The sequence below is a fragment of the Puntigrus tetrazona genome, chromosome 22, assembly GCF_018831695.1.
Source record: "Puntigrus tetrazona isolate hp1 chromosome 22, ASM1883169v1, whole genome shotgun sequence".
In the NCBI taxonomy this organism is placed as follows: domain Eukaryota; kingdom Metazoa; phylum Chordata; class Actinopteri; order Cypriniformes; family Cyprinidae; genus Puntigrus; species Puntigrus tetrazona.
Genome location: NC_056720.1, coordinates 14,416,753 through 14,484,071, shown reverse-complemented (window position 1 = coordinate 14,484,071; position 67,319 = coordinate 14,416,753). Strand labels below are relative to the sequence as shown.

Below are 67,319 nucleotides of genomic sequence, written 5' to 3'. Positions count from 1 at the left end.
AATCGAACTACCTCCAGAGGATTGAGTTACAGATGCTAATACGAGCTTGAGACTTTGTTTTTCTTGCCTAATATGAGTCAGTTTGACCTTTCCGTTCACAGGGCCAGGAGCATGTCAGCACTCCCACAGGAAATGACACAGGAAGGAATTCCCTGCTTTTTGCCTACATGATCTTAACATGGTCTTTGGCACGTTTTTCCTTAGTTTGTCATTTTTTATATGCCCTTGTGAAAAAAAATACTACACTTAAACGTACACTTACTACAAAAACAAAAAAACAAACGAAAACAAAGCACAACATAACATACCATATAATTTTTATTTGATATTACATTTAAGCATGTGGCAGATGCTTTCATCCAAAGTAACTTCAAGGTGCACGCACAGATGAGTCTAATGTTTTCAGAGAACTATTTGCATGCTTATTGGCATTAAAACAATAGCTGCTTCCTGTCTTGTAAATATGTTAAGTACTAATGATTAACTAAAATATACCTCAGTTTCATTTCTACTGTGAGACTTGTGTGTCGAATATTTTAATGTATTTGAAATACACTAGAGATAAAATAATTTTTTTAAGTTTTTGTATACTATACACAAGCATATCGAGTAATGGTAACTATTCATTTGCTAACTATTCATATACTAATAAACGCCCAGTATGTTAATAACAGGCATTCTAATAAGCTACTAGTTAACTGTGATAATTACCCTCTAAAGTGTTACGAGACATATAAGCAAAAGAGACAAAACTCTTCAAATATTTAATATTTTAATTATTTAATTTAATTTCTGGATAAATAAAGACATATAGAAAGGATGAAGATAACTGTTATTATAACTATAACTATAATTGTTTTTTTTCCAATGGAAGTATTGGTGTGGACATTCTGTGAAAGAAGCGGGTTCTAAAGCTTAGTCAAATATTATAGTTGCTTATTAACTTTTTGAAAGAATGCTTTGTTGAATTCATCCTGGCAGTGATCTAACCAGTGGTCAATATGTTTGTGAAATGTTCTGCCTGTGAGTGCGTTTTTTCATTGACCGCATGTTGCATGAAGTAGAGGAAGAAACCGAAGACCGAAGAAAAGACTTTATTAGGTCACATCCTGGTCACAGTGAGATTTATAATGTATTGTCTGCACTGTTTGTGTATGATCACCCCCTCTCTCCGTCTCTCGTCCTGTATCTGTAACAGAACAAAGGTGCTATTTTTTGACTGGACGGTTGTCGTGGTAACAGCAGGCCCAGGCGAGAGGGGCTGTATCGTACGGTAATCCACCCATGTGAATGTAAGCTTTGCTGGAACCACATGGCCTCGTGCAGGTAAGCACATTACACCATCAGATCCTCTTGCAAATTCCAAACACTGAATGCTTGTAGACAAACATAATATTTGACTTTTTTTAACTCATGATTTTTTTCTCACAATTCCTTGATACAAATCAGTTAGAACTGCGTGATACAAAACTGTGAGTTTACACTGTAAAAATGACATTTAACCTTTTTTTAAAGGAAAAAACTGTAAACAAAGGCTACAGTAAAAACCTGTTAAATAGTTAATGATTACAGGTGAAAACTGTAAAATGATGTTCACCGAATTCCCTGCATTGTATTTCAAATTTTGTTAGTTTTTTCTTTAAAATCACAATGTTTCTGCTTAGTTCATCTCATCAGTTATGTTTATTAGAGTTGTATGTTACTTCCCATCTTGTTAAATTAATGTTTATTGCATATTTAAGTGTTTGTGTAAATGACACTGTACACCTTCTATATATACTACTATGATCATGTGAAAAGCCTGTTCTGTTTAGTTTGTACTTAATGTAGCTGTAATAACAATGCTGTAGACTCTTGTTTTTGTCTGATGACAGGCTGTAGCACCTGCAGCAGAGTGGTCTAACGTTGGAAAGGTATGTGGAGGAATTTCTAGAGCTTTCTAACAAGGTGAGCTGGCCTGACGGCCTTCATGTTCTCTCCCAAAAACCACCTGGCCTCTCCAGTTCACTCCACATAGAAATCTGGAATCCTCCACATATCCGGCCAAGGGCTCTGACTAGTTGTCTCTTCCCAGCGCTGTTTCTAGCCTCAGCCTAGAAACACTAGTGACTGGGCCTCCAAAACACCCCCCAGTGCCCGCGCCTCATAGACACCCCCAAGTCTCCATGCTGGCAGAGCACCCAAGTGTCTCCATGCTTGCCAAGCACCCCCCAGTGACTGTGCTACAATTTGATAGTATTTTTTTACAGTGCATATCATGCAATTCTGACTCGTTATCATGAATTTATTTCATAGAATTTTCAAACTGAAATAAAAAGTCACGATTGCCTATACCTATAGTTATGACCCTGAATATGGGGGATGAAATGTATTTTAGCATCCAAAACAGAAGTGAGAAAAGATGTTTGCAAGAAAGACGGAAAGAAGAAATCTCATGAACTGAAATGGAATCGACCCCAAACCATCAGCACAAACCAAATGGAAATAAAGAGTAAACAGCTTAGAGTGGAAAATATTTAATTGTAAAGCCCTTGAGAACAGATGCACTGCATTTACTTTAGTTCAGCCCAGATTTACCGTGTTTATAAACCTCCAGAAGAGCCTGAACATAGTTAACCTCTCACCCGAACAAAATTCAGTCTTATCTGAATCATTGCTGCGCGTCTTGCTTTAAATAGCTAAAAATTAACTGTTAAAATGCTTATCAGGCACACTTCAGAGTATATGGTTGTATGGCAGAGTATACGTCAGATGTTGGTTCAAAATAGGCTAATTACCAACATTTTCAACAAAGATTTCTAAGATGTCACTAAGAATAAACTGTGCCTGTGGATGGCACACTTTTTTCTCAATAATAAAATTATTATAGCAGTTTGCATGGTTATTTTTATTTATATATTTATTACTGTTTACAGAATTATGAAGCTGCACAGATCAAGACTATTTTGTTTATATTGCATAATATTCAACTGTGGGTTACAGTGTGTGAATTAGATAAATTACAGTAAAAAAATAAATAAAATAAATAAATAAATAAAATAAAATATATATATATTAATGTTTAATTTAAAGTAGAATTAGTTAAAATAGATTAAAATTAATGAATTAAAAGTGTATAACTACTGTAAGTAGTTTAGTGTAAGTAGAAAATATTTTTAGAAAATAATAACTTAATTTTATTGGCCATGGTGCAATACGGCATTTATAATTTACTCAATTAAACTAATCAAAGGTTTCTAGCTTTAATTACATTATTTTTTAGTTCAACAAACCAGTGATATGAACTGTTTTATGATAATTCTCGGCATTATACTGAACATGTACAATGACTTGAGGAAATATATTTTGGAAATGAATAAGAACGCTCACTTCAATTATAACAAACATGTACAATGACTTGAAGAAATATATTTTAGAAATGAATAAGAACGGTCACTTCTAATCCAGGATTTATTTGGTCCCGCTTAATATAAGGTGTCTTTAATTAATAGGGACAATATACAAACAAGTATTTGATTCAGTGTAATGTGAAGCTCTTGACAGCTGATGCAGCAACTGAATGAGTCAACTGTGGAAGTCAATTAAAAACAGCACTGTGACCATGAATGTATGTCAATGTATGGTGGGAACAGCAGACAGTAGGAGACTCAGACAACAGCAGTGAGGGGTGTGTCACAATCTGCAAGCCAAGTGCATGTCATATGCATCTTTAAATTAAACTGAACTCAGATGCTGCAATTCAGACTATGTAGAACATAGGTTGCCGTGATTTTGCCAAGTAAGACATGAGAGACTTTGTATTGATCCTGGATCAACATTGCTGTCCAAAAATATAGACTTATTATAAAATTAATTTTTTGCCCCCTTGTTATCCATGAAAGAAAATATGCAGGATATCTATATGCACATCTGAATATTAGGCATATTTAGGCATATATTAGGCATATTTACTTCGAGCCCTGGTAAGACATCAATAAATCAATACATTCAAAATAGTAGATATCAAGATTGATGTGATTTGGAATTGGTAAAATGTGCTTGGAAAGACAAAATGATCAACTTGCCTAATAATTATGCACACGCTGTATACGTACATGATTGTCTTATTCTGTTAAATATTAAATATAATATGTATAATGTATTTTTTATTTGGATTTTAATTGTTTTACAATTGAATACACAGTTTCAAATGTTTTTTTTTGACTGCTCTCGTGTCACTGGGTGTTAAAGTCTGAAGTTCAGTGCTGACATTTGTCCAGTGGAGGCTGGGTGTGACGCTCTAACACACGACTGAATCACCGGCGGTGGCACGTAACGATGAGCTCACAGCAGAAATGCCCTCTACATCTGTCACGACGCGAGAATTTGCTCAGCCATTCTCCAAAAAGGAAGCTGGGTGGAGGAGAAGTTTGTGTCTTTAGGAAACGCTTATTTGATCGAATACAAGAAAAAAGCACGTCACAAAAATAATCAGGAAGTCACGTCACTGCCCTTCCGTTGTTTTCTGATTAGTCTGATTAACATGAACAGAAGGTCAAAAAATGCCCTGCCAGAGGACTGTGAGAAAGAAAAAATTTGAATAAGTTTTATCAAATTTGCGATTGGATGAGCCATGTTTTAAGTGAACACATTCCTGGGCAACAGCCGGCAGCCAGTGTAATCTACTATATTATTTTATGTTTATAGAATAGAGACAGATCCTTACGCTGTTCAGTTCGGAACTAGCAAGCAAACTAGCAATTCCAGCTGCAGTGTTGAACCGATCGCAGATAGTGGAGGTACCTATTAACTAACTTTTACCACACTTAAAGGAATGGTCGTCATATACTCACCTTCGAGTATCTGTATGGATTTTGCCAAACACATAGTAAGAGCTCCAGGCTCCATAATCTGTAGTGGTATTACATAAAAAAGTATCAAGTTTCTGTTTCATATGTACTAAGATGTATTCTGTATTAGTATTCTGTAATATACATATAAGTGTATATTACAGTATATTTTATGTAATATATATATATATATATATATATAAGTTGCAACTTCATTATTACAAATGTATAATATAAATAATGTATTATATAAATGTCTATCTATCTATTTCATTTCACTTTATTAGCACTTTTTGGTAATTTCAGCAGTACACTTTAACCATATTTCAGGGACAAATACTGTATAAGTAATTATAAAATGACATTTAAAAATGTATTTAGTTTCTGCTTAAGTGTGTCAAATCGGTTCAGCTAATTGCAAAATAAATGTAAACTATTATACATTTGTGTGTGTGTGTGTGTGTGTGTGTGTGTGTATATACATATATATATATTTTTTATGTTATAGTTGTATACAAGAAAAAAACATATTATTTTTTTTTCTGTAATAATATACTCATAAAGTATTTAAAGTAATGTGGTAATGTGTACTTCTTTTTCACAAGTAAACACACAACCAGAAGTTATCAAACTCTTATTAACGTGCATTAAGTTCAAATATTTTTTACGTTTTAGATAAATAGCATACTAAGTTGAGTTCTTAAATACATTGATAACTTCTATCAGATGATCATGAAGTTCACTGAGGCGTTTCCACAAGACACAAGCATATTTTTTGTTCTCTGAGCCCCTCTGCACACAGCTCAGCAACAGTGGGCATCTGTATCCTCTGTGAGTTACATAATATACTACCATACTTCCTCATAACAGGCTGTTTTATTCATTAAAGCCTGATTACACCAACGGCTAATCCTGGATCACACAAACACTGCAGACATTTCGTCCTGTTGCTTCAGATTTATCTGGCTCAATAAGGCTTTTACACCATCAACAAAATGTGTGCACTTTTTTTTTTTCATTAATTAAGCAACATTTGTCTACATTTCATGTCATCGCTGTCGGGGAGAAAGAATTTTATATTACAGCAATATCATGTGTGTGATCTACGTTACAGTAAGGGATGCCATCTACAGGTACAGTGTCAAATCAGAAGTGTTAAACGCTCGAACGAAAACCATCTGCTCATCATCTGAACCAAGACCAACTTGGATGCCATTTCTGTTCTCTATATATACTAACTACAAAATTTTACGGTTAATGGTTTTTTCTTCCTTGTTGAAAGAAGTTAATAGTAATTATTCACCCAGGATGCATCTAGTAGTATGAATGTGACAGTAAAAACATTTTTCAATAGTCTGTTCTTTCAAACTTTCTAAGAATCAGATCTTGAAAAACTACGGTTTCCACAAAAATATTAAACAGCACACAGATACGCTGTTTTCAATCAAATCAAAGCATAAATACATAAAAGACATATCCTTCCGTTGGGGCGTATACAGACAAGTGTACACTTTTTTCGTCCATGTGGTGTTACGAAAACCTTACAGTGCCGAATGGTTGAATAAATTCTATATTTTTTTGATTCTTTCCGAACAAAAGTATTCTCATAGCTTTATAACTTCATGGTTGAACAACTGATGACAGATCATTTTGACCCATGCAATGTATTGTTGGCTATTGCTGCAAACACTTAAGACTGCTTTTGTGCTCCAGGGTCACATATGTAAAAAAACGACAATGTCAACCTTGTAGTAAAACAAATAAAATCAATATTTATATCTAAACAGCACTTTTGAGCACAATGTTAACTTGTAATGTTAACTTAAACTGCAAAACCATCCACCAATATGTGTCAGAGCGTTTCTAGTCATGCTGTATAATGTAAGACCATTTCCTGTCTCCTCCTCCTCGTGGGGAGCCGAGGAGGGGGATAGCCTCTTAAAACCCTTCCACCCTACTTTCCTGTCCCGGATTACAGCCGCCTGCGCTCCGTGTCAAGATGTGCTCTCTGGCCTTCGCCAGGTCTCTGGGTTTCGCCCTCATCCCTCTCGCCACCTGCTGCATCGTGGCAAACGTCCTGCTCTTCTTTCCCGATGGAAAGATCAACTTTGTTCAGGATAATCACGTGACCTTGTATGTCTGGTACTTCATGGGGATCGGAGGAGGTGGTTTGGTGGTGAGTATCAGATTTAAGGTTATGTTGCTAAGGTTAGGTTATGAGGGTTAGGTTAACAAAGAATCACCAACTTGACTCAAAAATGTTTACAAGAACTCTAAGGTTTTAGTTTATCGAATTATAATGGCCATCGCATCTAGCAAGCTGTGTATGAAAAATGTGCAACACTCTGAAAATAGATTGAAAGTATTGTGCAGATCGATCAATTCTGCCCTTGTCTTCTCGAGGCTTGCTACTCTAGGGTGGGTCTAGGGGCGGATCTTTCGTATGAGTGTGAATTTCTGAAATGAAGTAACTCATACAATACTTGCAAATTTGAGTGGGAATGGTAAACTTTTAGGGTGTTTCTTGGTTGCTGGTCAAAGTGCGGAAATAATGAACAACGTAATGAAAAGCTAACATTAAAATAAATGGATGAAACTTGTGTAAAAATTCATTTTTAGATATCTAATTTGTTACTCAAAGTCAAAAACATAACATATTTAAAATACATTTATTTTATACTAAGCATAGTTCTATTATATTCCATAGTAATCTATTATCGTATTTACTGACATATCGCTTGAGACTATTAAGCCTAAATGTACCTTAATGTCACTATTGATGATGATTTTATGGTCATACAAAAATATCAGCAATAAAAAGCAAGATATGTAAAGTGTACTTGCAATAGTTCCTTTTTTTGTACACTCAAATATCAGTATATCTTTAGCTTCAACACTACTTCCACACAATTAATGCAAACCGCAAACACAAGCTTTGTTGTTCCAGACTGTAAGCATACCAGATTAGTATACCAAAAAACATATATTAATGCATGAAAAAATATGTGAATGTATTTGTAGTAATGTATTTCAAATACATTTATTTTCCACTAAGGACAATACCTGGTTTATTATTAGCATTTTTTATTTCTTTTTAACAAAATGCGACTCTGGTCCACACTGAGAGAAAGTAGACATATAGTTGCAAATGAATGAGAATTAGTTGTAGCTGATTACAAAATTACTTGTAGTTGTTGGAACCTTGAATTGTTCCATTCCAGATTTTTTTTTTCTTGTTGAATATTGCATTTATGCCAGTAGGAATGGTGTTCAATTAATTACTCAGTCAAACAGTTGTATTGTCCACATTCAGATGCTGATACCAGCCTGCACCTTTCTGGGAATGGGGAAGTGTGTGGATTCCTGTGGAACAGACAGCTGTGCGGTGAGTGTTGAGAAGGGGATCTTCCTTCAAAGACATGTTGCACCAGACCCCAGTCTCACGTTGTGTATGTGTGTAGATGTGCGGTTCTGTGTTTGCTGCTCTGGTGGGATTAGCCGGATCTGCATACTGCTTCCTGATCTCCGCTTTAGCGCTCTTTAAGGGGCCGTATTGCTTCACTCAGATGGGGTGGCTATCTCCTTTTGACAGTGATGGCGGAAGGTATCGTTTTTGTTTTCTTTCGAAAATGCTGACTTCAGCAAAGACGTCTTGAACTCTTTTCTTCCGTTCTTTCAGGTATCTGTTTACTCGAGAGAGGTGGTCCGAATGCATTCAGCCGGCGCACATTGTGGAGTGGAACGTGACTCTGCTGTCTATCCTGCTGGGTCTCAGCACCTTGGAATTCCTCGTCTGTTTCCTGCAGCTCGTCAGCGGACTGGTCAACGCAGTGTGCCGGCCATGCTGCTACAAACAGGAGTACAGTCTAAACGCTTGAGAATGGAGGAGCGCTTCCCGGCCTTAGTGAGAAACAGGACTACTCGTCTGCAGCAGAACCACCGGTTCATCAAAGAGCCAACAGATCTGTCAATCACACACACTTCACAACGCCATGAAACCGGGACATTTCCACACTAGTTTTTTTTAGCAGTGCATGTTTTCTGTATAAAACAAACATTTGTATTGTACACTACCTGCAATATGCATTTTGCTAAAATATAAATGTATTTTTGTATGAGTTCTGTTCGTTTTGTACAGGAGGTTGTTTTGTAAATTATTTAAATATTGAGAGTCATAGTAGTACAGACAATTAATGTTGTTTTATATACCTTTAAAAGCTGTTTTAAATATTCCCATCAATTAATAAATAGGTCTTGTTTTAGACTACTTTTTTGGTGTATAATTGCAGTGGTTTTCATGGTTTTCAGTACAAGAAAATGGCAAAATCCCCTGAGAAATGCTCATTATCCAATCTCAGCAATAATCTTTAACTTAAATCTGTGTCACACTGTAGATCTTGCCCAAATCCTCTTGGTACATAATTTGAGGACATGCAGATTTCTGGCCCAGCATAAGCTTCTTTAGCTCAGAAAGGTAAAATATATGTGGGATGATTTTATGCAAAATCATACAGGTAGCATAGTTTCAGATATTCAAACCGAGGAAATCTGAGTAAACAATACCTACAACATATCCATATATATATATATAGGCATAATTTAGTACCAGCGATGATTTGGATTCACAAAAATCCTGCTCTGACATAAGGAGAACATGCAAACTCCAGACAGAAAGACCTCCAGTTCATTTTATACTATAGGAACATTCTCTTCAGAGTTTTGAGGATCATCAAGGTATGTGTTTGGCAAATTTTAGATACACCTTGATATGGAATGAAGATATGAAGATGTAACAGAACTGACAAGACACAAGACGTTAGAATCCATTTGCAAGCTTTATTAATAAATCATGGTCAGAACAGGCAGTGTCGAGAAAGCAGACAAAGAGGTATGTGGAAGGTAAATCACAAGAGCAGTGCGGTAAACATGCATTGGTCTAGAATAGTCCATCCAGGGTGTATGACGAGAAGAATATTTAGACGACCAGCAGAGACGTGACTGGTGAAGATCAGCGATTCCTTGACTTAACTGGTAAAGTTCAGATATGGTTTGACTTGGCTCATAAAGTTTAAAAGTAACTTGCCTTGGCTCCTTAAAATCCAGCAGGGGCTCTCCATGTTCTCATCACATTTTGCCGCTTGGTCAGAACCCTTTGGCGATAAAAATGGAGGGGTCATATGGAGGGGTCCTGACCAAATGGCAAAATTTAAGGAGTTGGGAGTGAGGCTCGTGGTGCCACTTCACCACCGATTTCCTCTAGTAGGATCTAGAGTTCAAGTAGTGACGTTTTTCTTGCTGTCTTTGGTGTTTGCTCTGTAAATAATTTAATGATGCAAAGTTTGCACAATTGTATTATTATACATTTTTATGTAGGCTATTTTCATATTCACAATCACGATCATATTTGCCATTTATTTGACAGTTTTTTTTCCAACTTCCTAACATGGGTTTACCAGTATTTGAAGTACTAAACTCTTAACACAGCAACACACCAAAATCACACATTTAGCCAAATTAATTTGGCCAAAACCATATTTTGTTAAATAAATACAAAAATAACAATTTTTTTTTTTTATTTATTTTGATTTTGAGCATTTTAGAAACACGGTACATTTTGTGAAAACAACCCAAATTGTGTAAATGGTATGGTTACAACAAACAGATGTTGTGCTAAATGTGTTTAGAGTTTTGAAAATGTGGACCACTTCTGGCCAGACTTCTCCAGGCAGTAGATGGGTGTACCTGGGTCCCACTGGTTTCTGCCAGTTCTGAGCTGATGGCACTGCTGGACATCCTCTGGGTAATAAGCTTAACTGTCTTTCACAACCTCGCCTTGGTAGCAGAGTTTGGCTGTTCCTTACCCAGTTTTAAGACTCCTACACAGCTGTTTCTGTTTTAGTTAATGACTGGGTTTCAACCTACGTGTGACATTGATGATCATTAGCACTTGTTTGGTATAATTGGATGATCTGACTATAATCCTACAAAATCCCTGACTTTGTGCAAGTGTACCTATAAGAATTGATGCTCCTTGAAGGGATCCTTGTCTCTGTCACCTCTGGCTTGCTTAGTTGCGGCACTTAATTTCTAGCGATTATCGTCGATTTGATTACAGAGACCGTCTCTGCATTTAATAACAAATTGTTCAATCTCGTCATTAACATCCCTATCATTGTATTCTCCTATTTGAAACTGTTCAGTGCTTTGATACAATCTGTATTGTTAAAAGAGCTATATAAATAAAAGTGATTGATTGATTGAAGGCAAAAGGTAGTAACATCCAATATTGATTTGATTTCGAATTTTCTTTTGTTCAAATTTGACAAAAATAAACAATCATTATTTATATTTCTGATAGTATTCTTTGTTTTCAGTATTTTTTCACACCTGCCTAAAACTTTTGAACAGTACTATACATCTAGGAGACTTCTACTTGACGTATTGACATATTGTTTAGGTTGTTGCTCATCTGCAATACGTCTTTTGGACGTCTCCTTTTAGATGTCAAATAGACATCTATTAAGATGTCTTTAGGGTTTTTATGATTTGGATTGCGTGTAAAGCTGACCTCTGTAAGACATTTGCCAGATGTTTGTAGACAGCAGATGTTTTATTGATGCATTGTTCAGGAATAGAATAATGCCGTCCAACCATTAGTTCAGAAACGGTTGTCGATTTTTTAAATACTTACATATAATAGTTTCTATTACATATTGCTGTAAGACATAATTTACATTATATTAAGTTATAAAGGTTTTAACACCCGGGGATCCCTTAAAAGGTTGTGTTATACTTTTCATGTGGGCAATCCGGACGCATATACAGACAGTGGAATACTGTACTACCGAAAGTGATCATGGGTGGTCTGTTCCATGTGCATGTTCAGTACATGTGCAGTAGATCAGCTTGAACAGTAAACAAACATGTTAACAAAAAGTTGTCCAGAGTCTTTATATTGTTTTATCGACAGATTGTACAGGTTTGAGTGGCAACAAGCATCTACACACAGCCTGCACATGCATAGCAGGTGCTTTTGTAGCCTACTGACTGCGCACACTTGTCCACGTGGTTACAAAAAAATAGAAGCACGCAGATGTCCACGCGGATCGTCCGCACACCACCTGACAGACCATAGCAAACTCGCATACACAGAAAGTATAATATAGGCTTTATGTGCGTCTATGTCTGTAAGGGAAAATGCTTATGCAATTTAGCATCTGGTCTGGTCGCAAACAATCGTGACATAATAAAAACATAAATAAAATAATAATAATAATACGACTTTGGTAAATTTGTATCATTATTTAAAAAAAACACCATGCCACTGACAACAGCTTTGTTTTACTGAGCAAACAGCTCAACTGTGACTTAACTTGGCTCATGATTGGCAGCTTTGAAATAATGGGGCCCTGTGGTATAGAGAGACAGCAATTTTCAGAGCATAATCTATAGTCTTTTAAACTACAAACAACAACCTAGTTGTCACGTCTTTGGACTTTGTTATTGTTTTCATCGTGTGCCATGTGTTCAGTTTGACCCACTTTAGTTAATTGTCTATCGTCTTCAGCTGTGTCTTGTTAATTGTAGTCATTCACCTGGTGTATTTAAGTCCTGTGTTTTCAGTTCCGTTTGTCTGATCTCGTCCTTATATGCGTGTGATTTTGTTCCGTCTATCTGCCTGTCTGCCTGTATGTATATCGTTTATTTCATCCCTGAAGTGGATAAAAATAGTTTATTTTCATTTATACGCATTGTCTGCTCTCGTGCCTATCACACCCGTGACACTAGTACAGCTGATAATAACTGACACTGATCTCTCTGCTTCTCAACAGCAAATACAGTGTTACAGAGAGAGATCTAAGCCACAAAGTCAAGGGTCAAGAACCCAACTAAAGCAAACATTGATCTCCGTGAAGGTGATCTTATAATTTTAACCAATATAACATCATCTGATCCGCTGTAATTCTTAATAACAGCAGGTGTTCATCACTAATGCACACTAATTAGTCACTTAATTATCTCATTAGTTTTCAACACTATGAGTCCTCACCACTGTACTCAGATACAATGCTGTTTTTTTAGTGTTGTTTTATTCTATCAACTGTGTTATTGTTATTGTTGTAGCCAACAGTATTGCAGTTATTGAACCACTTTGAATTATTAACAAAAAAAACTAAACACTAAGCTGCTATAACACACAAAATCATCATAAATCAACATATGAATCTCAACTATGGTGACTATAAAAATTGTAATGTCATGATGTATACTGGGTACCATTTGGTTTGTGTCCAGAATTGATCCGATCAGTGGAATATTTTGTATTTTTTTGTATTATTTTGTATGCTGATATATCAGCATAATTTATGTTTAGGTCCTTCTTTTTTTTTTCTCTAACCTGACATTGCAACTCACGTTGCAGTAACAAACAGTTTGTAATGAGAAAGCATTAAAATGCACAGCTACAAGACTCAATTGCAGTCAATCAATCAATCAATCAATCATTTTTATTTATATAGCGCTTTTAACAACACAGGTTGCATCAGTCAGTGAGTCAGGCCATTATATGATAGCTTTCAAACCAAAAACCTGGAGCCCAGTCTAGTTTTTAAAAAACTCAGACTCATGCTTTAATGAAATGTCACTGACTCAATTCATTATCACAATATTCAGTATTTGCTTGTGTTTTCAAGTCTTATCCAGTACTTGAAAACGACGGGTTTATGTGTGCACGCACTCAAAGTCCACTCACCCTTCGGTCAGCATGTGAATGCTTAATTAAACCCTCTTTTGCATGTTATTGATGCAAAACGCCCAGCCCGATCAGTATTCATGTTAAGTTGCTTATGTTTTAAGTGAACCTGAACAGTTGGGAAAAATATGTCAAAATATTTGATCCATGCGTCAGGTCTTAAAGCAAAAGCTGCTGCAAAGTGAATCAAGCAACAACTGAATGACTTTAGTAACTTCACTGACTAGCAAGCTACTGCATTACTGGGGAAACCACTATATTCCAAAAGCGCCTCCTGCTGGCAGAGAATCCATCATTTGCATTTTCAATAAATAATTTTTTATTATTTACAAATGTAGCGTTGCACACTGTCAGCACCAGTTCAGCATTTGTTCATGGCAGAGAACTTTCTCAACTCATATTTTGTAATTTGATAAATTGATGCAAGATTTTGTTGGCTTTGCATACACATGCATCCCTCATTTTTGGTATTTTTGATTGAGACATTTTGCCTTCCATAAACCTCAGGACATTACACGTTCATTAGCTACTTAGTATTAGTTTTTGCTGTGTAATTAAATGATTGTTTTATTTTTTTAATGGTGGTAGCTTTTAGTTTTAAAGAAAATCTTTGCGGAAGTAGTTTTTGTATTGTATAAAACAATAAAAAGAGTAACAGATTTTCTTTCTTTCTTCTTGTGAAAAAAAAATTTAATCTAGCCTTGAAAACCATGACCACACTGTGAAAAAAAAATACCATGGTAAATATATATATCATGGTGAATATGTAAATATAATTATATGCAGATGTGGCTCATCTATTGCATTGCTATTGCATGCAAAAGCCTTGAAATCGAAATGGCAATTGCAATAGAGGTTTGCTTTTGTTACATTTAAATTTAAATTGCCTTTTCTAGTTGAAAAAGTTTAAGATACTGACAAACGGTAGTGTTTCACTGGACTTAGACTCGACCCTTGGGGACTCTGATTTAAGTCTGACTCTGCCCATTTGGACTCATCTCAGACTCAACTGGTCAAAGACTTAGGTGGACTTGAACCCTGCACAACAACAAAACCCAACAAACTGTCATGTTCCACAAATGTGTCAAACACATTGTTAAAGCAACCAAAGAAAACAAATTATTAACAATAACAATTAAGAGCCCAGCTAATGGAAACACCAGTCACCATCTGTGTGACTTTTATCTGGCAAACAGGAGCGGCCCATCCTAAGTGCTATCTGGCTATATTATTCATTATTTTGGCTTTCACCCTATCTCCTGTTCATTAGTAGTGATGTATGATTAGTCAACAACTTTAGCATAGCGTAGCTTGATTTATTACTTTTGAAATTATGTCCAAATGCATTAGAATTGAGTTTTAAAGCATTTCAGCTGCTGATTTGTCAAATCCCAACAGACAAACATTACTCAACATGGGACAAATACCTAAAACCCTATTGATTTCTTATGTAATGTAAGTTAGGGTTATCTGGTCAGCAGTGTTTTTCATGTCTACAATACACTCAAGAGTGACTTTCTTTATATATCTATTAGTTCCCATAACTTTTGGTTTGGTTGGTATAGTAAGTATGAATTGTCAAACCAAGACAGTATAATATCACAAAATGAACTACAAACTGGTCCAAACGGGTAAAAATTTATATATCACAGATTAAGGTAAAAGCGCTATCAAGGCAGACTGAAAAGAAAACTGACACAGGGTTTTCTGACAGACAGGAGTTTCCTGAGTTCATCAGTTCACACACTGCCAGTAAATTCACAGGGTCATGTATTGCAAGACCACCCAGCTGTGTGTGTAAAAGTCAACTTGCTCTCTTCACTTCTGTTGTGATTGGCTGACTGCTGTCACCCTTCAACATTTAAGAAAGTGAAGAATCTGCCCCATTTTGATAGTCAAATCCCAAAGATCCAAAATGAAGGGACTGCAGTGGACGCTGCTCGGGATTTTGTGCTGTGCTGGCATTGTGTCTTCTATCCGGAGGGAATATTTTTTTGCCATTAAGGAGATTCAATGGGATTATGCTCCTAGTGGTAAAAATCTGATTCAGAACAAAACCATAAAAGAAGATGAGTGAGTACAAACACTTCTGAGATATGGGCGAATAACGTTTTTTCTAAATTGTCCTATAAAGAACAAAAGTTTCTCTGTGGAAAAAGACGGTTCTTCAGATTATTACAAAAAGAATAATAATAATAATAAATATATGTGGTATGTGTATGCAAGAAATTAGCTTAGGATTTACATTTTATTAAACATGTAATCATTTTAAATGCACCAGTTGCAGAGCACATGATTGTCTATAGCCTTCAAATAATTAATGGCAGTTTCACTTGTATATTGCTACTTTATTGCTCAAGAAATTACTATGCCAATGAAAGTCACTGCAACACTTTCATGCATTTTAATGAAGGTGTATTGCATCATACAGTTTGTATTTGCAGTATGCTGAAAAAGTATTATTTAAACACTGAAGGGGAATGAGCTCCAGTTGCTTTCTTTCTGCAGCTAGTTGTAACTGAATGCGGCTTTTGAGTCTTTTGAGCTTTTGAGGGTTACACTTTATTTAGATAATCCACTTTAGACATTCCACTTACTATAAGTCTGTAACTACATGTCAGCTAATTCTTATTTGTTTGCAACTGCATGTAGACTAACTCTCAGAGTAGCCTCTTGGGTAGGTTTAGGGTTAGTAGAATAAGATGGCAAATATTTAAAAAATACTCACTATCCGCAACTTTTTATGTTGTGAACATATCAAAATAAAGTTTTAGAAGATATTAAGCAAACAGCCTACTAATGCTCAAATGACTGCTAGTTGCCATTTAGTTGCAAAGTTGCTTACTGTTAGTCTGTCTAAAGTGGACTTTCAAAATAAAGTGTTACACCCTAGGGTATTACAATTTTCACAATTATTACCTTTCTGAGTCAGTGCATGTAAAAAACAAAACGTTTTCTCTGTGTTTGACAGAGAAGCACGGGTGTTTCTAGAGAAGGGAGAGGCGCGGATCGGTCGGGTGTATAGAAAAGCAGTGTACCAGCAGTATACTGACGCCAACTACATGCACGAGATAGAAAAGCCCAAATGGCTGGGCTACCTTGGACCCCTCATTAGTGCAGAAGAAGGTGACATAATTATTGTGCACCTGAAGAACATGGCCAGTCGTCCTTACTCCATTCATGCACACGGCCTCAGTTACAACAAGACTAGTGAAGGTGTGTGTGAATTCATTCGATCACACTAGCTCTTGCTTGCAAGTTGAATAAATAATGTAAATATATGATTTCTCTCCAGGAGCACTATATCCTGACTCATCAGAAAAGGTAGAGAAAGCAGATGATTCAGTGGCACCAGGGAAGTTGTTCTCATACATTTGGACCCTGCCGCCTTCCCATAGTCCTGGAAAAGATGACACAAACTGTCTTACCAGAATATACCACTCACATGTTAACGCCCCTAAAGACATTGCCTCAGGTCTCGTTGGGCCTCTCATTATATGTAAAAAAGGTACAAACATTTATCTTCTCTTCAATGTTCAAATGTCAGGATCTTTCAGTAATGTTGTGGGCTTAAGTCATGTCAAGTCACCTTTATTTATATAGCACTTTTAGCAATACTGTCAAACAAAAAAAAAATATATATATATATGGTTATTTAGACACCTTCAATAAACACAAAGAGGAATAATTAATGCGAAAAAAGAAAAATGCATGAATTCATTAGAGTTTATGATGTTCAAAACCATAAACTAGACCATATTTTGCACAACAGCTATGGTTTTATACCCAAGTGCCTGCTCACTGAGCGGGAACAAAAGTGTTAAGTGTTAAAAGTTTTCACAATATCGATCTAATATTTGTCCAAATTTCATCCAAATCAGATCCAAAAAACTTTACAGTGTTATAAAGAGTACAATAGATTTTAATTATGCATATTATGTAATTAAGCGTTTTGAACTAATTTTTAGTGTATGTTAATTAGCTGCTACACAGGGATAATGTGTGATGTAAATCATGACACACAGAGGATTAGGTACTAAAAAGATACTGATAAAAAAGTATATAAAAAAATGACTGCCATGAAAGAAATTGCATAATGCAATTAACCCACTACCAGATGAAGTCCACTATCAGTGAATGAGTTTGTGCAATTCTCAGGCTCTCTAGATGTGCATGGAGACAAAACAGCTGACTATCTTTACACCCTCATGTTCACTGTGTCTGATGAGAACCTCAGCTGGTACCTGGATGAAAATATCAAGACCTATTGTACAGCTCCTGCCAAAGTCAAGAAGGATGATGAAGACTTCCAGGAAAGCAATAAAATGCACTGTGAGTTCTGTAATAATGTCTCAGAATAATGATTGCCCAAACTTGAACAGTATACAATATAGAGTATGTCCTATGCACTAATATTTATTCAAAATATCATGTACTTTACCGTAGCTATCAATGGGTATGTCTATGGCAACCTGCCAGACCTCAGTATGTGCATGGGCAATAAGATCCACTGGCACTTGTTTGGGATGGGTAATGAGGTGGACATCCACTCAGCCTTCTTCCATGGACAGATCCTGACGGAAAAACAGCACCATGTTGACACCATCAGTCTGTTCCCGGCTAGTTTTGTTAATGTCGAGATGGTGGCAGATAACCCCGGACAGTGGCTCCTAAGCTGTCAGGTCAATGATCATCTGGAAGGTACAGAATTTGTTTTTTGATGCATTCTGCTTTGTTAGAATTGCTGTGTTGCATTTAATGACATTTTTCCCCACTTTTAGCTGGCATGCAAGCCATTTTTGAGATTAAGAAATGTTTCCCAAACGTACATAAACCCAGACCCTTTGGAGCAGTTAGACAGTATTACATTGCCGCTGAGGAAATCATTTGGGATTATGGGCCAACAGGGACAAATCAGTATTCAGGGAAGAAATTAGCTGATGACAGGTAAAAATATTTTTGTATGTTGACTGACTGGCTGATTGTAAGCTAATGTCCTTCTGTCCTTGCCTCTGAGTATCTCTGAATATCAACAGTGTATCTGACACTTTTTTTGAAAACCGCAATGATCGCATTGGGGGAAAATACAAGAAGGTCCAGTATGTGGAATATACAGATGACACCTTTACCAAGCGCAAAGAGAGGACCCCTGAGGAGGAGCACCTGGGAATTCTGGGTAATAAAACTACAATTTCTATGGTTACACAAATGTTGTCAATAGAACAGAACAAGAAGTACAGATATCATTTGTCTTGAATTCTTGTTTTTTAGGTCCAGTCATCAGAGCAGAGGAAGAGGACACAATTAAAGTGACATTTAGAAATAAAGCAAGTAAACCCTACAGTATCCAACCTCACGGAGTGCAATATAGCATAGAAATGGATGGAACTCTTTACCACAATGTCTTGGAAGGTAGAGAATAAACATCTTTGAACAAATGTATCAAAATGTAAGACAGACTTAAACTAAATAATATTCTTTTCTATTCTTTTTTATGCAGAGTCATACACTGCCAAGAAGCTTCGTGAACTCAAGAAAGAAGCAAGTAAGAAATGATATACAGAAAGATCTGTAAATGAAGCCAACCCAGAACATGGTCTAACAAGTCCAATATTGAATCAAGGCCAGGGATCATTGCGCAAAAGTGTATTTTCCAGTCCTGTCTGGACTCAAACAAATCAGTCCAAATCCATGAGAGACCAAAGTCTAAATTATCTGGGTGATTAGGGTTTCATTGTGAACAATTCACCAGTTCACTTTAAAAAATCTTTTCATAATGCATTCATCTATTTATTGATCCATTCATTTTCTAAACCAATATGTAGGGTCACAAGAACGCTTTCCTTAATGTATATATTTCAGTCAAAAAGCCCTTTAAAAGTGGGTACCGGCAATGTGTTACGGTCCTATGGGTGTCAAATCATGCACCTGGAGAGCACTGTTCTGTAGAGTTTATCTTGAATCCTAATATAAATACTAATTAAACACATACTAAACCACCTAAACATGGATTTTAGGATCACTGGAAACTTCTAGGAAAGTGTGTTGAATCTGGTTGTAACTGATCTTTGCAGGACATTGATCAAGTGTCAGGACTGGTAAACCTCACACTATCCAAGTCAAATCAAGTCACCTTTATTTATACAGTGCTTTATACAATACAGATTATCAAAGCAGCTTTACAGTGTTGAAAATAATGTTTCAGTAATAGAAAAAATTTTTAATTCTGCTGTAAAGCAGCTTTAAGTAAAGGACAAGTTATCTGCAAATATTAAGTGTCCCCACTCAGCCCTTAATTGAACTTAGTAATATTTGAATAAAAAATGTCTGGTCCTTCATATTATTTATAAGCCAAAAATATGATCACTGAACATTTAAATGTTGAAGTTGTATGTTGTTTATCTCTTTCAGGAGTGGTCGAGCCACTTCCTGCTGCATTGGTTCGTCCTGACACCACCTACCAGTATGAGTGGGTGGTTCCTAAGGAGGGAGGACCAACTGAAAAAGATCCAGACTGCATCACCTATATGTACTACTCAGCGGTGGATCCCATTCGAGACACCAATTCTGGGCTGGTTGGACCTCTTCTGATCTGCAAGCCAAAAACTCTCAAATCAGGAAAGCAGGTGTGAGAGGTGGACGCTGAGCATTTTAACATTGTAAAATGTGTACTTCTTTATTAGTAGCTGAAAGCATATGGATGACTTTGTGTTTTTCTATTGAATTCATATTTGGGTCATTCTATTCCTAATAATTTAAAGTGCCCCTATTATGGGTAATGAAAGATTTTGGGGGTTTTTAAGTCCCCAACAAAAACTATTTCATTGTCTTATTATGCATTTATTTTTACCTTATTCATGCAGCGACTCCCAAATGATTTTCAAATGATTTTCTCCCAAATGATGGTTCACTGATTCTTTTAGATATAAAATATTTAGATATTTTAGATAACTAGATATTTTTTCCACTTTGAAAGTGACACCTAGGGGCAAAGAATAAATTTGCATTTTCATCCAGACCAATGCGAAAAGACCATCGAGTGGGCGGGCAATATGCTAACGACAACATGAAACTACTTCAGATTAGTTTAAAAAAAATTACTTGTTTCAATGATGCAGTCAGTTCTGTCTTTTGAGAGATAGTAACTTCATACATAGTGCAATTTTAGGTATAAGTCTTAAAAGTAATTTTAAAACAGGTAATTTAAAACAGATAATTGCTTATAGCTTTACCAATATTTTTATATCAATATTCTAGAAAAATGTGGTCAAAGAGTTTCACCTTCTTGCAACTGTGTTTGACGAGAACCTGAGCTGGTATTTAGATGAAAACATCAACAGATTTGCAACACTGCCCAAATCTGTAAAGAAAGAAGATGAAGACTTTCAAGAGTCCAATAAAATGCACTGTAAGCACTAGTCAAACATTTTTTTTACAATTGCATTTCTGTAGCACACACACCATATTTTTTGAGTTTTCACCCAAAGTAATATTTCTTTTCCATTAACAGCACTCAATGGATATATGTATGGGAATCTGAAAGGCTTGAGTATGTGTAAAGGTGATAAAGTGTCTTGGCATCTGTCCGGACTAGGATCAGAGGCTGACATCCATGGACTTTACTTTGAAGGCAACAGATTCCTCTTTGAAGACACAAGGAGAGACACCATCAATGTGTTTCCTCATATCTCTCACACTGTCATAATGGAGCCTGACAGCATGGGTACAGTCCTCTTTCCTTCTCTATATCTAGCTGAACATTATTAGACTTATGCTTAATACAACAAACTCAACATTGTTTATTCATTATAATGTAACATGGTGTCTGCAGGACAGTTTGAGGTGGTATGTAAAACCACAGATCATTATCGTGGAGGCATGAGAGCCAATTATACAGTGGAAAAGTGTAGCATCTGGAATCGTCAGTCTGAGACAATGCTACAACAGAAGAAGTATTACATCGCTGCAATTGAGATGGACTGGGACTATTCTCCCACCCGCACATGGGAGGAGCAGATGCACCATAGTCTGAAAGACAGGTATTCCAAAGTCCTTCACCAGAACTCATAAATCTTATTTGCAAACACAAAACACTAAAAAACATAAATTATGTTTTGTCATTGATGTCAAACTTGGTTATATGTCAAGAATCAACATGCAGATGTGAACGATATTTGAGATTTTTTGTGTCGGGTAAGATTTTAGCAAATAAGCTAAGATTATTAGTGAATAATAGCTGCATTAATGCCACAGATGCCAGTGGTTCCCTGTCTGTTCGTCACTACAAGTTATGTTGTGACGACAGACTGTGGTCTTGCTTGGAGCCCTGATTAGCTCTGATTAAGAGAAAACACCACTGAAATTTGGGAAGTGGTTCATTAATCCTGAGACCGTCACGTGGGTATAAATAGGCAACAGGTGTAACCAGTCAGATATTTCTTCAGAGCCAACAGTCTAATGAATACAAGCTTTGAAGTGCTACAACGAAGGCTCCTGTCCAAAGCCTGTAGGACAATGGCAGCTCTCACTGCTAAGGCCTAAAGTGCTGTGGCCCAAGCTGCCTTTGCCCTGCTTGCCATGGCGATCCTGCACATCCATCAAGCCAAGGCATTGAAAGAGGTCACTCCAATCTGGGGTTGAAGCAGGATCGAAGGTCATGACAAAGAAGGTCACAGCAACGAAGGTCACGGCACGGTTTCTTGGAACGGCGATGTCCACTTTGGTGGCCCAAGAGAGCCATTTATGTCTCAACCTGGCCAAAATGCATGACACTGACACAATTATTTTTTTTGGACGCTCTCATCTTTCAGGCTGGGCTATTCGGCAACACTGTTGAGGACTTCGCTAAGCAGTTCTTGGCAGTCCAGCAGCAGGCCGAGGCGATTCAGCACATTCTCTCCCAGCGTGATCTTCCAGCTGCCACCGCTCTGCTGCAGGTTTCGTGTTGACCTGCTCGTTTCTAAGGGCACCCCCCTGTGGCAACAACATCTGAGACATCAGAAACTCTGTCAAAGCAGTTGAGTCGAGCACAGCTGGTCTCGGGCTCTGCTCAAATATGCATTCCCCCCAGTGAGCCTGCTCGCACAGACACTGTGCAGGATTAGGGAGGATGAGGAACAGTTTGTGTTGGTTGCACCAAACTGGCCCACCCAGACCTAGTTTCATACTAGTGCATACCTCTGAGGAAAGACCTCCTTTCTCAGGGGCTTGGCAGAATGTGGCACCTGCGTCCAGATCTATGTGTGGCTCCTGGACGGGACGCGGCAGACTTAAGTGATTTATCACAGGCTGTGGTAAACTATTTCCCAGGTTAGAGCTCCCTTTACGAGGCAAGCCTATGCTTTGAAGTGGAGTTCACAAACTGGTGTTCTTCTCAAACTTCTTGAAAGTGTCCACATGGCTGCTATTGCAGTTCATCATGATGCAGTAGATGGCAGGTCCTTGGAAAAGCACAATCTCGTTGTGAGGGGTGCCAGAAGGTTAAATCCTTCTAGGTCACCCCTAGTGCCCTCATTGGATTTCTCTGGATCTCTATGTCCTGGCTGGGCTTAAGAGAGGTCCCTTTGAGCCACTGGAGTCAGCTGAGCTTGAGTTCCTGTCTGTTAAGGAACCTACAAGAAAAGTCCCCAGAAGAGGTAGATCCAGCCTTGGCGTTGCTGTGTTCCATCAGAGCTCATATGCATTTACATGGACTGCACCCAGAGCTTCAGTTCTAAGCAACTTTTTGTCTGTCACAGAGGTCAGCAGAAAGGGAGGCTGTCTCCAAGCAGAGGTTGGCCCACTGATTTCTCCAGTTGTCGTGTTTTCAGTTGGACCCCAGTCTGTCAGAACTGTCATAACGACATAAATCATAGTGATGGACAGACAGGGAACATCTCGGTTACATATGTAATTCTCGTTCCCTGATGGAGGGAACAGAGACATTATGTACCCTTGCTATTACCTCGAACCATCATTGAGAACTAGAACTCGGTTCTCAGATCCTCAACAAATCCAAAGAGTGGTTACACCTGTAGCCTATTTTTACCCGAGTGATGGTTCAGGGTTCGGGATTAGTTAACTACTTGCTAAATTTCATTGGCATTTTCTCTTAATTAAAGCTAATCAGGGCTCCCAACAAGACCTCAGTCTGTTGTCATGACATAAAGTCTTCATTCCCTCCATCAGGGAACGAGGGTTTACATATGTAACCAAGATATTCTAAATTAAACTAAATTAAAAATACAAAGACCATTCAGTCATTATATAATAAAAGAAAAAAACTTTTGAGCATTTACAATGTCATTAAAACATGAATGCAATATCTAGATCATAATTACTTTGATATATTCAGTCCAGGCAATGAGTTCCTCAAGAAAGAAGGCAAATTTATTGGTTCAAAATATAAGAAGGTGCTGTACAGAGAGTACACCGATGAAACCTTCACTAAGCCCAAAGAAATATCTGATGATGCAAAACACTTGGGAATTATGGGTAAATATTAATAGAATTTGCAGTACATTAACTCTTTTTTTAATGTATATGTTTGTAAACCTTTAAAATATGCTCATCACAGGACCCATGATCCATGGTAAAGTGGGAGAAAAAGTAAAGATTGTATTTAAGAACATGGCTAAGAGGCCGTACTCCATACATGCCCATGGAGTTAAAACTGACAGCCCTCGGGTGGCCCTGACACCTCCAGGTAAGATCTGACTGTTATATATTACACAAAATAACCTTCATATTGTTTATTAAGTCTAAATGTATGTGTTGTTCATTAAAGGTGAAACTCAGACCTATACCTGGTACCTCCCAAAGACTTCTGGGCCAACAGAACAGCAAGAGGAATGCAGTGTTGGAGCATATTACTCCACAGTGGATGTTATCAAGGTACCTTTCTCACTATATGAAACAAGGTTACAGGACCTTGTTCAAAACCAGTGTAATGTTTCCTAAAAAATAATGACCTTGCTTTTTTTGTCTAATGGCAATTCATAGCTAATTACCTTTTGGCAAATTGGTGGTGAATTCATATCATTTCATGTCACATTTTCATCCCTTACAAAAATTAACCATGGTTTTAGTTAAATCAAGGTAACCAAAAATTAAGCATGGTTTTGCTGAGTGATGGGAATAATGGTGTTGTACATAAACAGCTTCGCTAGCTGCGTTATTTTTTTCAATAACGCTGTTACCGTTACTGAAAATAAAATAAAAATTTAATTTTTCAGTCTATCTGGCTCAGCATAAATACTGTGAAGGCGCATGGGTTGCTGTCCCTTTGTCTACAAATGCAAAGATATAGAGCAAGAGCAACTAATGCTGAAAAGACAATATTATTGGCTGGTGCTCACCCTATTTTGTTTACATATTGTTATTAGTAGTACAATTCGTAGTACTTTTGATATTATAAACTTTTTTTGTCCCCTTTTTTATAGAAACATTAATGAAGAACAAATACCACATCAGTCCTAATTTAGTCAATATGACATGCATTCATACTTGGTAATTCTGTTCTATCATAACATAATGTTAAATTATAATAATATTATAATTATTGACTGACTGCTACATGTCAGTAGATAAATAGTATAGATAAATGTTTTGTAAAAAAAAATATTATTTAATTATTTCAACATTTAATATTGGGGGCATCTAAGTTTGCCATTTGAATGTTTTTCTTTCTTTTAAGTAACGCAATACCTACTTTCCCTGGTAATTAGTTACTTTAAAATTATGTAACTCAGTTACTATTTATGAGAAGTAACTAGTAACTATAATTAATTTTAATTAATTTAACTTAGTAACATGTCCAGCACTGGCTTAGCTATACTAACCATAGCTTAACAATATTTTTTTGATTGTGTGTAGCATCCTGAAATAAAATCCTGAAATAAGACATGCAGTCATAATAAGCTAAAAACACGATAGCTGTGAGTACATGAAATATTTTTTATAATGCATTAAGTTTAAATAAACTGAATGCATTTATTTTACATTTTGGTAGTATATGAAATGTAGTTCGCCATCATCCATTTTGGATCATTTACTTTGAATGAACTGCATTCAGTGGTAACACAGTTATATCTGCAGACGTTTTGGAAAGCACCCAGAGTCTCTTTGATTGTCTTCTGATGCAGGACATGTACAGTGGTTTGATTGGGCCGCTGGTCATCTGCAAGAAGAGTCTGGCTCGTACGCTGGGGCTGAAAAAAGAGATTGAAGAGTTTGCTCTGCTCTTCATGATCTTTGACGAGAATGAATCTTGGTATCTGGATGACAACATCAAAGCTCACGTTAAAACCCCTCCTAAGGATCTTAAGGAGGATGCAGAGTTTATTGAAAGCAATAAGATGCATGGTGAGTTCAGTCAGTGTCTCTGTTGAATATTTTCTTACATGGCTTTCGAGGACACGTCTCAAATAATTGAGAGTTGAGAATCTCAGCACTTGTAAACCCTAAGAAATAAGCATTCAAATTATTATTATTCACCAAAAGCTCTAATAGCTCTAAGTGCTGATGATAAATGAATCATTATTCCTTTGTTTATCACAGGAATCAACGGTTTAGTCTACGGCAACCTTAAAGGTCTGAACATGAAGGTTGGAGATAAAGTGTACTGGTATCTGATGGGAATGGGAAACGAAGTGGACATACACACTGCACACTTCCATGGCCACAGCTTTGACTACAAGGTCATCCATCCATCCCATTCAGTTTTTCTTTATCGAACGTAAACAGAGCATCAGCGTGAGGACTGTACTTTTCCCGCAGGTCAGCGGCACCCATCGAGCAGACGTGTTCGATCTGTTCCCCGGGACGTTCCAGACAGTTACCATGCGTCCGGTGTATTCTGGCACCTGGCTCCTGCACTGCCACGTCACCGACCACATCCAGGCAGGAATGGAGACCACGTACACCGTGCTCGAGAAAGATGGTGAGTGTTTAATAAAAGTGTACAAGACGGATGTACAAGACAGTATAAATGTTTTACTCCACTGTTATGCAAAGATTAGTCTTTAATTGTTTAATACATTAAGTAAGCATGTTGTCTACAGAATTCCAGTTACACAAACATTTGTTTTCTGGTTACTTTGGGCATATTTTACCAGCTACACAAACTAAATAGTATAAATCTTTTTTGTTTTGTTTTCTTTCTTAGGAAAAAAGAGGAGATTCCTGGGAATATTTTAAATGTATTGGAAGACCAGGTATTTGTTAATACTTGCCGTTGATTTTTCTAAATAAAAGTTATTTTGTGTTTGCAAAGCAGAAAAAAATTATTGTCCTGCTTGGAGATACCGTTAAAGTCAACATGGCATTAAAAGTGACTTCTTTGATCTGACAAATTTGTTTAGATGGTGAAAAATGGTCTCTAAATAGACTATTTTATATAAAAGTAGTTTTAGAAGGTTATGAAGATTTTTTTTTTTGCACAATAAGATAAAAGGCATTAGTTTTGTTACTGTTGCTTTAATATAAAATATGAACAAAATCAGATTCACACAAGATTCTGTATTTGAATGTAATTTAATAATAATAAAAAAATTGAAAAAGGACACTTTATAATGTTCATTCTGAAAAATCTGATCAAATGTCATGACAGCTGCATTATTGGTAATGTGCACATAAATATCCGATGAACACTTCAAACAAAAACAGTACAATTTAATTATTGTGCACTTTATCATTTTATATGATTATATGATTATGATTATTTTTCATAGTCTGTATTTGTCATATATTGATAATAAGGAGATTACTTGTTTTTGAAGTAAACTTATGCCTTTCCAGTATATGAATGATTGTAACACATGCTTCTGATTAGATCACGTTCACAGCATAACTAATAAAATGAAGAAATATTTTTTTGGTTATCAGCATCAAAGCAGCAGGAGTGTAGATTCAGATCTTGTCTTTGAACAGGTTTAGTGTTGATTCATTGATTCATTGATTGTGGTGAGATTTTATTGGCTGCATTCAAGTAAGTGTGGCAGGAAGAAATGAGCCGTTCCATCATCTGGCAACAAGTCCAGGAATTCCAGTGGGTTCAGCTCCTTGGCCGCCACAGCCAGAGTTTCTGCGAACGAAAAGATGTTTTCATAAGCAGCAGAATTCATCCAGTCATGTGCGGAAGAATAACACAGCTGCTACCTTTGAGCGCTGAGAGGAGGACAGTGTTGTCATTTCCTGTTGTCCTTATCCTGTCACAAACCTCGGGGAAAAGCTTCTGCCACCACAGAGACTGGAGAGAGAGCAAATAAGAGAAATCAATTAACAGCCAATGAAGAAAAATGTGTCAAGCTATAAATGTTCTGTTTCAAAAAGGCAAAATACTTCACAATAAATGACAATCATCAACTGATTCAGATAAACTGATCAACTGCCATGCATGCTGGGAGTCACGAACAAATGTTGTACAGCATGAAATTTTCTTTTGATTGTCACCATTGTTGGGTTTTAGTGATTTAACAATTTTTTACACAAAAAACACAACACCCTTGTGAGTAGAGATGGGTTATATGGGTTTAGCGTGATAACATCAATGACGATAATTCAGGGAATCCTTTAGAAAAAAAAATTATTATCTTTTCTATTTTACCCAAAACAGGGTGTTTAAAATAGACATGATTATTTAATTCATACTGGAAGCCAGAGGGCGACCTTGTGCAGAAACTCTATATATTCATTGCAGAAGTAATAGCACTGCCGATGCTTCAGGAAATCATTTCCTGGTTTCGAGTTTGCATATTATCTTCCCTATTTACCCTAAAAATGACTAATATCTCATAGAATTTACGAATGATAGTATGCAGGGCCTAATATGGATAAAGGTATCCAGTTATTGCTTAAAAAACACACAAGGGAGATGAAGGAATTTTAACTGATGAAACCTAACAACAATAAACATACAAAATATATGCTTTATCTGTGCTTCAAGCTATCTTGTGTATTATTTATAAGGAAAGTATATTTATAATACTTATTGACATAGCTTTCATCATTGTACATAATACTGTCATATGAAGCCATGTCTGGTCACAACTATGCTATTAAATGAATGTGGGAAAAAGCCAATATTAATACATTTCAACATCAACTGTCAATAAATGATGTTTGTTGGACAACAGGTTCAAACTGCAAAAACTGTATCGCACATATGCAACTGCAGTATACTTACTGTATTCAGAGCCCTGACAAAAAACTGATTGTATCACTACAGAAATGTGTCAACAACTAGGCTTACCGTTATTATCATGGGAAAGCTAATTCTTATCTAACCATTTTACCAATATATCGCAAGCAATAAGGCTACCTGTAAGCAATTATTTAAATAACTTCTCAATGATTACGCTCACCATCACCTGATCTCAGTGGTTCTTAGTTTTCATTGCCTCAACAAATGTATTTCAGCACATTGTTACAAGTAACAATGAAAACTTAAGTACAAAGGCCCAACTAAAGTGAATACTGAACACAATAATGGTGCCTTTAAAAAATTTGAAAAAAAAGGCTTACGCATATTGGAAGACTAACAGATAGCTAATAAATTATTTTAGTATTTTAGAGCAGCAGAGGCACAAAGCTTACATTATTTGTTAGAAACCTTAAATACAATAGTTTTTTTTTATTTGTTAAGCACTGTATATAGCCCCAAAATCTTTTTGTCGAAAATGAAGGTAATAATAAAGTTAATAAAGATGAATACATACACAAACTCAGTGCTTACCCATTTTTGATCACAGTGATGTTTACTGTAATTTCTTCTGTAAACGGTGGCTATTAAGCATCTTATAGTTATATTCAGACAACTATACGCTGTTACCGATATATTTCCTTTTATTTGGAAACAACACCAAGTCTCTCCTGTGCAGAATTTCTTTTTTATTTGTTTATAATAACTTATTTGTTAAATTTAAATAATCAATAGTGAAGGTTTTTTTGACAGTACTTAAATAAACAATATATCAAATCGCTATATTTTCCACCAGAAAGATGCAGATATAAACCTTACATTAGGTTTAACATTTCTAGCTGTAAGCAAAAAAGTTGTAAAAAAATATGTTACAAAACATGTAAATGTTAAATAATTTTAAATGTATTAATTCAAGTGTCATGTTTGTCATTTTTTCATTGAAAGCTATAGCTTCTGACCTTCAAATTAAAAAAAACTTCTTATTATTTAATGACTTCGATTACTGCTTTATTTAATCAGAATTACTTTTAATTTAATTAGAAATAGGCCAACAGCACCTTCTACCGTATTAGAACTCCTTATCGAACCGACATTTGGACCCGGGTGAGTGTGCCGCTGCACGTGCTATTACTGTTGACTCTCTCGTATACCGAATGCATCATACTGTACAGATTCCTTTACAGATTAAATGCAGCGATCCAAGTCAATGTAATCATTTTTCAGGCAAAACATTGCTTCAAGAATAATCCACATGATCTAATCACTATCACCCTGATCACATGTGAGTTAATGTATTCCTCTTATCAGCTAATCATATCGGAATAACAATTTTTCAAATCGGGTCGATGCCGATATTTAAATTTAAAGCCCTTATCGGCCAATTCCACTATCACTAAGATAATATTGTGCATCCTTAATTTTCTCCATAGAAATGTGTTATTCAGTGCGGTTACATTAATTTTACAAGACGAAGTTGGAAGTTGAACGTGCACTGTGGGCAGACCCAGCTAACCGATAACAAGAATCGTTTATGATTTTCAATAACAATAACAATCAGTTTTATTGATTAGCTGTTGCAGCCCTAGTACAATTCGACCATTTTTAACATTGATTCAATGGTTGCTTGTTTTTGGGCCTCATCTCGAGAGCAGTGAAGACCGTTACCAGCTTGTCATTCTGTAGCTCGTGGTTGGCGTAGGAGATGATGGCTTCCGGGCATCGGTCTAGCAGTCTGTGGATGGACGTCTCGTGTTGGCCCAGTTTGGTGGCACAGAGCACGTGCACACTGAGACCGGTGCTGTCAGAATCGGACAGCTGCTCCAGCAGAGGCAGGATAGACAAGACCTCCAGCGTTGGGCCACACAGCAGAGACTGCACACAGAGAGCGGAGAGTTATACATGCAATAACTTAACACCTTTATCTGAACACCAGCAGTAAACAAAATATCTTTTACTGCGATCCACATAAGAAATCGACTTTCCAATGAGGAAAGATTTGTCATTTTTTTAGTGACTGTCCTTTTTTAAGCAGTGTGTCCAGAAATTCAGCCTTTCACTTCACTTCCTAGAGGTCCTTGATATTCGTTTGCATCATTCAATGATATTGCTTGCCAGAAAGAGAGAGATCTATCAGTACACACCTGAAGTTTGTGCAGGTCCTCCTGGTGGTCATATGTGATGTTGAACTGGACAGGAGTCAGGATGCTCACCCACGGATACAACATCCCATAATGAGAGCAGGAGTTTATCTGGGCAAGAAAAAACATTTGATATGTTTCATTTGTCTAAACATTTGACAGTTTTTATAATGTTTTTAGCTACATTTGCTTAGGCTAAAATAACTATTATTTTTTCATATTCATTTGAAAACCTTGTTTAAACTGTATTTTTACTTTGGGAACTAAACAGCAGTGTCCTATACCATTTGTCTTCAAATCATGTCTTACTTAGGAGATGTGTACTATTATTGGGTCCAGACAATTTTCACATAAACAATGCAGAAAAATCAGCAACAGATTTTCAGGGCTTTTTAACTTGCATTTGCAACTTTTAATTATGCTGTAACACTGAATCACTCATTTTACTCCAGAAAAAGGAAACCAATTGATAGAGGCATCAGTATTAGCATCAGTGGCCTTAATTCATAGCATTTAGTTACAAATATTTAAAACATACTTTATGTGATTTTATGAGATTATTGGAGATTTGGACATTTTTGAATGTCACGTGTAATTAAACAGGATTAAATCTGATTGTTTAGTTCATTTTAAACAAATATAAATCAGCTGACAACTTGAAAAGCAATAGCACCCTAGAAACGCAAAAAAATAGATGTACACTTACAACTACACATAAACGTGTGTATTATATACACACACACACACACACACACACACACACACATATACATATATACATACATATATATATATATATATATATATATATATATATATATATATATATATATATATATATATATACATACATATATAAAATGTGTAACTAACCACTCTTAACACCTGCTTATCTTACAGGTGCATTATCTCACTCACCAGATCCTCCGCTGTTTTGAGGGCTTTGACACCGGAGTGATCTCTGCGTGTGATGCGGTCAATATAGACAGACGTGAGACGAAACAACAGCTCCTGGATAATAGATTCATGAGAGGACGCTACTAAAAGAGCCTCCCAGAAATCTACCAGTAACTGAGGACTGCTGTCAGCTTCCACACCATCCTTACACAGCTCCTGAGAGAGAGTAGTAGTTATTTATTTTATTGCCACGTCAGGCAATAAGGCAATCTTCATGGAGTCACATAAACACAAAGTAAAAAATACGTAAACAAAAAAAGCACAGCAGAAATAGTCATTCCAAGTTTTTCCTCTGAATTTTCTTCTCACAATACCTAACCTAATACCTAAACTTAAAAACTATTCATAAGCAGCAAATTAGGAATTTATTGAGGGGAAAAGTCGTATTTAGTAGTTAATTAGTTCTCTATTCTAAAGTGTTACCGAATGTACTACATATTTAATGTTCTATATGCACTATAATAAAATATAGTGCAGTAAAAGTATGCCACTATGCTTTGGAGTATAGTAAAGTAAAATCTACAGATACACTACAGGTACTTTTTAAATTTACTTCACTACTTTTCAACACACCTGGAAGAAGAGATCGGCCTCATCCAGCCTGATCTTGCTGTTCTCGTGCAGCGCCACGACCGCCGCAACCAGCAACCCGTCCTGTGTGTGGCACAGATGCTGGGCCAGTATGGTGGGCAGCACGGCCTTCCCTCGGCCGTGCAGCAGCAGCTTGGGCTCCTCTATGAAGCCGTACACCTGCAGCATCTGGAAAAACGGCAGAGAATAGACATGCTATCAGTCATTCAGATTACAACTGCTCGATTTAGGCAAAAATCATAATCCATGTTATTCTGGTCAGTACTGTAAGCACGATTATTTAACCTTATTATGAGTGGGTCGTATGACCAAAACTTTCCACAAGTAATTTTCTAAAGACATCGGTATAGTAACAAATAGAGCTAGCACATGATTAATCGCATCTAAAATAAAAGTGTGCATATTTATTATGTAAACAAAACCTTTGACACTAGTGACAAACAAAAAAGTCCTCATAATTATTCGTAATCATCTCATCTTGGTTGCGGTGTTTGTATAATATTTGGAGGGTGAAATGAAGCCCTAGTTTAGATATGTTTCTGTAGATGTTCCTGATGACAGACCTCAGCGTGGCGGTCCATCTGCTGCCTGTAGCTGTGCAGGTCACCCTTGCGCAGGGCCAGGGAGGCCATACACAGGGATAGGGTGATGGACTGGGCGCCGCGGGACTCCAGTTGTCTCAGGTGTGTCACAGCGTGGTCAGGATCAGCGCTCAGCATGGACGGACTGCTCACCACATGAGGCAGCTGAGCGGGTTCAGCCACGCTGAAGATTTCCAGGACTTTATCAGCCATGTCCTATAACACAAACGCAACACAGGACAACTCATACAACTGTTATAATTATCTATAATTATAAATCTAATTAGCTATAATTAAACAGACTAATCAGGAAGTATAGTATGACTGTAACTTTAAGATCAAATCAACACTATCTGTGGCATTATGTTGAGAGAAATAATTTGGACTCCTCGCAGCTCCTCTTTTATATCACACTATGGGTTTTCAAACCTTTTAAATCTTTGTGAGAGACTTCCTTACCAAAACATTTTGTGTACAGTGGCCCATTAACACTATGAGAGAAATATTGTGTGATATTATATAATTTATTTGCAGTTTTAATTAAAATGTTATACATAAAGCAGAGAATTAAAATATTATCTGGACATTGCATTAAGATGACAGATTTCTCTTTTTTTTCCTTTTTCAGAGTTTCATTGTTAACATTTCAAAAAAGTGCACAAAACTGAACAAAATATCAATAGTGTGCGCAAATCTAAATGTAAACCTACAAATTGATATTTATTTCATTTTCACATTTCCTTTTAAATCGAAAAAGTCTTAATACATTGTTTAATTATGCATGGGGCATTTTTTGCCCTTTTGGCTTTACCATATGGGGCATTTTTGTTCATTTTGGTTCCAAGTCTTTGTTAAAAGTAATAGTCCACCAAAAGTAAGTCCACCCATATTTTACCCTCCCCCGAAGTCATCTTATTTGGGTAAAGTAATCCTTTAATTTCTGACCCTGAATAGACCTCATATTGGTTGACCACTATATCTGAAATGTCAATCTGTGAGGCACTGACGTTTCTATTGGTACCTTGCTAAGCTCCTCCATGGTTTCCTCATAGAGCGAGTGCTTCAGAAAGAAGATAAATCCTTTGCCATAACCATCTGAGCTGCTGTTCATGGACATATTCCTCTTGATAACTTCAGTCACAGTGAGGCCAGACATCTTATAGTACGGAAGAGCCAAATGACAGTCCTTCTTATCAAACCTGCAGAGAAGACATGACATCCAAGAATGAAACTTGCAGTTACTGATCATCACATGAACATGAGACGCATCTGACCTGCTGAAGCAGTCTCCTAAGTGAGCGCAGCTCTCCTGGAAGGCCTCCTGCAGCTGCGCTCTCTCCGCAGACTCACAGTCCTGCGCTAGCAGTGCGGCCCGCAACAGCAGGTGACCCTCGCTCAGCAGGTGAATGCAGCTCTGAGATGACGGGCTCGACTGCTCGTATCGCTTACTGTACTCCACCTGAGGCAGCATGTGGAAAACATGACTGTTCTAACGCTCAAGCAATAGCAAAGAACATAAATCAAATAATAAAATCAAAACAATTAAGAATTGAATATCTAACGGCCAGTTTTACTGTTCCTTTCAGAACTGTTCTCTTATGAAAGTCACATAAGAAATGTGATCCTAATACCTTATATAAAAAAGGTTTAAGGATACATTTCGTCATGTTGTTGTTGTTGACTTTATTTATTTACTGTTATGTGAATTATATGTAATCTGTAAAAATGTAACTGTTATCTGATTATGAGAATTTTAAAATGTAATACAATCTGTTTACAAATATAAGTTACTACCCAGCACTGTCTGACGCTTTTTAGAGTCTTTTCCTGTCTATGTGGGCAACTCTTGGCCGGAATTAAACACAGGACTTCTACGATAGTCTCATCTTAGTGATAGCTGAATAAAATGGTCTCGATATGACAGCTGAAGACACAGTACTATTTCTCTGTAGAGCTGCAGCGTGGAAACAGACGTGATGACGTAGAGGTTCCAGCCGTGACCGCTGTCAGCTGGCTCTGTTGGTTTACAGACAGAGCTCTTCCTGGATCTGAGAAACAGGGAAGAACGTCACAATAGTCACGGATCACAGATGCACGAATGCATTGTTACTGTTTGTGTTTCCTTGAGTTAAGGTGCAGCCACATTTGCTGTGGTTCGCTGAATTTCCATGATCGAAACCCAGGCATTTTTTTATTTGAAGTTTCATTTAAAAGATTTCCAAAACAGATTTTATATACTTGTTTTTAATGGTACACACTGGTTGTGCAAATTTCAAAGCAGCAGAAAGTGTAAGCTGTGTTTCACATAACACTACACTATTTACCTTTTATAACACAAAATTTCAACATTTTGCAAATATGATCGCACCTTTAGTCTTTAGTCACTGTTCTACGTGTGTAATAGGGAGGGAATCAAAAACCAATTAGTAGGTTGGGGATCGAAAATCAATTCCAATTCCAGAATCATACTTAAAGGGTTACTTCACCTCAAAATGAACATGTTGTTATTAATCTCTTACCCATGTCGTTCCAAACACATAAAAGCACCATTTTGGACAGTATCGAGTGTACAAACATTACGTACGCAGTTCTGTATTAGACGCAACGGAAAGAATCTTAAATGCATATTTTGAGAAAACTAAAGCATTTTGTCACCTTGCATGCATGTATTATTGTAGGAGACTCGCAAAACAATATTAGGAACTTATTCTAATAAGTAACTTATTAATATTAGGAACATAATAAAAAAAAAAAGTCTAAATTTATTTAATTTATCAATTATTTTGTGCAGCTCTATTTTGCCGACAAACAACGATTTATATGCTTGATACCTAAATGTTTGACTTGATTTTTATTTAACCACATGATTGGAATCGGAATTAGAAATTAACAGGAATTGGAATTGATAAGCAGAATCAGAATTTCATTACACAAATATCAATAAAAAAAATGTTTCTGCAAAAATTAATTATTGTTAAAATGCTAGACTAAAATGGGCTGTGGGGTTAGTTTAGCTGTAGTTGGTTAAATTCAGTTATACGTTAAAGTGATCTCTAAACAAGGAAGCCTGAGCCTGGAGTGAAAAGTGCATCTCACTTGCGATGACAATATCTCTAAACAAAACTGAGATGCTGGATGAATTATAAATAACCGCATGCAGGTAACGCTCACATTGGGTTAGGGGGAATTTTAGGGGGGTTTATTTTCAAACAGGTCCATTGTTAGGATCATGCTACTCGCTAACTTACAGGAAGGACCTGGACAGAAGGCTTTCCAGTGTTGGCGTTGAGGACGGCTCTAGACCTACAGCTACTAAAATGCCTGTCAGGGCTCTGTGTTCCCTCGATTCGCTACAATAAGAGTTACAGGCCATTTACAAAGCACATATTTACACAGGACACTACCATACATTCACAAACCAAACAGCAATGACATACCGAAAGAATCAAGACGTCAAATTGTATGAGGAACAAGAATTTTATAATTCAGCATATAAACTGCAGTGGACACACATACGTGTTTTTGCGGGCTGGTCTCTCGGTGTCCTCTTTGCTGTCCACGTCCGCAGCAGTCAGGAGAACGATATGATTTCCGTCCTGGCAGACAATCTTTAGACCGATGAAGAGTTGGATCCTCAGAGCGCACACCTCCATTGTGATGGGTGGACAGGCCTGATAGGATATTGACGATTAGTATTTCCAGAAGGTGCAAAAATCACTGCTATGATTCAAGGGTGTTGTGGAGGGTTGATTCTAATAGTTCTTCAAAATTTACCAATTTATGTGGAATAATGGACATCTTATTTAAATCACTATTTAATTGTCAAAATGTTAATTAATTCTCTTTTAGAGTAAGTTTCTGGGACATTTCATCATCTGGCAGTTTAAAATCTGGTGTAAAGTAACTAGCCATATGATGTATAATTCAGTTTCGTGGAACAAGCAGTGCAGAAGAAGTTTAAGGTTTAACCTAATTGCATCATATTTGATACGAATTATTGTAAACTAAGTGATTTAAATTTTGTTGTACACAATCATGTACATGCCTTATGTCTGATTGAAAGTTATTTTTAGCAAGTAAAAGGCCTTTTATTATAATTGTAAATAATCTTTTCATTTACATCATTAAACCAAACATCATGTCTAGGAAAAAAAATTACATTAACATTTATGATATGAGCCTGGCCATCTCACGATCATCATTATACTGCACCACATTATATGTTTTGCTCCCACAAAATAAAAACTAGAAAGCTTTTCCTGTTTTAGTAAGTAGTCCACTATACTGTTAAATATAATAATGAACATGAACATGTTTTTTTTTACCTTCATGGTGGTGTCGATGTATGGGTCATGGACCCGAGCCGCTACTGCACTACATCTGACAGTAAAACACTGGAGAGCATTCCTACAGCAAACACAACCATAGTACAAATATTTAAATACGTCAACATTTGTTCAGTCAAAATGAAGACTATTTCAGTGTTCGGCCAAATGAGCAAAAACTGATCAAATGGAGTAGAGCTCCAATGCAGCAAACATTAAAAACGGTGAGAAAGACAAGCACCAACAGCGTGCTTCATCTCATGTCCCCGTTAAAAAAAGAAGATGGGTGTTGCTGGTTATTGTATGATGACTAAAATTGCTAAATTTCCTCAGACGATTTGTAAATAAACTGCAGAATGTTGTGTTTTCTAATGCAGGTTGCATGTGTTCAAACAGCACTGACCATAAGTTTAAAGAAAATCTGCAATTAAACTATCGTCAGATGCTCAGTAATGTTTTTGTGCATTTTTAAAAATAAAATAAGCAATATAATAAAAATAATGACAACAATAATAACCACAGCTCTATTAATACATTTATTTCAGTGCTGTCGAATAATTAATCGTGATTAATCACATCCAAAATAAAGGTTTTTGCTTACAAAATAAATATACACAGTACAGATATATTATGTGTATATAAACACAAAAGAAGAAATAGAAGCGACACAAACTAGAGAATAGACATAGTTTAAATGCAGTTTTTAAATAATTGCCTATTCTATAGATTTCGTGCATCCTTAACTTTAACAGTTAATATTTCAGGAAGTCCTGTGTGTGTGTCCCACCCAAGGTTATTATAGTTTTGAATTTTAAAATTTGTGTTATTTTAATATTGTTTTCAAATTTTCTATAAAATTGAATTTACTTTTTATTAATTTCATTAATAATTTTGTTAGTTAGTTTTTAATTTGGAAAAAACAATTTTATTTAGTTTTTATAGTTTAGTTCCAATTAAGTCGTTTTCGTCTTAGTTGTAGTTGTCGTTTATGAAAATAACCTTGGTCTCACCTGGTGATGACGTAGAGGAACTGGTCACTGAGCACAGCCTGATGGGCCTTTTCTGGGTACTGGTAGGTGGACACTAGCTCCACTGAGTCCTTCAAGCTGTACATGTAGCCAGTGTTCGGCAAAGAGAAAAAAACAAACATACAAGTAGGTTCCCCACCTTTGGAGATGGAGGCTTCTTCCTGATTACCTGTTCAGACAGCAGCAGAAAACCATTCAGTCCAAAACAGAAGGGTTTGGGTGAGCACGTGTAGCACTCACGGTGTTCACTTACTAGTAAACATAGGGTGGAGCTGCAGCGAATGCAAGTGCGTCTCCTCGACGCTGCAGCCTTGAAAGAAATCAGGCGCAAACCTCCTAGACAGGGGAAAATTAGAGAGATGATGTCTGACAAACAAACACGGCACATTCAAAAAGCAGCTGATTTTCTATAGCTGTTCACTATACCTGAATAAGACATAGGCCACGCTCATATCCCCTCGGCTCTGGTCCTCCATACCAGTCCACTCCAGAACAATAGAAACACCACACTCCTGAGCTTCATTACCCAACATCTCCTGATGCTTTGGGAACAGAAAGAAGTCCTCTTGCTCATGGAGTGGGCTGAATCCGTCTTTTGTCATTTCTAAGAAATATATATATATACATGGTATACAACTGTGCACAGTGTAATTTTTTTAAAACCATTGCATAGGAGTGAGCAATATGACCAAAATCTTATATTACGTTATGAGTCGTTTTATTTTACAATAATGATATATAACAATATACTTACTTTTAATAAGATTTTTATGAACTTTTGATAGCATATAAATTTCACACCATTGTCAATATCTATCTTAAATAATAATTATTAGGTCCTGATTCAAAGATAGGGCTTATTCTAAGCATGGATTAGGCCATATATATATATATATATATATATATATATATATATATATATATATATATATATATGATCTGATGAAGAAAAAAAGACACCTACACCTTAGATGCCCTTGGGGTAATAAACTTCACATTTTAATTTGAAAGTGAACTATTCCTTTTACATGAACAGGAGAGATATTAAACTGCTGTCACTTTAAGAGCTGCCGACATCCAATATACTGTTATATGTGTTATATTACAATAGATTGTGTTTGTTTTAAAAGCACAGTGTTAAAAAAGCATGTGGATGATACGGGGTTTTTTTTCACATGAGCATGTAACCATATGATGTTATTCCAAAATTTCTACCAGTTATAGTAGTACTCATCAAGCCTGCATCTTGACTCTTTTTGTTACAAATACCTGCATCTTCATCTAGGCTGGTTTCAGTCATGAAATCTTCAGGCAGCAGCGTGTGCTCCTCCTCAACCTGGCTGCTCTTCTTCAGGCTGAGCTTCACCACCAGGACCTCCAGCTCTGTTTGAAGGGCTATGTATTCACCACAGAAGGCCACCTGAGTCGGGCTCCAGCCCTGGATGTGAAGAATCAGCACCCTTTCGAAGTCCAGCACAGAGAGCTGCTCGCTCAGTGTCTGACGCTTCAGACTGAAGACCACCAAACTCTTTGCACAGCCCACTAGAAGATCACCTGCCAAAGTATCACAGGAGGACTCAATTACGATGTGAGAATTATGGAGTGAAGTGTGCATTTTATGTTTCTATTTTTTAGCTCAGTGTGAAGAATGAACTAAAAGTAAACCATTGAAAGGTCTGTTTCCTGACAAACGTAAACACTGGTGAGAGTTTGAAGGACATCCTATTAAATTCAGGTGTTGTCATGTTATATATATATATATGAAACATCGTAGAGACTTATGAGTGGGCTTTTTTTGACATTGGCAAAAAACACACCGCCTAAAACAACCTAGCAAAACTCCAGCAACAAAAACATGATTTAGAACATCCACAACCATCAAAAAAACTCCAACGATCATCCAGGGTGTCTCACCTTCTGACTGTGCTTTTGAGTCTCTCAAGCCAAAATTAGACAAGCACACATTTCATGATGTTTCATAATTTTGTACATTTTTACAGATAAGTTACCATTCAGAAATGCAAAAGACTAAGGAAATTAATAGTTTTATTCAGTAAGAATTAAACTGATCAAAAGCAAAACTGTCAAAGGATAAATAATATATAAACATAACATATTTGTCTTAAAAATATACATACGTATTTTTATACGTACGACAATACACATTTATATTATTTACACAAAAAAAAATATTTTTGATGTGATTAATCACGATTAATCATTGCTCAGAACTAGTTTAAATGTTACATTTACTAATATATATATAAAACTTTTATTTTAGATACATTTGACAGCACCAATCAAAAGTGGTTTCAAATAATGGAAATTTTTTAATTTTTTAATGAATTGTGATCAAATAAATTCAGCCTTTGTGACCAGAAGATACTTTTTAAAACATTAAAATATTTTTCCATCTCTAACAGTAATGTAAGATAAACATATTACACTGGAATATCACAGTCACGATATTGAACACTATAAATGATGTTTAAATACATGACCACTTAATTGCTTCCAGATCATCAGCATTTCGCAGATAAAGCACTTTGCTCGTGTGCAAATTTTCCCTTGAAATATTTATATTCACTCACCACAGGAAACTATGGACTAGAATGCAACAACACCAAAACAGAGAGTGCATATAATGTAATTTTTTTTGCAGTTGTGTTTGTGTTTTCAGCGCTCAGGTTTTCTCACCGGTAAGACCGCAGCATGCCATACACAGCGGCGGCTCAAACAGAGGGATCTCAATAATCTCCATCTGCTCTTTAGGAGTCCCGCGGAAGGACGAGCCCCGCAGGAGGTGACCCAACAGACGCACCCCGACGCGAGTCTTCTCGGCAGCCTGGTACCTCCAGTTAGTGTAGGCCCGGAGGTAAGTGGCCTTGTTCTTCTCCTCTATGGTGACTAGGTAGTCCCCTACAGAAAAAACAAAATAGTAAAAATCTCTAAAAAAAATGTATACAAGATTGCATACTTTAGGTAAGAGAGTGCTATAAAGAACTACCATTATTTGGACATATACCATGATAATAACATATCAAAAACGTTAATGAGAGCACACTTTCATGATTAAGTTTCTTAAAACTTTCCTCATGTTCTCACTGTTATATATTATACGTTTTAAATAGAGGCTTTTAACTTTACTGTTAAGTGCTGCATGTTCAGATATTCATAAAATTAAATATTCTGGGGGCCATGACATTTTAGTAAAAATCTGCAAAAACACTTCCGGTAGCCAGCAACTTTTCTCAAAAACGTGTTAAATGTTTTACTTTTTAAGTACATTTTAAATCATTACATTTTAATCATCTTTTGCCATGCATCACCGGTAAGTAAGCTCATGTTCTATGGAGAAAAAAAAAAAAAAAAACTTTTCTCAATATTTAGATTTTTTTGCATTTTCAAATTCTAGATGTTTTTCCTCAGTGCTCCACACAGAGCTCTGATCTCATCATCATCAGTCTGTCTGGAATGACATGAAAACTAAGAACAAAGCGAGACAGACTAAATCCAGAAGGTTTGTGCCCCAAGATGCTTCAAGAAACCTACCTACAAAGCTCACTGAAAAACAATGCAGAAGTGCACCGAGAGCAAAAGCTGCTTTAAACGCAAAAAAAGACTCACGAAATGTTTATTTAATTTAGCTAATAAAGAGTAATTGATAAATTAAAACTATTTATGTTTTTGTCGACAGCATCCTCATTCTACAGCATGTTTACACAAGTGCGTAAAACTTTTAACAGTAACGTTACTGTAGCCTTGAGGGTAAGTTTCTTGAAGCGTATCGGAGACACGGTTCTTGTGGATTTATTCTGTCTCAAAAATAGATGTTCCAGAGCTGAACTGACCCACGGCGCTGTGCCGGATGCTGAGCACGGAGCCCATGCAGCTGAAGCGGCAGATGAGCGGACATCCCTCCTGCTGCAGGTTGTATGCCTCGACCTTACAACCGCCGGCGCCCACCACGAACAGCGCCCCGCCGCCGCAGCACACCAGCACCGGCTCCTGCTCCGCCGGGACGATGTGCTGGGACGCGAACGGGTGGCAGTTATAGACGTGTACCATCTCTGCTGTCTACATTCTGTGGAGAACCGCGGAAGAGCGGTGTAAACAAACAAGAAGAGCTAGAGTAACAACACGCATGACGCAGGGATTTAAAATAGGCGTGGTTACGCAGCCTGGAAGCCACCTCTGATTGGTCAAGCGCGGTCGGTCGAAATATCCATTTAGCTGATTTAACTATTTACTGTGTATTTTTAATTCGGTTGCTGTTTACATTTCCCTGCGTCAGTATTTGTGTAATAATAAATTGTTCTGATTAATGCTAAAGCGTCGCGTACGCTTTGGCGTAGTAACGAGACAGCTGTTACTTTTCTCAGCGCTGATTAAGTCGAACCAATCACAGCGGTTTACGTGTAATCAGCAATACTTTTAAAAATCAATTCATAGAGATTTGCACGGCGGAATTTAATAGTATGCCAGTAATTAATTATTATTTCTTAAATGTTGTAAACGAATACACGTAACCACGTTCGAATGTTTTACATAAGACAAAAATTGCCTAGAGATTTGAACGCAGCCCAATGGAGGGCTCGGCTACTGAGCCGGAAAGCGCCCTCTAAAGGAAAATATATGTGACCTAGTTCATAACAATCTACATTTGCTACACACCGCTGAATGTGCTTAATAGTCTGATCAATATCACATGCCTCAGTCTTGTGACGACCAGCACAACATAATTAACACATTCAGACATCAGTTTACGTTTATAAATCGAAAGTTTAAAAAAAGCTGTCTACTGTGTGAATAAAAAAAATACTGTTAACACATGGGTTTTCATACCATTGTTTATTATTTTTTGGATGAATATCACAGCAAGGAGAGGACTCATTTTACTAAAAAAAATACATTTGACGTTGATCATAATAAATGGGACAGCTATTTCAGCAATTTTACCAGGTTATCATTTTTACCAGGAATTTGTGCGTACATCTACTATATATGCATTCTTTAATCTTTGCCACCAATAAGCCTTAGAACTGATTCACTCGTGAGAGAGTCAGTGCGATTTACTATCAAAGAATAAAGTATTGAACAATACGAAGAATTTAAACACATTCTCACCGCAAGACATATTACAAAACAATTCAAACAAACCAGAACAATATGTATATATAAATAATCACATTAAAGATAAAGATAATCACAAAAATTATTAAAGAAATACACAAAAAAAAAATTATAAATAAATAAATAAATAATTAATTTAAAAAATAATAAAAAACAGGGGCACGTAAATAAAACTAATTTAAAAATGAAATTTTTGTTAAAGGTAATTTACTGATCCTTTCTCACAATTTGAATAGCCGGGGTAAAGTTGGTTTTATATTCGCATATTTTCACATATTTCCGCGTTCAATAAGTTTGTAATTATATTTCAATCGATGAAAATCGCCAAGTATTGTTTTGATGGCATATATTTACTTTTACACGTCCACTGTAGAGCATGAAATTTGTTAGGGACCGTCTAAAAAGTTCTAATTGTTTTTCATTGTGCGCAAACAGACAGCAACTCGTAAAAACTCACAAATACAATATATCTAACATGATTGAAGTAGATGTACTGGCAAATATAATTCCTAAATCATATATTTTTACCTTTAGTAGCAATAAAAATTTGCCTCAAAGTGAACAAGAACTGTGCTGGTGTGTTGGCTGTAACAATGTCATATGATTTATTTCTAAATCTTGGGTAAACTGCCCCAAAGCAAGTGGGAACACGTTTTTCCTGTTTTACGACATCATTGTTTAATATTAAAATCTCACAGTTCATGCGCATTGATTAATGTTTGCAAAAATATCACTCTCCATTGTACAAAATTCATCGAATTATTGACAGATACTCGGAAAGCATGACAGAGGGACAGAATATGAAAGAACATGGAATACCAAAAAAATAAAATGGAAGATATTCTTAGAGAACAAGGGATGGAAGGAAATAGATTCAAAACTTTATCTATGTTTCTTGAAAATGCTGGATTAATGAGAATTTAGAAACGAACAGTTTTTCCCTCTTCTAAATGGGTTAAATAAGTATTGTACAGTAGGTGAAGATGTGCAATAAAAGTTGCAAAAGCCAAGAAAAAGAAGAAGAACAAGAAGGTGGTCCCTCAGATAAGCGGTGACGTCACGACACTCCAAAGAGGCAAGCGTGTTTATCAGCTTACTGTAAGTTTGTGTTTATAATGGTCGGTAATGATAATTGATCGCGTTTAGCTTTTATTTATGCATATTACAAAGCTATTGAACAGCGAAGTCAGAATATGCGAATATGAAACCAACTTCGCTGCAGAAATATTATATTGGTCCGTAATAATAGTTTTATTCGAACGTATTCATGATTAATAATATATGTGTATACGAATATATGTGCAAGTGTATTCAGTACTATATAATTACATACATTGCTATCTCATGCCAGTGGAGTAACTGTCAAGTTAACATTTCCGGTGGCTGTACCGTTTGCTCGGGAAGGGATGGATTCGGTTTATGTCGTGTTGTGGCGATGAATCACGACATAGTTACTTTTGGGAATGTAATATTGCTGTAAGTCAGACCACAAGATAACTTTGTTGAGATTTAGGCATCTATATGTGGCCACGAGGTTAGTATACAAACCTGCTTATCATTATTGTATTATATTGCATGAGATAACACTAGCTTTTCTAATTTTTTTTGTATTTTTTTTTCTATTTGGCTAGTAGCTGCCAACTTGCATTTTATGAATCAACAAGGACCACGACAAAACTAAAATCATTCATTTTCTTCATTTTCTCATTCATTCATGATTTGTCAATGCCCACTAAAAGCTGCTTTTCAAAATTATGATGCTAAATTCACATTTGTCATGTTGACCAGGCCTAGTCCAACTCACACTATCAGAAATAAAGGTACAAAAGCTGTAACTGGGGTGCTGCTTTTTGTATCTGTTAGGTTCAAATACGCATGCTTTAGGTACTAATATGTACATTTAATGAACCAAAATGGACGCCTCATGGATAAACTTGTACCTTTTGAAAAGGTACCGCCCCAGTCGCAGCTTTTGTACCTTATTTCTGCGATAGCATGTCATACAAAAACCCAATAGGATATTTTCATACATCTTACATCAATAAGCTCTTTGACCAACAAAAGCATTTTGTTCATCATGATAATCTTGAGTTAAAAAGATAAATTGTCGAATGACTTCAACATCATCATCACTACGTTAAGTCTTTAAGTATTTATTAAAAACAACAACAGCATTTTTTTTCTCAATGGTGGAATATGTTTTTGGTCAGTGCATGCAGATGTTTTCTGACACCCACGTTAATGGCAGGTGTATGGAGGGCTGTGTCCGCTTCAGGTCTTCTGTAGTTTCGGCCTGTATTGCATCACTGTTTACCAGCATGGAACATATAGAGCAGTGTCAGATAAACACTGTGTTTGCTGATAGTTGCAGGTGAAAGTTCAGTGCTCTGTATTTTTTCTCTTCCATCTCTTTCAGGGCTCTCTAGCAGAAGTGTCCCAGAAACACAGAGATGAGGCTGCATCCTTTGCTCTTGGTGTTGTTGGTGAGTGTGTTCTGGGGGCCCGGTAGTGCCTCCGTCATGGTCTCTGAATGCCAAGACGCCGCTGTGCTGAAGGCCGCCGAGGAGACCCTGGAGAAGATAAACGCAGACAGACAGGAAGGGTATGTCCTCTCACTCAACCGACTTTATGATGTCAAACTGGACAAAAAGGTAAGTGTTGATTCTAGCTTTTGAGCATTTGTGTATAGATGAACGAAATGATAAGGAAAAACTTTTAAGAAGTTTATCCATGAGTGAATGATAAAGGGATAATTGGCCCAAAAATTTTAATTCTGTTGACATAACGATGATATATTGAAGAATGTTGATAACCAAACAGTTGCTGGTAGCCTTCATACGCACCAAAATACCGTTCACTGAAATGCTTATAGGTTTGAACAAGATGAGGATTAGCAAGAAAAAATAAAATAAAAAATATATATAATAATTATAATTAATTAATTTTTTTTAAATCTGATCCTCGGGTTCAAATACACTATATTAAGCAACAGGATTGATTGATGCATTAAAATGAACGTGTGTATTGCAAGTATTTCCAATTCCAGTAACATAGTAACGTACAGGCTGGATAAACAGATTCTCACCAGAGCCTAGTCCATCTCATGTTGACTCACAGTTGGTTTAAGGCACAGGAGATCAAAGGCGTCAATCTAGTTTCTATTGATACCTTAAAAATGAACTCACTGGAAAAACTGTTTTTTTATGAAAAGTATATTTCTAAACACACTTTTGGGCCTCAGATTGTACAATTTTCTGTTTTCTCCCTTAAAAAGACACAAATATCAGATTTAAAAAAATCTTTATTCAAACATATTGATTTGTAGAACTGCAATGAGGAAAACAAGGATATTTGAAACGTTATGTCAAGCTAGTTCGATTAATGTCTTGTTTGCTTCGAACAAAGGCAGAAGGCGTGAACCATTTGCACCTGACGATAGATGTTCTGGAAACAGAATGTCATGTGATCAGCAGGAAAAATTGGAAATCCTGTGCTGTTAAGGGAATAGCTAATGTACCGGTATGTGCTTATAGCCAAATACTTGTATGCACTATAATATAAGTATTTTGTTTGACTAAAAAGCTGACTGTCATCTAAACTGTATTAGGTGTTCGGGACATGTGACGCATCGGTTTCGCTTCAGAGCTCCATCAAAGTTGAGGATTACAACTGCACCATTCAACAAGGTGTGCTGAGACTGCATGAGCTCCTCTTACTTTAATGGAATGCTCTGTCCATTACTACATTAGTACCAATAGTTCAGTAACATCCGAGATTTTATGTGGCAAAGGCATGGAGAGTTGAAGAAATGTTCTGCTCATCACTTCAAGGATTCCATTCCATTTCGGTTCTTCCAACAAAACCATGTGTCCTTAACTTTGTGAAGTTATCTAAAACATCCTTCTGGCAGTACATGTTGCCACATACATATTTTCTTTTGGGAACTAATTCAAAACTTGGATTGTAGATTTGTGGCTTTATTCAGTATAATGCTTTTATCTTTGTCCATAGGTATAATAAACATTGACTTTGTAAAATGTTTTACAGTGGCAGCTCGAGCTATAATAGACGTTTGCCCCGACTGTCCAACAGCAGAATGCTTAGATGATCCAGTTGTATCTGAGACCACAAGACTGGCCCTGCAGAAATTTAACAAAGAGAGCACTTCCCAACATGTCTTCGCTCTTTTGAATATAACAGTAGCCAGCATGCAGGTATGTGAGCGGCAGTAAATCCATTCAACGACTGGTTCTGTTCGCCTGCGTGAGTTGTGCTGTCGTGTGTGTCGCAGTGGGTTGTGGGTCCGTCTTATTTTGTGGCGTTCACCATTCAAGAGACCGAGTGCAAGAAAAGCACTACCGATATTGAGCTCGCGCAATGCAAGCTGAAGGACTCGGAGTCAGCAGTAAGAACTCATTCTTCGCTATTGCTTTATATTACTTTTGCCACTCAAATGTAGGTGGAGTAACATTTCTTTCCATTGGTTACAGCACAAGGGCTTTTGCACCGGTTCACACATCAGTTTCGATTACGAGCTGGAGAGAAAAGTGTCTGTTAGCGTCAAATGTGAAATCTTTCAACCAACGGTGGGTGGCTTGCATTGACTAAAAGTAGAAATAATAATAATTTTAGCCATGTCATGCAGTAGTGTAACAGTACTGTCATATTTACTTTAAAAACAAGTTGTAAATTGCATGCACTACCATTCAAAAGTGTGTGGTCAATAGAATAGTTTTAGTTTTTTTTGCTCTCTTCTTCTCACAAAGGCTGCATTTGATCAATAATGCCATAAAAACAGCAATACTGTGAAATTTTCTGTGTGAATATATTTAAAAACGGAATTTATAGCTGGGATCAAAGCTGAATTGCTCCACTCTTCGCTGTCACATTATAAATCATTCTAACACTCTGATTTAAGAAACATTTCTGATTATCATCAATGTTGTGCTGCATCATTTCGTTTTTTGAATAGAAAGTATACATTATATATTAGATAAATATACATTACTGTCACTTTTGAACAGTTGAATGCATCCTTACTGAAAGTATTCATTTTTGAACAGTAGTATATATATATATATTATTTTGTCAGCTTTTAGAAGTATGCTAGGAAATGAACTTAAAGTTAACTAAAGCTGCATAAAAGATATTGTTCACTATTGTTAGTTTCTGATAAATTGATAAACTAAAGGATTTTTATGTACCGCTTTAAATCGATCATATGGAGCAAAAAACGGATTTGATGCAGCGATAGACTAGGTTGAGACTTTTTTTTTTCCGTTGTTCTCCAGCCTGTTCAACAAGGAGCTTTTGGATCAGTGCATGTTCTCCCTCCTTCACCCTTCCAACCTGCTCCCAGAGTCCAGCCCATGGCCGGCAGCTGTCCGGGGGAAAGACGACACCGCCTCGGATTGACAGAGCTGAATCTCTGATTGAAATCACTTATAGCTCAGCCCTCCAGCCTGAACAAGCGCTGCAGATTGTTCACGTTTCCTTAAAGAAAAATGTGCTGTTAATTCTTATATATTCTCTATATATTTTTCCAGTACATAGTTTTTTTGCCTACGCCAACTGTCCAAATGAAGCACACTACTATTGTGTATGTTTCAGAAATAACAGGCACCTTAAAAATAGAAAACAAAGTATATTTCACTGAAAATGGAGCCATGTATTTTTTTTTTTTTTTTTTTGCATTGTGACATTATTTTATGACAGCTACACCTAACATCTTTACATGTACTTATTACTGTCATTCTAAAATATTGTCAGCATCAATACTGTGATTTGAAAGCCAAGTATTAAAAATATGATATTTAATAATTTTTATATATATAACTTCTTATAATTATAAATTCATTATTAATTTTAACAAGTGAATGATTGTATTACAATAATGATAATAGTATATTAATAATATTTTTTATTGAATTGTCACAATACAACACTTATTACTTAAGAAAAACTGTTTGAATTTATTTTTTAGCAAAGTGGAATTGTGATTTGAAGACTATGCTAGATTTTGCTAAACGTGGCCAATTCAATAATAAACCGCTGAAACAATCAATCAAAATTCAGGCTGTTTATTTCTGTTCATCTTTAAGTAAATGAATATTATCCATACCACTTCCACTTCTATTTCCTTTCACAATTACACACCGGTGAGTTTATTTCACTGATACACTCACACACGTGAAAGAGGTGATAACTGACTAGGGCCACTTTTGGCTGTATTGAACATATATCAAACACTTTACAAATATTAAACTGTTATCAGAAGAATTCCGACATGTCACATTGTTCCAGGTTGATACATGAATTGTGCCATAGCTAAATAATATCTTTAATTGAAAACACTATTATCTGACCCTTTACATGTTCATCAATATATTGTCACAATCGCCATTTTATTGGTGCACAGTACTTTTTCTTTAGAAAGAAGTTGGTTGTTTAGAAGAACAAGACATTGCTACTTCAGTGGCATTCATAATCAAGAGATTAAAGTTCTCCTTGAGGAATATGTAACTTTATTATTTAATATAAATATGCAATGTAACATTTTCATAGTCATCAACTAAACATCAGTAGTTGTGGTTGTAAATCACACAACGTATCTTGATAATGATAAATGCACTCTTTATACACCTTTTACGATTATAAAGTTCATTTTTATTTCTTTAGCGCTTTATACAATACAGATTGCATCAAACCAGCTTTACAGTGAAATAAAAAAGGAAATAGCCTTTTCTAGTATTTTTGACAGAAAAGGGAGATTTGATATTGGTCTGTAATTAACCAGTTCTCTAGGATCAAATGTGGTTTCTCAATTGTTATGATGTCCCTGATTGACCACTTTATTACCATAACTGATGTTGGTGGCCATCGTTTCAGCAGCGATGAGGCATCTGTGTTAAAAATAGGCAATAAACTTTACAGCATAGCAAATTCTCAATCAAATCATTGGTTGGAGCCCCATAGCCAGTCAGGATTATTTACCTCCAATGTTATTTGCTGATGCTGATACATATATGCACTATGTGGGTTAATTTTTAATAAAAACACTTTTGTATTGTGTAGAACAATTAACCAGCAGATGTCCCATGTATGCTGAGTTTCAAATGCTTCAGTGAACAGTGAATCATTTAGCAAACAATAAATAATTTAGTGAAGCAACTGGTTCAGTTGGTTTAAAGTTTGAAAAAACTGGCTTCTCCCAAGCACACTGGCAAATAAACACAAAATCTTTATTGTTGATACAGAATAACAAAAGAGTAAATGAAGTATAGGTAAACTGTGTGCCACAATAATCATGAGAAAGTGAAAGTGTCGTGGTCAGATGTGTCCAAAATCCAACTCCAGGCATCAACTCAATTCATTGCGTTTGAAGGAGGAGGAATGCTGCCTATGACCCCAACAACATCTTCCCCACTATAAACATGAAGGAACATTATGGTTTAGGGGTGTTTTAATGCTAAGGGGACAGGACAACTGCCCAGAATTAAAGGGATACTGGACAGTGTCATGTCTGGGCCTGGGCATTGAAAAATGGATTGTGGATTGGTATTTCAGCATGACAATGACCCAAAACAAAACATGGTCAAGGCAACAGGAGTGTCTCAGGAAGAAGCACATTAAAGGTCCTGGAGTGGCCTAGCAGGTCTCCAAACCTTAATCCCATAGAAAATCTGTGGAGCAAGCTGAAGGTTTGAGTAGCCAAGTGTCAGTATTTAAACCTTAAAGGAATCGTTCATCCAGTCAGTCAGTCAGTTATTTATATTATAATTTTAAAAATATAATTATTTTTGTACTAGAATCCCATCGATCTGCTTATCTGATATCTGATTTACGGAGATCAAAATAATGGTCACTATCCACCAGCATTACACCTAGGATGGCTTGGTGGGGAGTAGTTTATTTTTTTATTTTTTGATAAACTATTACTTTAATGACTTGGAGAGAATCCGCAAAGATGTGTGCAAACTACAATAAGCGCCTACAATAAGTGTCATGTTTTGTGAAGTTATTTGACTCCTTAAAATGGAGATCAATCTATAACATTTTGAAATGTATTTTCTGTATTTTATTTTATTTTTTAATTCAGGCTCTCACTTGTTAAACTTATCATTTGTCAGTGGGCAAATTTACAAATTTATCAGGGGATACATTTTTTTCAAGTTCAGTTGCACTACCAAATAATCATATTAATATGTAGATGTGCCTGTCATCTGCCATTTGTACGACATGATAAATACGCGTTCAGTAAAATCAAGCAAACTTATTTTTTAAGAACTTCTACAATTTCTATATGCTTAAAAATTCATTTGAAATTAGCATTTGTCCCAAACATACTAATGCTCGCTTTATTTTGTTAATAAAATGTTAACACGTTTTACATTTAAATTTCCAAATGCATTAAGCAAACAATGAGCATATAACAAAAGTGGTATGTTAAATAACACTCAGGCATTGCACAGTGTGCGCATTAATTTGCTGGTCCTTATGACTTATTCAAGCACGAATACAGCAGCACTTAAAGAATCTAATTAGATGTGAGGACAGATGGGAGGAGTACGATCACACCAAAGGAAACCTGAAGTCATGGAAGGAAGGAGAAACCATAGAAGTGTTGCATTATTGAAGAACAATTCTGAAGATAAAGGTGCAGAGCGAGTGAGAAGAAGACAAAGCAGGTCACAGAGGAGCAGAATGGACACTCAAAATCAGGTGAGGGTCTTTTACTGATACTCCTGATCAGATAAATGTCATTTTTAGAAACCCATTAGTGTACATTTCATTCAAATGAGTGATTTAGACCCGCTACACACGTATTCTACACAGGAATAAATAGTAAACATATAATTCCACAGCGATTTTATTTCATGATGCAAACACTGACATGATACCTGTCAATCAGAGACGATCAAACATTGCAATGTTCCAGATCTTACAGGTAATGTGTTGTGAATGCACACATGAGAGGAGGACGTGGTAAATAACCTGCAGTCAGGTGGAGTTACGCTGGTGTCAGTTTCCTTCATGACAGGCTTCAGTACGTTTGACATTGTTTACAGACTAAATCCAGTCATGCTTTCCTTTTCCAAGGCATTTTATAATTGCAGCAATGATACTCATACTTGAGACAATATGCATTTAAATCAATGTTGCAGTGATTATTTTCATTTTGTTTGATAGAGCATTGTAGACAAGAACATGGAAACGGATTTTGTGACAGATGAGCAAATGGAACCAACAGAACAGAGGTATTCAAAGTGCTTAGCATTTAATAAATTTTACTTTTGTCTCGTTTTCCAGGACAGTGGACTGTTTTGGTTTAAGGTTATTAGTTGTTACCATAAAAGATTTACACTGAATATGAATTTTTGCAGTAGAAATGTGAAGCTTAGAATTTTACAAAAGCTTGTCAAGTTAATTTTTGAGTTAAATGTTAAAATAAAACTTTTTTTTTCCACTGGAGCTACAAAGTTTTAGTTTTACAGCCTAAAAATGCTGGGTTGTTTCAAATGTGGACTAAAGAAACTTTTGGGTTAAAAGTTTAATGTAAAAATGTAAACCAACAGCTGGGTTAGTCCGTATTTGATCCAAAGTTAGGCTGAAACTCTTTTGAGTGCTGTTATATTGTCATGGCAACAGAATAGGTCAGTAAAAAAAGGACACTAAAATCATGTTACCATGTGTATTGTTTGCATTGCACAATATTACTGCTTAAGCTAAAATATTTATGAATATATTTATTATTATTATTTGTTAAATTTTATTTATTATTATTTGTTGCCATGACATAGTATGAATGATGTCGGAATTTATGCTACACAGATATTGTAGATCTTTGTTTTCTTTTCTTTTTTCTTCTTCTTTTTCATGTTTTTTTTCTACCGCTGAGCTCTCATTTAGTTCAAAAGCGAGAAGAACCAGCCTCAGTAGCACTGAATAATCAGCAAAGAAAAACAGAAGATCAAAGATGTTTGCTGGAAGAGGTAATACATTTAAAAAAACATAAACATAAAATCTTGGTTTAATAAAGAAAAGAAAGTATCATTGTATTAGGAAGTAAAATGACAAATGTTGCACAAGCTGAGAAATTTTAGTTTGCATGATTGGTGTTTTCAACTCTGATGAGACGTCTTCCAATGTTAAATAGTCTGTGTACATGCTGGCCCGCCCTTGAACAGGACCTGAAGGAAACCATTCAAAGAGAGGAGAAGAGACAACGGGAGCAGGACCAAGTGAAGGAGAAGAGAATCGGATTCTCTGGAGAAGTCTGTGGTTCCTCAGCCTCAACCAGCGTACAGCCAAGTAGGAAACTAAGTATGAACTATATAGCTAAGTATGAAAAATATAATTTACTTCAAATATAATACCTCTAGGTGAGCTAATAAATATTTTGCTGTGGTTTTCACCATGACAGACCAGTGCGACGCATGCTGCAAAGCTGCATCCGCCTGTCGATTCTCGTTCCATCCTTCCTCACTCGTGAAAAGACCCCATCATAAATTATCTCCTGGGGCAGGATCATTTATGATCTTATCTTTATTATTTTTGACCATGGCCTCAGACTTTTGCTTTCTCATCCCCCGCTTCTAAATTCAGCTGCAACATTACATCACTTATACAGATGTAGCCAACAGAACAACATCATGAGACCTGAAACAAAAAGCTTTCTAATGGTCACCAAACCAGACCCCTTTAGGCCCTGGGTGACAAGCTGTCCATAAGAACATAATGCACAGGACCGCCTGACAAAGGGAGCCCTGTCGGAGTCCAAAACTGGGAACAATCTGACTTAAGCTGGCAAGACAAACCAAGCTCCTGCTCTGATCATACAGTTGGACAGCCCTTAGCAAAGTTACCCCATATTCCCAGAGAAAGTGAGGACACCACGAGCAACCCGGTCATGCCTTCTCCAAATCCACAAACATGAACACTGGTTGGGCAAACTCCCAGGAACCCTCCAGCATCCTGAAAGGGTATAGAGCTGGTCCAGTGTTCCACGTTGGGCTTGAGGTTTGTTCCTCTTAAACTGAGGTTCATCTTATCAGAGTTCTCCTCTCCAGTACCCTGGCATACAGTTTTTTTTAAAGGAGGCTGAAAAGTATGATCCCCTATAGTTGAAGCACATTTGTTCACACCCCTTCTTAAAAGAGGAACCACCACCCCGGTCTGCCAGTCCAGAGGCACTGGATCAACAAAACACTTAAATGCAAGGCGTCTCAGCCAAGACAGCCCTACAACATCCAGAGACACTGAGGTACTCCGGGCGGATTCGCTGGTGCCTTGCCACTTTTTCTAACAACCTCAGTGACCTCAGCCAGGGTGATGGTAGTCCCCCGGGTCCCCGGCTTTTGCCCCTCAGTAAAAGACGTGTAAAGCGTAATTGAGGAGCCTCAAAGTATTCCTTCCACCGCCCGACAATATCCCCAGTCGAGGTTAGCAGGTTCCCACCAGCACTGTATTGGGTGTCCTCAGGGCACTCTTCCCTTTTCTGATCGTCAGAGACATAACCTCTTTGAGGCCGTCCGATGAGTCATTTTCCATGGCCTCCCGAACTCCTCCCAGACCCGAATATTTTGCCTGCACAACCACCCGGGCAGCGGTCCGCTTGGCCCACCGGTACCTGTCAGCTGCCTCAGGAGTCCCATAACCAACCAGGCCCGATAGGACTCCTTCTTCAGCTTGACGGCATCCCTTACTTCCGATGTCCACCATCGGGTTCAATATTTGCCGCCACGACATGACCGAGACTTTACGGCCACAGCTCCGGAAATGCTTATCGAAAAAAGAGAGAGAACATAATCCACTGGACTCAATGTCTCCAGCCTCCCTCGGAATCAGCTGAAGCTCTGCATTTGGAGTTGAAATCTCCTGACAGGGTCTCTGCCAAATAGTTAACAGACCCTCACTTTCATAAGGTAAGCCATTCTGTTTTTATATTTCAGTCCAACTCACCACCAGGTGGTGATCAGTTGACGCTCCGCCCCTCCACTTCACCCGAGTGTGAATGTGCGGCGGAGATCAGATGATACAACCACAAAGTCGATCATCGACCTCCGCCCTAGGTGTCCTGATGCCAGGTACTGTGTGGACACGTATGATGCAAACATGGTTGTGGATTGTGACAGACCGTGACTAGCACAGAATTCCAACAACAATGACCACTGAGGTTTAGTTCGGTATCTAAATGTGTGAATCACGCCCCTCCAGGTGTCACTAGCATCACCATAATGCTTGGCAAAAGTCCCCAACTGTAAAGATAGAGTCCCTACTTGGAGCACTTTCCAGCACCCACTCCCAGGGACTTTTCTGAAGGCCGGTGTGTCCTATGCCATTCTTCCGTTATCCACAAATGACAGTGAGAGTCCTCCCCCAACCCGAGTCGCAGGGAGGCGACCCTCCCGTCCACCGGGTTAAACTCCAACACATGGCGGCTAAGCTGGGGAGCTATGAGCAAGCCCACACCAGCCTGCCGCCTCTCACTGTGGGCAACACCAGAGTAGTGAAGAGTCCAGCCCCTTTCGAGGAGATGGGTTCCAGAGCCCAAGCAGTGCGTGGAGGTGAGCCCGACTATCTCTAGCCGGTATCTCTCGACCTCCCGCAACAACTCAGGCTCCTTCCCCAGAGAGGTGACGTTCCATGTCCCTAGAACTAGGTTCTGAGTCCAGGGGTTGGGTTGTCGAGGTCCCCGCCGACTGCCACCCAAACCACAAGGCACCGGCCCCTTACGGTCCCTCCTGCAGGTGGTGGGCCCACGGGAGGATGGCCCCACGTCGCTGTTTCGGGCTGAGCCCGGCCGGGTCCCGTGGGGCAAGACCCGGCCACCAGGCGCTCGCATGCCGGCCCCGGCCCCAGGCCTGGCTCCATGGCGGGGCCCCGGCTGCGCCATACCGAAGCGACGTCGCGACTCCATTACGGTTTTTATCCATAAGGGTGAGGTGGACCGCTCTTTGTCTGGCTTGTCACCTAGGACCTGTTTGCCTTGGGAGACCCTACCAGGAGCATATAGCCCGGACAACCTAGCTCCTAGGTCATTCAGGCACTCAAACCCCTCCACACGCGTTAAGGTGGCGATCCTCGGAGGGGGAAGAGGTAATACATTTAAAAAAAACATAAACATAAAATCTTGGTTTAATAAAGAAAAGAAAGTATCATTGTATTAGGAAGTAAAATGACAAATGTTGCACAAGCTGAGAAATTTTAGTTTGCATGATTGGTGTTTCTCAACTCTTGATGAGACGTACAGACAATGTTAAATAGTCTGTGTCGTACAGCTGGCCCGCATAGAACAGGACCTGAAGGAAACCATTCAAAGAGAGGAGAAGAGACAACGGGAGCAGGACCAAGTGAAGCGAGAAGAGAATCGGATTCTCTGGAGAAGTCTGTGGTTCCTCAGCCTCAACCAGCGTACAGCGAAGTATGAACTAAGTATGAACTATATAGCTAAGTATGAAAAATATAATTTACTTCAAATATAATACCTCTAATGAGCTAATAAATATTTTGCTGTGGTTTAGGGTGCTGTGCTGTAAATACTTACTACTCCAAAGTATCATAAATTATCTCTATTTTTGATCATTTATGATCTTATCTTTATTATTTTTGGAGAGAATTTTTTTTTAAAACCCCCGTCTCTAAATTCATGTGGACATTACATCACTTTATACATGACATACATACACGCTTTTATTCATGAGACCTGAAACAAAAAGATTTCTAATGATTTTTGTTGGTTTCTTGCTTTAGGCCCTGGGTGACAAGCTACTATAAGAACATACCGATGCACATCTATTGCCTTCCAATAGAGACCGTTGTCCGAAATCAAAATAATAAAAAGAAGAAGACAAGAAGATGAGAAAATTATGTCGTTACAGCAAACAGTTACAATCCGAAAGAAAGTGAGAGAATCCAGAGCAGCATGCAATCAAACAAACATGAACACTATCAAGGGCAATGATGTTACAGTTAAACTTATAGCAAAATTTGGTCGTTTTGTATGTTGCTTGAGGTTTGACGAAATAAACCACACCAGATCTTATCAGAGTCACAAAATATGTGTATACAGTTTTTTTTTTAAATTGCTAAAAAGTATTGTTCAGTACTGAAGCCAAATTTGTTCACACAGTCTGCATTACCAACGTGTATCTTCAAAACTCACTCGGATCAACAAAACACTTAAAACAAGGTCTCAAAATAAGCTGTAAGTTTCCACCGTAACAGCAATTCCTCTTTCTTTTTATACAAAGAAATATAGAGAATAATATTGAGGTTAATATTTATTTAATAAAATAAAAAAATCAAATAAAGCGTAAAAACTGGAGCTCCAGCTGCTGCAGGAGAACTTTCTATGTGGAGTTTGTGGGTTTTCTTTGTGTTGATGTTGGTTTCCTCTGGGTTTCTCCCAAAATCCAGAGACATACAGCACAGGTGAACTGGAGACTGTAAGTTTGAGTAAGTGTGAATATGAATGTGTGTAATTGACTGGCCATGACCCAAAGGTGTTATAGCCTCATGGGCTATAACACACATAGGACACTTTTTTTTCCCCACCGATCGATCTTCCCTGATCCATGTTTCTGAACAATATCATTCGACATCCATTTAACAAATGATTATCAAAAAAGAAAGAATGTTAATGGAAAAGAGACTAAAAAATGGACATTTGGCTTGTCTTTCAGCTGAAATTGCATTTAGTTGAAATGGTGTTTGAAATAGTTAATATTCACTTTCATAATAAGTATTCTGTTTTTATATTTCAGTATAATTCCTGCGGAAATGGACGGAGTTTGCCACTGTTTGATTTGAATGTGCTTTTTAACAGTTTCGAAAACAGTTGAAAAAAGCGCAGAAAATGTATAGTGTTTTTCAGGTTGTGTAGTACGTATGACAAACGTGTTTGTGGATTGTGAAAAATGTGGTAACTGCATGCATGTTGCTCGAAATCAATGAAATGATTTATAGTTTTGTATCGCTAAATGTGTGAACAGTTTTGAAATGGCTTCAGTATTGAATAATGCTTAGCAAATGAAACAAACTGTAAAGTGTGTGCACTACTGGAGTCCCAGCTGCCACTGGAGTCTTTTTCTGGAGTTTGTGTGTCCTATGGTTTCTTCCATTATCCAGAGACATATAGGACAGTTGAACTGTTGAACAGTTAACTGAAATAAATGTACAGTTTACAGACAATGTTTTGCAATAATAATGCAGGTGATTTTTATAAAATGTGAACAGTGAACGGTGCTTTTCATAAAAACTAAAGAAAAATAGCATATAAATGAGTATATTTTACTTTAATTTAAGTTACAGTGTTCTTTGGCACCCACTCCTTCTGTTCATTGAGTGTTATTTTTTTATTTTTTAAATCTTTAACCATTATTTCCATTAATGGTTAACATTTGATACCCTGTTCTGTCATGCATTTCACAGTTTTCAGCTGTTTCACTAAGGGATTTAGTCCTCAGCAGAACACCTATATTGTCCTTTATTTAGTGTTAAAATGGTGTTACATTTACATTTACATTTAGTCATTTAGCAGACGCCTTTATCCAAAGCGACGTACAAATGAGGTAGGCATATAGAAGCAAATTAATATCAGCAAAAGGGCAGTAGTGCATAAGTGCTCTGAGTGGGGTCTTGTCTTACCTAACGCAGACACGAGGCTTTTTTTTTTTTTTTTTTTTTTAAACAAGAAAAGGATAGGAAGGAGCAGGAGAAGAAGAAAGTGCTATCGATGTTGGGTCAAGTGTAGACGAAAAAGATGAGTTTTGAGTTGGTTTTTGAAGATTGCTAGTGTTTAGTGATTTAGTCTTAGATCAAACATTAAGAGAAATTTCCAAATTTTCAGCATTGGCAGCAACTTTTAGCCTTGAAACCCGTTAGCGAATATAGCCACAGAATCCTTGAGGACAGAGAAGTTTCTTGTCTGGACACATTGAAAGAGCCTTGAAGGTAAATGATACGTTTTTAATTTGGAATACGGTTGTTCTTGCTCTGGTTGTTTCCAAATTCCCTGGAATTAACTTTTTGCAGATCTTCCTTGTTTCCTTTTTGCTACTTTTCTTTATTTTCTTTCTACAACATTTTTATTATTCTGTTTATTATTGTGAAGCTGCTTTACAAATTGTATTGTGCTATATAAATATATCTTAATTGACTTAAATCTTTATAAGATAGCAAACTGGTGAGTGAAAAGAACAATGAATTTACAAAAATACAATGTCTGTGGTTTAATAAGTGACATTTTGGCATTCTGTCTTAAATTGAAGTCTGTTACAGGTCCAGAGTCCAGTTTACAAGGAAATCAAGTCAGTTTATAGATGCCATTTTCAGGTAAGCAGAATAATGCCGTTATAATATTATGTCTAGAATTGAAATTCCCAGGTTTCAGTTCAGAACAAATGTTCAGTGTTTTGATTATGTAAAAAATAATGACATGACATTGATTTTTATGTGGATTGACTGTTGAGACTGAATAAATAATAATACTCTTTTGATCAGCTTCAGTATCTGCTGTCAGATGAAACCGTGACCTTTAGAATGAATTTCTCTGAAGAACATGACACCAAGACAGTCAAAAGGTTAGAGAACTTGTTCTACATATTTAACATTCAGAAACAATAATAAAACATCAACTAAGCGATATGTTAATAAAATATTTTCATTTTTAGTTTGATTCAACATTTTGAATCAGATTTACCTGAACACAGCAATGTGTCTGTGTGGAGAAACCAACAGAATGAACTTTCAGATATCTGCAGACAAGAAAACTCTTCTGTTGAGCCCAGGTGAGATATTATGATATTTTGAGTGTCATACCACAGATGTGATGCTTTATAAACATTATCACAAGGAATCCTTGTTGCTTATGGATGTTTCTATCACATAGATATATTACCTGACAGAATTACACTGCCATCAACAAATATGTTTGTTCAGTGAACATTAATTGTAAACTCATATATATTTTGATGACTACAGAAAATACCTGCCTAAATTATCCATGCATTAGAGCATGTAGCAAGGGTCAAAAATTGTAAAGGAACATTAATTTGCAAGACAGAACAAGAAACTAATTTAGTTTGTGCACAAAAAAAACACTAACTGAACACACAAGCATAAATACACAAATCAGAGCCAAATATTTTGAAAGATTTGCTTAAGAAAATGTGATAGAATCACATCCTTAGGGTTTAAAAAACAACAACAATCTCTTTAAGACAGTCCAAGGTGATAGGCTCAAAGACAGACCATGTAGAAAAGCAGTATAGGCTGACAAAGGCAATAGAGATTTAATTTGTGAGATCTTCTCAGTAAAAGATTTTGCAAAATCCTCAAAAAAAGAAACCAGCTACCTCAGGAAAATGATTAACAGTGGTATTAATAGCAGAATCACTTATTGAAAACAGGGCTTGTACTTGCAGCATTAGCAGCCCGCTGAAATGGAGAGAGGGAGCCCAGGAAGCAAACTTATTGAAACTCAACAACTGACTGCAGCCACTGCCTTAAAATACTTTAAAGATAAAGACTTTGAAAATAAAAGACACTGAAGAAAAAAAACATTAAATCTCCGAAGAACTCAGCAGAGGAGAATTCCACAAACAGCATCACCAGCTTCACTTATTACTAACCAGACTGACTATCAGTCAGACATCGACTGAAGAATTGAGAATTAAATCTAATGTTTGTTTTAGTTTAAGTTACCATAATGGTGACTGGTGTTTCCATTCTTTGGTTGCTGTGACAGTGTGTTTGCACTACATGACAGTTTGCTGTTAATGGTTTAACAGTTATTGTGTAATGGCCTGATTCATTCAATGCAAGTGAATCTTGCAACTGTTAAATTTAGTGCTTTTGCATCACCAATTGTGAGTTATGCGATAAGTTTAAATATCAGGTTATCAGCATATGAATCTCAAAATGGTGCCAAAATATTCAGCTAATCGGATCAGTTTTGGACATCACAAAAAACTACTAAAAAACCCAACAACAACAAAACAGAAATTAATAGCAATAAATAAATAGAACCAAATAATTATAATAAAAGAAAATAATATAAAATAAGAAATTTATTCAAGCTGTGATGCATGCTGGGAGTTTTGCACAATGGTACCCATTGCAATGTACGCAATATTACACTTTTTATTGCCACCATTGTTGAGGTTCATGTGTTGATTTATTATGAGATGACGAGATACTCATAGTGGCCAGTGGGGGTCACGAAGGCCGTTTTCCACTCGTCCCCCCCTCACGTATTTTGATGACGTTTTAGGTGCTGCGGAGGTTCAGTTTTGTGAATATTTCAGCACCTCTATCTGCTCAAGAACGACAGGGACAAGGGGAAGTGGATAGCAGATGTTGTTGAGAGATCGGTAATTAATACAAGGGCTCAAATCTCTTTCCTTTTTTGTCACAAAGAAGCTTGATGCAGCAGGGGAGGTTGATGGTCTGATATAGCCTTGTTCGAGTGCCTCATAGCCTTACTCTCCAGAAGTGATAGTTGGTAGATCTTCCCACTGGGCACTGACTCACCCGGAACTAGGTTACTGGCACAGTCCCATGGCCGATGTGGTGGTAAGGTAGCGGCTCTCTTGGGGCAAAATAACATCACTGAATTGAGAGTATTATTAACAGACTATTTCTCCAGAGGACTTTTGATAGACATGGAATTAACCGGCAGATCAGAGATGAAAGGTTGGGGATGACCTAATATATTTCACATAAGAAATAATGTATGCTATTTTAGCTTGATCTGAAGGATACAGTTGAGGTTGTATGGTGAAAATGAGTGAGCATTGCATAAGAAACCCAATGTACTCCTCCGCCTTGTCAGAGTAAGGCCCCGTTTGGGCCATGGGACTGTTAAGTGGCGTGTCGAAGAAGTGCTTGGTGCTGACAGGTGATTCTGATGGTGATGAGGAGACTTGTGGATGCTGGAGCATTCTGCTGAGTGAATCCACGAGTTCCTGGAATGGGATTGATTGGACTCATACTGTGTCAGCTGTGAAACTGATCTTGACACAGTGGTTGGTGAAATAATAAAAGGTTTTATTGGCACAGAAGAGTATTGGAGGTGAGAGTTTGTTTATCTGGATATAGCCGAAACTTGATTTGAGCACACACAGGAAACACACAAGATCTGGAGGATGATACAAGAGATACGTTTGCAAGGTAAGTAGCAAATGGCTTAACTCCATAGAGTGTCAGCAAGGTGCACTTCATGTATAAACGAAACTGGACACTGTGGTGTGTGTTTATATGCAGAGTCTTGATGAGCTGGTGATGGGATTAGACAGGGAGCGTTGCGGTTGGCTGATGGTAGTGCTGGATGGAGGTTGACTGGTGGAAGAGCCTGGCAGATCCGTAAAAGTCATCCAATCATTAATATTTTTAAAACACTTTAGTTTAGATAATTTAGAAATTTAATCTAGTCTTAATCTAGTATCATCCACATAGCAATGGAAATTAATCCTTTATTTTCTAATAATATTACCAAGGGGCAACATGTATATTGAAAATAGCAGAGGACTTAGGACAGATCCTTGTGGTAATCCATATTTTACTTGAGATAACAACGAGTTAATAATATGGTTCCTAATAATATGGTTCTTCTGCTACAGGTAACAACTCTTTCAGTAAATTAGTAGGTGCAAGGTCTAATAGGCATGTTGTTGGTTTAGATGCAGTGATAAGTTTATTTAGCTCTTCCTGTTCTATAGTCGTAAAGCACTGTAGTTTTTCTTTGGGTGTGATGAATGAAGCTAAAGAAGTAAACGCTGTAGAATCTTGTTATTGTATTTCTGATTTTATCTATTTTATCAATGAAGACATTCATAAAGTCATTAAACTGTGAGGAAATGGTTAGATCGGGTGGCATCTGTTTATTTGTTAATCTAGCCACTGCGCTAAATAAAAACTAGGCACTGTTTTGGTTATTTTCTATTTGTTATCATTTTCTACGCAATTCTAAAAAGTTGTTTTTTCTCCATTTGTGTTCAAAATTATGAGTTTCTTTCTTGAGAATGGGCATTACTGTTGTACCATTGTGCAGTATGTTTTTCTCTTAATGTATTAAAGAAGAGAGTGCCCATGTTGCTAGTCATTTTGTCATTTTGTTTTAGTGAAGTTCATGTTTGAACATCAAAACATCAGCAAATAGACATTTTAATGTAATATAACATTTTACTTGATTACAGTTTTTGTCTTCTGTGCAAAAGTAACTTTTCTGGGTATCATGGTATGGTGCAGGGAGAATAATGCACAAAGGTAAAGAACAGTTTACAGTCTTTACAGTTTACAGTCTAATCCACAAAGATAATATTCTAACACACAAGATCAGGAATAACATGTACACCTTGACGAGACAGGACAAAATAACATCAAATGAGCTAATGGCTTAGTTAAATGAGACACACCTAAACATAATCACACAATAAATCGAGGGACAGAAACTAGGTTACACATGGCACATGATGAATGAACATAAACACAAAACAGTCCAAGAGTGTGACACGTCTATAATTTTGTAATACAAATAAGCTTCTGTTTCATAAACTAAAGCTCTCTGCTGTTTAATATTTATTATAAAAAAATATATAATTTGTAATAAAATTACAACTTTGAGTAATGTTCTGTAAATTCATTGTCTGCTGGTTTATTTGACTACTTTTCAGTACACCACATTAAGTATGATATTTAATACATTAAGACTTTGAAATTTGAAATATACACCTGACCAGACTTGTAAGTTTGCAACTGTTACAATAAGAAATCACAGAAAAAAATTCAAACATACCAGGCAAACAACAGTATGGTGTAAGCACCACTACCATAAAGAAAACTGATTATGGGTGTGTTAGATTTGTGTGAATAAAGAAGCTTTGACAATAACCAGTTATATTTACAGCACAGAGGGACCCCTAAATAAGATTCTGCTTAGGGCCCCATAAAGGCTTGGGTTGGCCCTGTGAATAATACTATATTTATTTCCTAGAAATTATGTAATATGACCTTTTTAGCTAAAGTGATAGTGGTACGTCTTTGTCCTTATTAGGTATTTTCCTGTTATTATATATTACTTCTGCTTTCAGATCAACATTTGGCATCAGTTATTAATGAAACACACTGCATGAGGGCGTTCAGTGCTTTGTGATGTTCTTATCATCTCGTTTTGTACATGAATATGCCATTCAGGCATAGACTCTCTTGTGAATTTTTTTTAATGCATCTGACTGACAGATAAATCATGGTTGATCTATGAGCCCGAAGCATGTAAAAAACACATGCACTCTTATTTCAATGTTATTTCAAAGTGTTGATGTTATTTTAGCTTTGTACATTTAGTTTAACTGCACTGTTTTTACTATTCAGCTGAACTGTGTGCGTGTATTTAAGAATCTTGTTCTTGCTCCAGCCATGCAATAACTGCATTCTATGAGCCGAGTTTCTAGTTATACTTATACTGCTATTTAATTTTAACTGTATGACACAATTCTGTCAGTGTTGCTTGGCTGCCAGGTGACACCGGTGGAGACTAGAATGGGTTACTTTTTGTCTCCTCTGGGCTTAATTCAGGAGAGCATTCTTGAGAAGCAAGCACTTGGGGGTGCACTGGAAGCGTGGTCACTGAAGGGCAGGGGTGTCAAACTCAGTTCCTGGTGGGCCGGAGCCCTGCAGAGTTTAGATGCAACCCTAATTAAACACACCTGATCCATCTAATCAAGTACTTCAGACATACATAGTATATGTGTTTTAGCAGGGTTGAATCTAAACTCTGCAGGGCTCCGGCCCTCCAGGAATTAAGTTTGACACTCCTGCTGTAGGGCACACTGGAAGTGCTGTTACTGCAGAGCATTTTCAAGGAGCAGGCACTAGGGGGCACTAGGTGTTCTTCCAGCTCAGTCTCTCTAGGGAGCTCTGAAAGAGCGGGCATTGGGGCATCTGGGCTGGGTAGAACCAGCAGGAACTCAGGATACAGGCAGGTCAATCTCCAAATCCACATTCCATTGATATAGCTCCTCTTCTAGATCCAGCAGCCCCAGATGGATAATAAGCTCACCCTCAGCCTTGGTGCAGTGGGCGTAGCTCCCCTCTGCGCTCTCAATGTATCAGATTCTCCCCACCGTGGCATGCTCTGTTGCCGGCTCTCGCACCTGGTCTGACGTCATAAGCTCGGGTTCTGGGGCAACCCTCCACTCTGTCTCTTCATAGGGAGATGGCTCATCAGTCTCATCAGTATCTCAGGATATACAGGATATGTATAGACAAATTTACAGGAGTATGTACAATGGATATGTACATACATTTACAATAGATATGTACAGTGAAGTGCAATGAATGTTAAACAGTGCAATTTTTTATATTTTTTTTAATGGGGTGGGATGGGGGTGGGTGGGGTGGAAATCAGTGGGGGGCAGAATTCAGTAGTGAGACAGCTCTGGTAAAAAAGCTGTTCCTCAGTCTACTTGTTTTAGTCCAGGGGAATCTGAATCGCCTGCAGAATGGCAGGAGGGAAAACAGTTTGTGGGCAGGGTGAGAGGAGTCCTTAAGAATACTGCGTGCTCGACGCAAACAGTGTTTTTTATGGATGTCCTCAATGGATGGAAGTGGAGTTCCTGTGATGCGCTGGGCAGTTTTGCAGTGCCTTACGCTCAGCAACAGAGCAGCTCCCATACCATACTGTGACACAGTTCGTTAGGATGCTCTCTATTATGCAGCGATAGAAGTTCACCAGGATGGCTGAGGACAGCTGGTTGTTCTTACGTTTCCTCAGGAAGAAAAGATGCTGGTGAGCCTTCTTGACCAGGCTGGAAGTGTTGGTGGTCCAGGACAGGTCTTCAGAGATGTGGATTCCCAGGAACTTGATGCATGAGACTGGCTCAACAGCAATGCCATTAATGTGGATGGGATCATGTGTGCCTCTTCTCACCTTCCTGAAGTCCACAATGAGCTCCTTGGTTTTGGTAGTTAAAGGAGCAGATTATTGTCTTTGCACCATGTGGCCAAATGCTGGACCTCCTCCCTGTAGGCAGTCTCATTGTTGTTGCTAATGAGACCGATCACCGTAGTATCGTCTGCAAACATGATGATGGAGTTAGATCCAAACACAGGCCTGCAGTCGTGGGTGAAGAGGGAATAGAGAAAGGGGCTCAGCACACAGCCTTGTGGTACGCGAGTGTTGAGAGTGACAGTAGTGGAGCGAATGTGGCCTGACCTAACATGCTGAGGTCTGTTGGTCAGGAAGTCCATAACCCAGTTACACAGTGAGATGTTAATGTCAAGATCTCTGAGTTTGGTAATTAACTTAGTGGGTATGACAGTGTTGAATGCTGATCTGAAGTCAACAAACAGCATCTGTGCGTAAGTGTTTTTATTGTCCAAGTGTGTGAGTACGGAGTGCAGTGCAATGGAGACTGCATCCTCAGTGCTCCTATTGCCTTGATAGGCAAACTGGTGGGGGTCCAGTGTGGAAGGCAGAGAGTCCTTCAGATGTGACAAGACTAGTCGCTCAAAGCACTTCATAACAATGGGTGTGGTTGGTGGCCTTTGGTGGCCTCATTGATGTCCTCATTGGTGGCCTCGAGCAGTGGGGCTGGTGTCATCGTCCACAAAATGAACACTGATGTTTTGCATGACATCAGCACCCACTCAGTGTAAGAGGCGAGGCTCTCTTGAGGACCATCCCTGGACAGCTGCATGCTTGTGAAGATGTTTAGTTCCTTGAAGTAAAGAGCACAGGCAGCTGTCTGGGTATCGCATGCGATTGGCGAGGTACATCCAACTCTTCATGTGGTCCTCATGAAAGC

General features: G+C 37.2%; 5 protein-coding genes across 8 annotated transcripts in view; 4 read left to right on the top strand and 1 right to left on the bottom strand.

The window, feature by feature from the left end:
* Positions 1–6,794: 6,794 nt before the first annotated feature.
* tm4sf18 (transmembrane 4 L six family member 18) lies at positions 6,795–9,093 on the top strand. The gene is made up of 4 exons (XM_043222242.1): positions 6,795–7,005; positions 8,143–8,214; positions 8,291–8,433; positions 8,509–9,093. Exons 1-4 carry the CDS (start codon positions 6,829–6,831, stop codon positions 8,705–8,707), a joined length of 591 nt encoding a protein of 196 aa, XP_043078177.1. The 5' UTR covers positions 6,795–6,828; the 3' UTR covers positions 8,708–9,093.
* Positions 9,094–15,440: 6,347 nt separating this feature from the next.
* LOC122327138 (ceruloplasmin) lies at positions 15,441–27,122 on the top strand. The gene is made up of 20 exons (XM_043222324.1): positions 15,441–15,654; positions 16,553–16,797; positions 16,877–17,089; positions 17,740–17,913; positions 18,028–18,282; positions 18,363–18,528; positions 18,618–18,757; positions 18,853–18,993; positions 19,082–19,126; positions 19,993–20,207; positions 20,839–20,989; positions 21,092–21,304; positions 21,413–21,620; positions 23,915–24,054; positions 24,137–24,265; positions 24,347–24,453; positions 25,704–25,923; positions 26,119–26,258; positions 26,338–26,500; positions 26,726–27,122. Exons 1-20 carry the CDS (start codon positions 15,497–15,499, stop codon positions 26,755–26,757), a joined length of 3,255 nt encoding a protein of 1,084 aa, XP_043078259.1. The 5' UTR covers positions 15,441–15,496; the 3' UTR covers positions 26,758–27,122.
* Positions 27,075–42,538, bottom strand: hps3 (HPS3 biogenesis of lysosomal organelles complex 2 subunit 1). Of its 2 annotated transcripts, XM_043222325.1 has the most exons (19): positions 42,231–42,538; positions 41,077–41,298; positions 39,649–39,933; positions 38,806–38,983; positions 38,633–38,715; positions 38,362–38,548; positions 37,352–37,433; positions 36,543–36,697; positions 36,275–36,376; positions 34,966–35,074; positions 34,301–34,485; positions 34,048–34,225; positions 33,009–33,242; positions 32,428–32,613; positions 31,816–32,010; positions 30,901–31,008; positions 30,425–30,631; positions 27,718–27,808; positions 27,075–27,643 (listed from the first exon to the last, which is right to left on the bottom strand). In XM_043222325.1, the coding sequence occupies exons 1-19, from the start codon at positions 42,445–42,447 to the stop codon at positions 27,531–27,533; spliced, it is 3,117 nt and encodes a 1,038-aa protein (XP_043078260.1). In that variant the 5' UTR covers positions 42,448–42,538; the 3' UTR covers positions 27,075–27,530. The 2 variants fall into 2 exon arrangements, with proteins under 2 accessions (XP_043078260.1, XP_043078261.1); XM_043222326.1 differs by lacking the exon at positions 36,275–36,376 and having other exon boundaries at positions 42,231–42,537.
* A 2,016-nt stretch (positions 42,539–44,554) lies between these two features.
* On the top strand, positions 44,555–49,582 carry si:ch211-284e20.8 (uncharacterized protein LOC563738 homolog). Of its 2 annotated transcripts, none has more exons than XM_043222252.1 (8): positions 44,555–44,610; positions 45,929–46,163; positions 46,918–47,031; positions 47,120–47,198; positions 47,560–47,726; positions 47,804–47,917; positions 48,003–48,098; positions 48,804–49,582. In XM_043222252.1, exons 2-8 carry the CDS (start codon positions 45,963–45,965, stop codon positions 48,942–48,944), a joined length of 912 nt encoding a protein of 303 aa, XP_043078187.1. In that variant the 5' UTR covers positions 44,555–44,610; positions 45,929–45,962; the 3' UTR covers positions 48,945–49,582. The 2 variants fall into 2 exon arrangements, with proteins under 2 accessions (XP_043078187.1, XP_043078186.1); XM_043222251.1 differs by lacking the exon at positions 44,555–44,610 and adding an exon at positions 44,636–45,046.
* Positions 49,583–58,971: 9,389 nt separating this feature from the next.
* Positions 58,972–67,319, top strand: part of LOC122327056 (ribonuclease inhibitor-like) — a 27,723-nt gene continuing 19,375 nt past the window's right edge. For both annotated transcript variants that reach the window (XR_006247564.1, XM_043222230.1), the window contains exons 1-4: positions 58,972–59,084; positions 59,784–59,847; positions 60,016–60,095; positions 60,186–60,302. Coding sequence is in view for 1 of the 2 variants with exons in the window: in XM_043222230.1 (XP_043078165.1) it covers positions 59,080–59,084; positions 59,784–59,847; positions 60,016–60,095; positions 60,186–60,302 (266 nt within the window). In the remaining variant the exon portion in view is untranslated. The remainder of the gene's footprint in view (positions 59,085–59,783; positions 59,848–60,015; positions 60,096–60,185; positions 60,303–67,319) is intronic.

What these genes read in the sequence shown, in the direction of transcription:
- LOC122327138 (XM_043222324.1), top strand. Translation starts at nt 15,497, where the DNA reads ATGAAGGGACTGCAGTGGACGCTGCTCGGGATTTTGTGCTGTGCTGGC. An exon ending in CACCATAGTCTGAAAGACAG is followed by an intron (nt 21,621 to 23,914) that starts GTATTCCAAAGT and finishes TGATATATTCAG; the next exon opens with TCCAGGCAATGAGTTCCTCA. An exon ending in AAAACACTTGGGAATTATGG is followed by an intron (nt 24,055 to 24,136) that starts GTAAATATTAAT and finishes TGCTCATCACAG; the next exon opens with GACCCATGATCCATGGTAAA.
- hps3 (XM_043222325.1), bottom strand. Translation starts at nt 42,447, where the DNA reads ATGGTACACGTCTATAACTGCCACCCGTTCGCGTCCCAGCACATCGTC. An exon ending in GTGGCCTATGTCTTATTCAG is followed by an intron (nt 38,716 to 38,805) that starts GTATAGTGAACA and finishes TCCCCTGTCTAG; the next exon opens with GAGGTTTGCGCCTGATTTCT. An exon ending in AGGACCTGCACAAACTTCAG is followed by an intron (nt 30,632 to 30,900) that starts GTGTGTACTGAT and finishes CTCTGTGTGCAG; the next exon opens with TCTCTGCTGTGTGGCCCAAC.
- si:ch211-284e20.8 (XM_043222252.1), top strand. Translation starts at nt 45,963, where the DNA reads ATGAGGCTGCATCCTTTGCTCTTGGTGTTGTTGGTGAGTGTGTTCTGG. An exon ending in ATGTCAAACTGGACAAAAAG is followed by an intron (nt 46,164 to 46,917) that starts GTAAGTGTTGAT and finishes CTTCGAACAAAG; the next exon opens with GCAGAAGGCGTGAACCATTT. An exon ending in TAACAGTAGCCAGCATGCAG is followed by an intron (nt 47,727 to 47,803) that starts GTATGTGAGCGG and finishes TGTGTGTCGCAG; the next exon opens with TGGGTTGTGGGTCCGTCTTA.
- tm4sf18 (XM_043222242.1), top strand. Translation starts at nt 6,829, where the DNA reads ATGTGCTCTCTGGCCTTCGCCAGGTCTCTGGGTTTCGCCCTCATCCCT. An exon ending in TCGGAGGAGGTGGTTTGGTG is followed by an intron (nt 7,006 to 8,142) that starts GTGAGTATCAGA and finishes GTCCACATTCAG; the next exon opens with ATGCTGATACCAGCCTGCAC. An exon ending in GTGGAACAGACAGCTGTGCG is followed by an intron (nt 8,215 to 8,290) that starts GTGAGTGTTGAG and finishes GTATGTGTGTAG; the next exon opens with ATGTGCGGTTCTGTGTTTGC.